This window comes from Saccostrea echinata, unplaced genomic scaffold (genome assembly GCF_033153115.1).
Source record: "Saccostrea echinata isolate AGI-Se365-2 ecotype Australia unplaced genomic scaffold, CSIRO_AGI_Sech_v1 ptg000029l, whole genome shotgun sequence".
NCBI lineage: Eukaryota > Metazoa > Mollusca > Bivalvia > Ostreida > Ostreidae > Saccostrea > Saccostrea echinata.
This window is the reverse complement of record NW_026889778.1, coordinates 20457865-20529953: the sequence shown is the minus strand read 5'-3', so window position 1 is coordinate 20529953 and position 72089 is coordinate 20457865. Positions and strand designations below refer to the sequence as shown.

Below are 72089 nucleotides of genomic sequence, written 5' to 3'. Positions count from 1 at the left end.
AAAGGAATAAATTTTATTCAAATAAAGGTGCTGCATCTTTTTTCAAGGGGAGATAATGAAGAAATATGAAAAATGGGATAATGTCATAAAAAATCTTTCATTTTAAGGTATTCAATATATAATGAAGGAATATTGAGCAATTTTGAATTATTTCAAACTAGTTAAATATTAATGATGAAAGTAAAATGATCCAAATTCACATGACTGATAACATATTAGAAACTGCATGACCATTTTGCACCGTAAACATTTTCAAGAGTTATCTGCCCTTGATGCAAAGAAGAAAATTTAAATTTTGTCAATATATCTGTGGTAGATGACTTATTTTATTTCATATTTCAATAAAGAGAGAGTTTATGCATATTTTCACAAGAGATTTGTATGAGGTTCAAATTACCTTTTTGAATATCTAAACAAAACATGCGCTGCCCATAGACTTCAATATAATATTCAAGGTGCAATTAATTGGACAGTAATCAAAATTTTGTAAATTCCTTTGGTGGTGTACTTTTATTTGATAACATCTTCAAAATGCTAATTTGATTAAAAACACTGGACCATTCATTTATTAGGTACAGAATATGGTCATTATACATTGAATACCTTAAGAACAACTTGATCATATAAGACAAATGTTATCCAAGAGTTTTCTTAATGAGAATAGATTCAAGTTTTTTTCATTGCCCATAAGGCGAGGATAGAGCTGCAGAGGGGTTAAAAGTTTTGCATGAAAATATGTATAAGTGAAAATTAGCAGGGTGACATAAAGCAAATTCATATGCCAACATTACAACATCATATAGATTTAATTTTTTTCAAATTTTAAACATTGGGGTTAGGAAAGGGCTAAAAGTAGGGTTTTCATTTTGCATGTATCTATGTGTCATTATTTAATTTTGTTTAAATTATGGACATTTGGATTAGAAAAGGACTAAAATTAGGGGTTAAATTTTACATGTATATAGGTGTCAACATTTTTCATGGGAATATGGAGGGGGAAAATCTTTAAAAATAATCTCTTTAAGAGCAATAGACACAAAATGACTCAGGCAAGCATTTTGGCTTTGGCATCTTCAGTGTATTAGATTTCATTCTTATAATTTTAGGAACATAAAAGTACACCCTATTCTGAAGAAACACAGCGAGTTTGATTTTTTTAAAATAATAAATGATTTTAATGGAAAAAGATGAATTAAGCCTATAGTCATAAAGGTCCAGTTTTCCCTTTGAAGTTTTTATAAGGGGTTTTACCTATTTAATAAGTAATTTGAATTTGTACTTGGTTGTACATGACACACATCTCTATCTATGTAACAGTATATTATATGCAAATATTGTTCAGATATTCTCATTACATAAATGAATTAATTAAGTAAATTCGTATTCATTCTATCAAATATATATGTATGTTTGATTGTGTCGGTCAAAAGTTTTTTAGAACTTGTAACCAAGCTTAAAAAAATCTTTGTTTGCATATGCAATATCCGGTAACATGCCTCAAATTTTGACCAAAATTAGCCACACTCTCCCTGCTACCGTCCTACGTTCAACAAAAGAATCAGTGAAAATGTTATGCACCCCCTCCCCCGCTCCACGTTTTGCATTGGGTACTTATATGAGAATCCTCCCCCTTTTTCATAATTCCCGCTTTGCATGATATTGATGGAAGGGGTTAAGAAAAATAATATATTATTAATAAGGTTGGATACAGGTGTGATTGAATCAGGGCTTTGGAGCACACCCCATTAAAGAAATTTTGGAAATACTTAAGAAACCAATTTATCTTGATTATTTCTTTCTTCTGTGGAGAGCACATTGCGGAGTTCATAAATCCACAAAACCTCTTTTCACTAAATTCAATTTTCATGCTACAGGAGTTGAAGTGTCTTGATTTCATTCCCTATTAATAATTCATTATTTATTTATTCAAAATGAAAATTAAAAAAAAAAGATAATTAAGCACGAGTTTCAGTGCCGCCACCCCCCCCCCCCCCGCCCCCTCAAAAAAAAAGCATAAAGTTCAACGAATGAACGCATTATCTGAAGACTAGGTATTAAATTGTTGTCCTTCCTCTTTGACAATGTGTTCTATAGAATGCATTCATCAAGATCATAACCCAGTGGTATCTAAGAAATTTTATCGATGTAGATAACCACTACAACGTTGAGTAGTGCAATTTTAATGTGTACAAGTAATAGCTTTTCAAAAAGCTTGCCTGACTAATCAATCAATATCTATGGAACGTATATGCAAGATTTTTCCGTCATCAAGGAGTGACATAGTTGCGATACTTCATTACACAAGATGTACAATTGACTTTCTCAAATGTCATAACCAAATACTACAGATTAACGAATATCTAAGACATGCCACTATTTGGTCATTTATTAGTTAGCCCACGGGCTGACTATAGTTACGTTGGGATGAAACTGCAAGTGCGCTAGCGTAGATTATAATCAAAGGCGGATCCAGCACCGGCGCGCCTGGCGTGCGCCCCCCCCCCCCCCCCCAACCCCCGTTTGAATTTTTTGTATGTAGAACTTATATGTTCATTATGCTAAAATCAAGGAAAAAACACCTCTTATTTGTAAGAATTCGTCAGCTTCCGGGAGCTTTGCCCCCGAACCCCCATCAGGGCTTTGCCCTGGACCCACTGGGGTTTCAATACAGCCCCCAGACCCCCTGCCTTCTACTGCGCCCTCTCGTTATGAAATTCCTGGATCCACCACTGATAATTCTGAGAAAAATAGATGATTCTTAAGAAATTCATATTACATGTACTCCGTTACTAGAGAGCGCGCCTCATGCACACTCGACGATGAAGTAAATTATGAACAGTTTTAACTGGGAAAATTGTTTTGAAGTGCTTGAGACAAAAATGCTTCAATGCTGCTCTAGAAATCAAACTTAATGACCTGTACACTTTATAGCTAGCACAAAACAAGATACTAATAACACCCCCCCCCCCCCCCCGGACAAAACTCAGGCGATGATGGTCTTACCATATACGTGTACATGTATTATAATTGAGTTTAAAATACATCTTTATATACAGTTTTGAAATTGTTAAGTTTTTCTTTTCAACCGATTTCAGGACCTTTCTCATAATTATAATAACCTGCTTTTTATGAAATGAAAACCAGCGCAGATCATGATGTCGTGGAGTGAAGCCCATTCCTCTAAGGGCACTGACCTACACTCTTGTCACTGTATTAAAAGGAAATCCTTGTTCGTCACAAAGCATGAAATAATATGCTACTCGCTGACTTTCTAAGCTTTCTTAAAAACCTAACCTTGTAACGTACATTATTAATAAATGATATACTGAAAAGAAAGGCTAGGTGGAAAACAGACTGAATCAAGAAGGGATGTCCCATTTACTAGGTGGAGGGAGTTTGTTTATGATTAGACTAGTCCACTTATAGGATAAATAGTAAGAATAATCAGCAAATCCATTGCTTTAGTGTTGCCTGTCCATATACAATGTGTTCTCTTAAAAAATGAGATAAAATTTACAGTTAATAAAAAATCTGGAGCTTAAGAATCGTGTTAAAAGAATGCTTATTTCCATAGAAGTTATCACACCCATTCAATAGAACAACCCAAGAAAAAGGTGCGAAGATAATTTACGTGACTTTTGGCACGAAATGATTGTGTCACCCCTTTCGTAGAAGGCAAACGGACTGATCCAGTAGTTCAGAAACGCAGAAAAAATGTTATACGGACATGTCCGTACAAAGAAACGCAAAGAATAAACATGTGCATGCAATAAACTGAAGGGTTTAAACACATCATTATTTTGCATCAGTTATATGATTCTTTCTCCTGCAAACTGTATTTGTTTAAATGCAGGTAACAAATTCCAATGTAAATCAGCTTGCACAAAATCTAGTTCATTAAGAATGATCGCTTAGTTTCGGATCCCTGAAATATTAATCCTTATACTGCCTGATGCACGTGGCGTCAGGCAATCATGGTGTTATACCTATACCTATTATATATGTATCACAATCGTATTGCATTTTTGAACTTCAGAGGAATTCTTTTTTTTGTGACCATGGCAACATCATTCACTGAAATAAAAAAGTGAAACAAAGAACTGAGTGTATCTTAGCGTACTTTACTTGTATTCCAAGTTTTATTTAAATCGGGCAAAACTGTAAGAGGAGAAGCAATTTGAAAAAATACAAGTAGATCAGACAGTGGAAAGTCCAGACTTACAAATGACGGACACTACCATTGCATAAGATCTTTCTATCACATAAAATCGAAAAGTAGAGCTTAACACTAATTAATGCATCCTTTGTTTTGATAGCATCAGTCACTTCTCTTTAAAGGAAGTATTACTTCTCAATTTATTTGTATTTCTGGGAAGTTCTGTTTTCAGTTTTACTGGATTTTAATATTCAGGAAAAAACTGCTCGCCCGGAGACGTAAAACAAAGCATTAATTTACTGTGGCCTTATGAAGTGAGCTTGTTAGTCCAGTAGCGTTGTCCTATATAATTACTATAGATTTTAACAAGAGTGAGTATCTGAGGGCCCTGAAATACAACATCGTTAATTTGGTGTATTATACTTTCATGTAAATTACTGGAATTTGATTCGTCGAGAAACATTTGTTGAAAAACACCGTTATCCTCTGAATGATGAAACTGCGCCTTCCAGATAGAATTTAACAACAATCAACATTGCTTGAGGACGGATGATATCACCCCCCCCCCCCCCCCCCACACACACACACACAATCTATGCGCGAGCGCTTCATCTTTATTTGTATTTGTATAAAACATTCAGAATAATATAATATAGAATGATATAATAAATACTTCATGTAGTAGAGGGTAACATTTATATAACTATATACATGCAGTATTTATATAATATGATGTCCATGGATACTAAAATCAAAGGTGTCACTTTTTTCGTTTATGCGGTATAATGACGGATCAAAATTGTTCGTCCCTGGCACCTGTTTTACTTTGTATCCGGAGTGTACTGTATCTGTTAACAATAGTCTCAAGAAGTTCTTCAAAAGTGCGTGTAGCACGTCAACACGACAAGTTATGTGAATTGCTGTTTAATTTTAATAATTTTCGATACATGTATTTTTAAATAACTTTCATCAACGAAATTCAAAGAAAATGACGAGATTTCCAGACAGCAGTAGGCCTACGTCAAGCAAATGGCCTTCAAAGATCTATCAATTCTGTGAAGACTGTGTGTTTTATCCGTGAACAATTTCTCTGTTTTAATATTTTCTAAAATGTTTTATTACATAAAACAGATTTTATATAAAAAAGTGAAAAAAAATCTGCTCAAAGTCTAATATTCACTTCCCTCGTGGTGAGCAGAAAAAAAGGTCTTATACACGTGTTTGTTGTACTTTTAATCAATATGTACATAAAAAAACCGCTGGCTAATGAACGAGGCAATGTAGAGGTAATGTAGCGGTAATGTTATCTTTTTTGTAGTGGTAATGAGTATGCAGCAGTGATGAAAATTTTGAAAATGTAGCGGTAATGATACGCACCCTCCAAAACATATGACTCGATATACATCCCCCCACTCCACCCTCAGCCATTTGGCCGACCTATTTCAATACAACCTCCCTTTGATATTTTTTTATTTATAACAACTTTAGTTTTAAAACTTTTTAATTTTATCTTATTATTTAAAGATTGGAGTTATTATTTACGGATTTGAATTTAATATTACACCAAATTTGTCTTCTTTAAAAAAAAATTATCCCAGGAACGTGTGTCGGTAGTAGTCGATGTTAGGGCCGGTACACACGGTAAGTCTAAAACCTACATTATGCAGGACGGACGTAGCGTCCACACGCTGAGGCATGACTTACAAGATTATAAACAGCATTTCCATAAATTCCACGTGTTTTTGAGGCGTAAACAGTGCACATCATTAAAATAGAAGTATAGATTACTTGCAAGGACTTTGAAATAATTTTACAGACCAGTGCAATCACACTTCTTGAAAAAGAGGAGGTTGAACAAAAGCATTTGCGGATATTTTCATTATCATATTCGAATATACTTAATGTTCCCTTTAATCAATCATTTAAGACGACAATAGTATTAAGATATACATGTACTCCTAAGAGCAAGCCTATTTCCCGAGGCGAAGTCAGCAAGATTTCAGTTCCCCAAGAACATTTTTTTTTACAGATTCCATTCTATATTCATAATGTGTACATTTTAATTTAAAATTTCCAGTAAATTTATCATTTCAAATATAACTCGTTTCATTCATCTTTGATTTTCTCTGTAACAGAGATTTTTTAGCAAGGCAATTGCACCATAATAAATGATAAATTAATCACTCTATAAAGAGAGAGACCCCCCCCCTCTCTCTGCGTTTTAAGGGGGCCGACTGGGGTTTTCATTGCGCAATACTTCGCGCAGCATAGTAAAATAAGGCATATTTACTTATAAAATAGATGCTCTTGAAATTTTAAGCATAGTAAATTGAGAATTTCACAATCATTTTTATCATTTTTTATGTAAATCTGTGGTATCTGTCATGTTTTGTTGTACTCCAGAAAAACAGGAATATATCATGCATTTTGAGATGTTCCCTCTGAAAACCAGAAGGTAGAATTTTGTGTTTCTTGCATAAAATGTACAATATAGTATTACCCATCAAATAATATAATTTGGCAAAAAGTCTATAGTAGCATTTGTATAATTTGCTCCGAAGTGCGAAAAAATGATATTTCCCTATACATGTATAATCCTATAGTAAATGTACCTGTATTTTGAGATGGTCCCTACAAAATTACCAGCCAGTAGATTTTCACTAAACTTGGCATATATACTTAAGTCAATGTAAGGTACATATGGAATAAAATAAAGAGTTTCTCTGTAGTAGTTTTCACACAATAAACCCCAGTCGGCTCCCTTAAATAATTAAAATACGAAAGAAAAAATACCAAAAAATGCAACAAGCAGAAAATAACACTTATTATAGAACACGATTTTATAGTAAAGGTTAGCCAGACAAGGGGGTTGGACTCTTCGTTGACAAATTCTTGCTTGCAGCTTGTTGAAGAGTGCACTGGATGTGACAACATTTGAGCACTGAATTTTTCAAACTCAATCTCCTCCCCTTCAGACAGGATAAGTGTTGGTCGTCCAAGAAGTATATTCATCTTCTGGTAGACCGAATACATGTAGTTCAGCTTCTAGGTGAACATTGAATGAGTCTGATAAAGAGTTCCACCATATGTTTTGCTGATTCACTAGAACCGAACAAGATACTGTTGCATGTGAAAAAAAAAAAAAAAACATTTGCAATAGAGGGTTTTGATACAATAAGTTGCAAATGAATTTAAGGTTATGACCTGAATTTCGTTAATAAAACTTAGATCATCTCTAACACACACTAATTTAAGACGCCCCGTCTTATTCAAATAAAACAATGACCTACAAAGCCGTAATGGAGAGGCCCATGCTTAGAGTTATTAACTAATGTAAGCGGGCGAAATCGCAATGTTATGAAGGTTCATCCTTTAAAGTGACATATAGTGTCGTTCATTGGCACATATTGTCGTTGACATAATGTGCCGATATAATAGTTATGCCTTATTTTTCTTCTGCTGAACGAGTGACATCGTGAGCAGTTAGAATTTTGCACAATGACGCAGCAGGCTACGTTGTGTGCAATGAATTTTCAATTAATTGATAAGTAGTAAAAATAATTTTAATTGCAATCAGCGATTATCATCATGCAAACTCTGATGTTCAGGACGGCAATATGTGTCACAAGGGTCTGCACACTTTGTCGCCGGCGACAGTGTGTGCAGGTATATTTTATCCCTGGGCGACAATTTGTACCGATGGGCGACAATATGTGCCAAAGCTCAATTCTTTATATAATGTCGCCAGCGACAATATATTCAAAGGCAACAATATGTGCCGCTACAGGTCTCTCTTGGCCCATTTTAAATCTTCTAGGTTATAACCAGTTTCTAAAAACATTCTACAGAAAACAGAATACTGCTATATGGTCTTTTACTTGTAATTTATAATGCTTATTTCTCTTGAAACTACGTATGTAAGTATTTCTAAAGAGTTTTTTATTTAAAAAAAAAAAACAATCATTATGATATTTAATTGAAAGTGGAAACACCATTACTGATTAGGGGCCCGTTTCATCAAAAGTCGTAAATTTAAGACTTAAGTTAGGTGTACTTCCGGGGCTTTTTAGACGGACGTAATTTGCGTTTCACGAAGTGGCGTAAGTCTAGTCGTAAACGATACGCTTAGTCTCAGGACTAATTCCTTTACAACTCTGCATTGCACATGCGCAAAAACATACATACGTGTTGTGTACAATGTCTGTAGAACAACACACATATAAATTAACTTTAATAAAAACTTACATGAATTTTTAGGGACCTTCTAGAAAACATGCAACTTAAATCTAATTATAATAAAATATTAACTACCTGCAACATACCATCTGATTAAACTCCAAAATTAAAGGGCTGAGAAAAGAAATAAATGTTCTTGCAAATGTATTAATTTTGGAATATATACATATAAATTTTGGAATATATACGTTACCCCCCCCCCCCCCGATTTTGATAAAGGAAGAGGGAAAGAGACAGAGAGAGAGAGAGAGAGAGAGAGTAGGGGGAGAGATAATCCGTTACAATTTTATGTACTTGTGTACATATGTAACTGGGCATATGATGGACTACTAAATAATTAAGAATCGATAAAATATTACAGAATATGCATTATTATGAAAAAATAAAGATTTTTTCCAATTTCTTCTATGACAGTACCTTGTACGCCATTCTGTTTGTTCCTAAAAAAAACTGTAGTATTTATTTTTTAAAATGCAGATTCTTTTTATTTTTCCCGATGAAGAAAGGTAAGTATCATTGATTTTCATTTTGAATTTTTCAGAAATTTATCATACATTGTTTAAACATATAAAAATATATTGTCATACATGGGCGTAATAATTATAAAATTACAGTCAAGTTTCTCTTACAGCTGATTCTCAGAGTCTTTCTAGTGACTAAACTTGTTGCCCCTAGTCCCTAAGGTAAAATCCTCTTTAATTAGTATTCAATATCAGGATATATTGACTTTCAAGTATATTTACGAAATCAACCGGAATCTTTTTCGTCTTTTGAACGTTAACAACTTTTTACTGGGCGCAGGCGGTTCCGCGATTTTTTTTTTCGAGGGAGTGGGGAGGGTAGGTCATCAGTAAACAAAAATTCCATCTGAGAAACCTGTTGACAATCTAAACATCGTAATTTTCTTTCCCAAAACTGAAAATCTTGGGGGGGGGGGGAGGGGGTATTCCCTTCGTCCTTCCCTTCAATTCTTAAACTTGATAAATATATGGTTCTTCCTACTAACTTAACTTTTTAACAGGGGTCCAAGGTCATTTGCATTTTTTTACTTTCTTTACTCTTGATTTGTATACCTGAATATATAACTCCGCAAATTGCGGCGAAGAGGACTGGACACTCTCCATTGCCCCCCCCCCCCTCCCCCCGATCCACGCCTGTGGACGTGGAGTAAATAAGAAATGGAGTTTTCGAGCACGATAAAGTTTTTAAAAAGCCTACTTGATTTTACGATGAGTTAAAAAAAAATATTTTTTTGAATATAGATATTAACGAAACCTAAAGAAGATAACTGTGCTTCCTTTTTAAAAAAAAATGTTGGGGAAAATAGCTTTTTTTTCAAAATAAACATTTTAATAGGTTTCTTTTCAGTGTATGACACAAAATGTATAAACAATACCTCGTACTCAAAATACAACAATCAAATGTGTATAAATGCAAGATTATCAAAATTTAAGACATGGTGTAAAAATGAATCCCTAATAAGACAATCTTTTATGAAGAAATTTTTTAAAGTTATGTAAATACTGCATGTCAACTACTTCCCTAAATGGGTCTAAACCCCCCCCCCCCCCAAATTTCCGCTCCCCAAAATATTCATAGTTTGTGAAGTTAAATAATGCATCGTTTGTATTAAAAAGACTTCTTAGAATTTACTGTAATTCTTCTTAAGGAATGGCTTAATTGTTTTCAGATCAGTAAAGTCGCTTTATTTTGTGTACACGCCCGAACTTCCACCTACCCATGAGTAGACGTAAAAATTTGGCCTAACTTTAGTCCGGTGTTAGGATACGCTGTTTAATGAAATGCAAATCTTTGCGCTAGTCCCGACTTTACGCCGGCGTAGCGCCACGACTTGGCGTCGACCTTGATGAAACGGGCCCCTGGGACATAAATAACTGATTGAAGAAGTTTGAATGAGTACTCCAGAAAGATGTTCAGGTAGTTTTGCAAAATGGTGAAAACTGAAACGAAATAATCTCCTGTTTACAAGTCATAACATGCTAGTCAATAAACATTACTCTCTAGCTATGTTTACTTCCGTGAATAATTTAACTAATCGACTTATTTAATCTATCTAATTGGTAGTCTTGTTGTAGTCTTGCCAGAGTGACATGTACTGATGATTCCTCGTGTATTATAATTTACTGAACACAGAAATATAGAAGATTCCAAGCACGTTTGCAGGGATGAAATATGGAGCTCATTGAAGATATTGTACATGTTGTAACAAAACGATTTGTGCCTCCACTTGGGATTGGACCCAGAATTAATCTCTAACATGCCAGTCCAATACTCTATCAAGCGAGCCAAGGAATTAAGCCACTAACCCAAGGAATCAGTGTATCACACAATATAAAACTGTACCCCTCCAGAGATAGATGTGACCTCATTTCTTAAGGAGTGCTAAAACATGTAGGGTAGTTCCGGGGGGGGGGGGGGGGCAATCACATTTACCCGATAAAGAATACCCAATCACAACATTGGACATCAAATGTAACAGAAATCCGTTTGTGCTTGGGATTGAACCTGGGATGTCTTGTCTGTCCAGGCCTCTACTAATCGAGCTAATGCGTTAACCGTACAAACCCTTATAACCGTCTCTGTCGCAATAATGCATAAATATTGCATGTAGTTGAGGGCAACAGGCACGTAGCATGCATCGGGGGGGGGGGGGTGCCCTATTTTTAACTGCTAATATAGTATATAGTAAAAGTTCATCGACTTAGCGGCCCACTCCCCACATTTTGTTGCAAATCCTCCGATGCGAATGTTATTTAATAGAAAATTCTTGGAAACTTCCCCCTCCCCCCCCTCCCCCCCCCCCCACCACCACCACCATCAGCAAGAAAGATGACATCGAGTTTGGACAAGTTTCCCTTTTTTGGTCAAAGATTTTCAGGTAAGTTGTCACTTTTTCTCCGCCTGTCCCCCAGTTTCAGAGACGATGCTACGTGCATAACTAATGGTGACTATTGCTGTTCTACACCATGCTGGGGGCGTGGTTTCATGATTCAGATGGTAATAGAGTTTTTCAACAAATGTAACCCGAAAAATCAAATTCAACTAATTAACCTAATTTACATGAAAATATGATACATAAGAATTATTTCAAGATATCAATTAAATTATTGCGAAAATAATTTCATTTTTGCAATCGAAAATCAAATTTAATTAACTTTTGCTCTCATTAACTTATTTGATGCGCACATCAGTTGAACAGTTCAATGGTTGATCTCAACAATGTACATGTTGGAATTATTGTTCAAAAAAAAAAAAAGAAAATCACAAAAATAAAATCCGTCGAGGCCTTATATCCATAAAGAGCTCTATCAGAACATGTATACTACCTTTTTTGGACACTCACATTTAGTGTTTTCATTAGACGTTATTCCTCACTTGATTAGAAATATATTAGGGTTATTAGAAAAGTTTGCAGACAGGTTCTATTGTGAGCTCGCTATTTGCATGAAACCAGTAAAACTCTGCAGATAAAAACTATTTCGTATATTCCAATAAATATGCAAAAATTATATGTTTATAAGGTGATCCTTAAAAATATGCAGCTATAATATTTAGATAAAACATACTTCTTGGAGAATGTCACTTTTTCGCCATCTTCGCTAGCCAAGGGTTTCCGATCCAAAATCTACTCGGGTGGAGAGAATCGTAAACCCTTGGCTAGCGAAGATGGTTTTTCACACGTTTACAGTACGTAGTCATTTTTTTAAAATTAAAAATTGCACTGTTGTACATTTGTAGCGCATAAAGATTTATATTTCACCTGTCGATACATGAAACGTCATTTGGCGAAATTTTAAATTAAATTGGAGGAGTTATGACTGTTTTATCGGTAATTATAATTATTATGAGAAAATGATCCCTTTTGCCCTCTTCATTGTGTGTATGCTATTTACGATGGCCGACAGCGGCCGCCACTTTTGATTAAGAATATTGTCATTTTGTACAGAGGTTTTGTCAATTTTCGTTGACATATTACAACTAAACTGGTAATGCTATATGTACATGTACACTTTTTACACTGACAATTTACACCAGCGAAAAAACATTAAAATTCTTTCGTGTGATATGAAATTAAGATACATAAAACAGGTGGCTTGAAAGGGATAAGGAGCATTTTAATGATTTTCACCCTCAATTAGTCTGAGATATCGTAACCCAGTTAATCCTAGATTAGACGTAAATCGTCATTCTGTCATCTTGTTGTATCATTAAAAAGATATTCTTGGGATTGTAATTAAAAAGGCGAATAAAAGTAATACGTTTGTTGTAATGGATATACATGAATATAATGGATATATCTCGATCCTCAGATTGTATGAGACAACTCGATTCTACCTATTATGCAGAGGTAGAAAAACAGGATTTAGTAGCTCTACATGTGAGCATCCAATCAAAACTTTATGGAATGTATCAAAAACAAAACTTTAGATACGGAAATATACCCGTTTTTAAGCAAGAATAAAATGACAACCTTAAATGTGGGAGTCTGTATTTGCTCTCTAAATACATAAAATTAATAACTAAATGCTTGAAACACTTTTAAAGGCCAACGCAACCTCTCAAGACTTACACCTGGTCGGCCATTTATTTTTCAATGTGGCACGGGAATGAAAATATAGGTACATGTAACTAATGTGATCATTTCCTCGTGCGCATTGTTAAAAAACAAAATTCATACATCAAAGACACGTCCGATTATGAACAAAATCAAATTTCTGATAGACCTGGAAAATTTCATCCTGGTTACCTATGATGTGACCAGTAGGTACACCAACATGGAATTTTATGAATTAATTACTACAATCTGTCGAGAAAGTATATCTAGAAGACAATACTAATCTGTAATCACCCCCGACCTTGCTGTTCTGCTAGAACTTTTAGCTTATCACCTTCAAGTAACCTGTTTTATGTATCTTCATTTCATATCACAAGAAAGAATTTTAATGATTTTCTCCAGTGTAAATTGTCAGTGTAAAAACTGTATATGGACATATAGCATTGCCAGTTTAGTTGTAATTTGTCAACGAAAATTGACAAAAAAGCTGTACAAAATGACAATATTCAGAATCAAAAGTGGCGGCCGCTGTCGGCCATCGTAGCTATTCTATGCATGGGCAAATGATTTCACTCTTTGTTAGATTTTTGCAAATTGTTGAGATTTTATATCAAGTATACTTTTATGTCAGATGAAATATCAAAGAAAATTTTGTTATAATTGAGGTTTAATTTTTCACCTTCATATTTATTGCACTAAAGGAATATCGCTCGCCCTATTAGCCCTTCTTCTTTAAAACTTACAATTAATGGTTGATTAGTAATTCCATCACATCCTTCCATAAGAGAGATAAATACGCATTTAGGCATTAATTGTATCAGGCGCATTTCAAAGTTTGCAACTTAGATAAAACTATTAAACATGTAGTTTTACACCCCCGCTTGAAAGGCAGAGTTTATAATGATTGGGGTGTATCATTTTATGTCAGCATCACTTGAAGGCTCCCATCTCTTTTCTGCAACTCCTCATATACCACTGAATAAAATTTATGAGACTTTCACAGAATCTTTTTTATTACACTGTACCATTGTGCACCTCCTATTTTATATTCTGATTGACAGATATCTGGGGTTTCCCTCAGCTAAAAAAGGACTTTACTATTATATGTGTGAGGCTTGGTCGCGAGGGAGGGGGGGGGGGGAGGTGTTATAATTTTGTGAGCTCAGTGCCCACAATACCTCTAGTGCATATCTCGTCCTCCAAACTGGGATAGAAGTTTTTGGACATAACTCACATGGTCCATTGACAAAGTAGGCGAACTTCAAATATTATTAGTAGGTGACTTGAATGTACATGTAGATCTTCTTAATGCTCCACAAACAAACATAATTCATGAAATTGTTTCAACACACAAATTTGTTAACAATATCATTGAATTCGAACCGACTAGAACATCTAAAACTAAGGTTGTTTTCTTTAACACGAAATCTATTTCTGTCCTGCCTAAATTATTCTTTAAAGGAGGTAGGTTGGAGTGCGTTACAGTCCATAGACACTTGGGCTTAATATTGTCACAGAATCTTAGCTAGTCTGCATATATTGACGGTATTGTAAATAATGCTTATAAAAAAAACTTGGGCTTTTGAAAAAACTAAAGTTTAAATTGAGTAGAAATAACTTTTTAAAATTGTACACTACATTTGTTAGACCAATGCTTGAATACGCTTCTGTTGTTTGGGATGGTTGCTCTAAACATAATTCTGAAAAAGCTTGAAAAAGTCCAACTAGCTGCGGCTAGAATTTTCACAGGACTTCCTATTTTTGCGTCTACAGGAACACTTTATTTAGAAACTGGTTGGGAAACTTTAAAATTTAGGCGCTATACTGCAAAAATGACTACTATGTTCAAAATTCACAAAGGGACTGTTCCTGAATATTTAAAGTGACAGTACGGCGCATCTCATCAAAAAACTGACTTGATAAAATTTTCCGACAAAATTTGGATTTTTTTTGCAACTCATAAATGTATAACTTTTCAGAAAATTACAACTTTTACAATGAAATAATTTTGATTATTTCATTAAAATTAATAATTATTTATGGGACGTTAATATATACATCGCAACGTGTTCGGGGTTCCACATTCCATGCTATGCACGCATGCGTAGTTTTCATAAACAAAACAGCATGGTAAGAGAAGGAAGCCCTAAGAGCCTGCTACATTGATAAAGTCGACCAAAAAGAAAAAGAAACTGAAAATAAAGCTTGAAAAAGCAACTTTCCTGACTAAAATTTAGTTTGGGGATTAATATATTTGTTGGATGAGGAAGAAACGGGAACTCGGCGTCACTCACGCAGGGCTCGCGAAGGTTCTACTCAACAGGTTTGTTGATAGTTGTTATCATTTTTCATTATTCCATCGCTTTCAAAGAAAAAAAATTCGTGTAAACTCAACATAAAAATACACTTATGACTTATAAACATTGTTACCATTTGAAGTGCTAATTTTTTTTAACTGTGCAGAAAAATATTTTGTTTAACATTTGCCGCGATAACGTTTGATTTGGTGGTTTTTCCTCTCTCGGACCCCAATACACAAACCGTCAACATTTGTACTTTTAATTCTGTTAAATTCGTCTGAAAGCAGACTAAAATCTTAACGATTATTATTTTGGATTATTTTTTTTTTATCAGAAAGTTATGATAATTTGCTTTTGAAAATTACTTTTACCTCATATTCATTATAATTTGTAAACGCTACAGTGTAGGCACGTGCAGTTTTAGAATTCACGTGGTACAAAAAAACATATCTAAGATTGCTCCAGTTTGTACGACCCTTGATTTTCCGGCAGATTCTAATTACGTTAATTTTGTATGAGGAGAGAATATTTCTGTTTCTAAAACTGCTTACATCAACTTTATACCTTATTTCTTAATGAAATATTGGGTAAATTTGAATGAAAAAGCACACGTTTTGCAGCCGTACTGCCGCTTTAAGTAGTATTATACCAAACAAGCATGAAAATGTATCAAAATACAATACCCGCAATAAAGAGCAGTTTATTATTCCAAGATGTAGATTAGAACTATTCAAAAGGCCATTTGTACCAGAAGCTGTGAAACAATTGAACTTATTAAAATGAGAAACAAGAGAAGCCATTCCAATTAATTCATTCCGTAAAAACTTGAGAGCTTGTACAAAAATCAGCAATCCGCCAACGTATTTTTCTTTTGGCAAACGCTACACAAACATAATTCATACTAAACTAAGACAGAACTGTTTACTTAATTATGGTCAATATAAACGCAATATCATCAACAATCCCCTTTGTTCATGCGGAAAGTATGGAGATGCTTATTATTTTTTTGCTTGTAGAAATCATGCAAATACTAGGAACAATCTTTTCAACCACCTGTTTTTGCTTGATGAATTGGTTACAATTGACAAAAACCTGTTATTATGGGGTGATAAAGATTTGCCTGAGCTTACAAATACACTAACAATATTTTTGCTGCTGTCCATAAATCTATTGATGAAACATGTAGATTTTAAATTGACGTCTTATTCACTTATATCACTTGAAAATATTATATTTTAATGTATTATTTGCACGACATATTGTTAATATATTTAAGGAGAGGAACCAGTAAGTTGCAAGAACCTGTTTCCAATCCTTTTGATTAATTCAATAAAATATGTTTAAAACAACCGATAAGAACTTCACACACGTCGAGCACGCTTCTTGACCCAATTCTTACATCTGTTGACATTCACTCCAACAATAGGCGCTTCTATCAGTGACTATAGAGCAACTTATATTTCATTTCCTTTTAGTATAAATTATAATCGTTCGTACAAGCATAAAGTGTGGGCTTATAACAATTCAGATTTCAAAAAGTAAATTCTCTTATTAATCGGAAATTGTGATTGGACAAAAAGTAGCAACGAAAATGAAACAATAAACCTTGCAGCTGAACATTTTACATCGGAATACCTTTCCTGTGTTCATGAATGTATACATGAACAAACTGTAACCATTCGTCCTCGTGAAAAACCATGGTTAAATTCAGTGCTACGTGAAACAATAACGGATAAGAATTGGAAACCGTCTTCGTAACAAAGCACTATAAATTAAATAAAAGATTCCGATTGGTTCGCATATAGAAAGGTCCGAAATTTAGTCAACAATATGAAAAAGAATACGATATCAAATTGTTACGACAAAATAGAAACCTTCTTAGAAGATTCAAGTAATATAACAATAAGTTATATTTGAAGTTTTTCACTTATATCAATTGTTTAATTTTTCTTAAGGAGTTGTCTACTTAAGTATAGTAGCGTGGTCCCTTTTTTTCACCCTTAGTTTACCGGTTAAATATTAGCACATGGTATTTTATTAGTTTTCATTGTGTATAACTGAGTGTTTCTAATTAAAATATCGTGTATATATGATGAATAATTTAACATATCCCAAAAATAAGCCAATTTTTAACACCTATCACACTTAAAAATTCCGAAACATTTTCCCCCGAACAGACTACGGTTTCTCAATTACGGTACATGAAAATGGGCGGAGACATTTAAATTAGATACTATAAAAAGAAGATAATTGAAACTGTGAAAGTACACATTGCAGACAAAAATTAAGTAATTTTACAATCAAAATAATAGAACATTGTTTATAACTTCGGTTTATAACAAAGGTTTTCATATCTTTCATATCTTTATTTTTTCTTTTACATCATATATGATTTATTTACGTTCTTTATTAGGATGGGGGTGTTGCGCTGTTATTTATAGGTATTTTCGTACAAATTATACGTTTTAGTGTGTTTTGGCAAGGTGCATTAAGAGTTAGGAAATAAACAATATTCACGGGAACGAAAAATGCAAGGTTCAATAAATTACATGATAAAAACAAACAACGGACCTTTCGAGTGAAAAAAAAATATGGTTCAAAGAGGAGACAGAAAGAAACATTGTTGAAATTTTTCTTGCAAACAATTAAATGTTCAAGCTTTACAATCAACTACAAATAATTTTTTTCTATTTACGAATTGTTTGCAATAAACGCTATACAATAAGGGCCGGTACACACGGTAAGGCTTGCCTTATAGAGTTAAAACCTTGCGTTTAGCAGGACGTACGGCTCTCGCGTCCACACGGTAAGGCAAGACTTACAAGATTATAAACAACATTTCCATAAATCCACGTCTTTTTGAGCCGTAAACAGTGTATATCATTAAAACAGAAGCATAGATTACTAGCTAGGACTTTGGAATAATTTTACCGACCAGTGCATTCACACTTCTTAAAAGAGAGGAGGTTGTACAAAAGCATTTGCGGATATTTTCATCATCTCATTCGAATATACTTGATATGTTTCCTTCAATCTACCCACGTGTTTGATAAAAATAGATTGAACTGTGGGTTATTGGATTTTATTGGTTGAGAGGAACATGACAGCTAAGTCCTGTATTAAGAAATAGAGCAGTGCTCTATTCGAAAGTCAGACTTATAAGGCTTGAAAAAACGTGTATTAAGGGTGTACACACGGTAAGGCTAGAACTTAAGTTCCATGACTTATTAGGCAAGCCTTACCGTGTGTACCGGCCCTTAGATGAACGAAACAACTCAAAGCTGACCGATATAAAACTGAACACGTTTCAACTGCGAATGAGCACATTTACTGGAGGCATTTACCCGTGACGATACAAATCCACGTGGCTTGTTATGATTCTCAGCAGGTCACAATGAGGCTAATCGCGAGTAAATGAAGATATTCAAAATCACAATATTTTTAATTAGAAAACATAGAGCACAAGGTTGTTCAACAAAGATATTTTCACTGGACCTTTATACATACATGTATAATATACACATTATATTTCGAACTCGACTCTGAACAAACCTGTGCTCGGTGTTCACGAAAGCTTTGAAGTGTGCACCTGTAACTGATTTCTTTTGTTATTCATGAAAATCAAGGGACCCCACCTTCAAAACGCAGCTTCTTATGTTGTCTATACCTATTGTTTGACATTTTCGAATGTTGACTCAAATAATAAAAACATCACTTAATAATATAATTTAGTTCATAAGGTTTTTAATAAAAGTTCAAAATTTGATGAGTAACCGGGGACCACAGATAAGGCTTATTGAGACTTGTTCTTTGCATGACATACTGTATTGTAATATATAAGGAGAGGAACTAGTAAGTTATAAGAACTTGTTTCCTATCCTTTTGATGTATTCAATAAAATATGTTCAAAACAGTGCTTTGTGAACAGTTAACGCGAGCGGATAGTGAACGCTTAACACAAAACTGTGAATATTGAGCGCATGAGGATCTCATGGTGAGCGGACGTTGAACACACGGTGAAAGAATAGTGAGCTAACGGAAAAATGGGAAAATAGTACGTTTTCTAATACATCTATTATATGTGTTTAGATGACAGTGTGTGTCAGACGTGCTCAGTTGATCGTGTGTATCAGCAGTGATAAGTTGACTGTGTGTGTGCTAAATGTGCTTAGTTGACTGTGTGTATTATACGTGTTTAAAAGACAGTGTGTGTCAGACGTGCTCAGTTGATCGTGTGTATCAGTAGTGTTCAGTTGACTGTGTGTGTGCTAAATGTGCTCAGTTGACTGTGTGTATTGTACGTGTTTAGATAACAGTGTGTGTCAGACGTGCTCAGTTGACAGTGTAAGTTAGAAGTGTTCAGGTGAAAGTGTTCAGTTGGTTGTGTATTAGTAAACTGTACACTTGGTATGTGAAAAATCAAGGAATGACATAACCTTTTTAAGACATATTAGGTCTGATATTATGTTTATTGGTGTTGTAACGGTATGCAGTGCTAATTAAAAAAAAATGGCCTCTAAAAATATGATGTTCAAAATGGGTAGGAAAAACATCAAAAATTTTAAATTTATCAGACCTATCCTGAATATGCTTCAGTTGTTTGGGATGGCTGCTCTAAACCTTGAATAAATACAACTTTCCACCGCTAGAATTGTAACAGGACTACCTATTTTTTGTTTAGAGAAGCACTTCATTCTGAAAATGGTTGGGAAACTTTAAAAATGACTACTATATTCAAAATTCTTAGGGGAAGAGTACCTGAATATTTGCATAATAGTGTTCCCAAAAAGCGTGATAATGTATCCATATGCAATACCCGTGACAAACAAGATTATTTAATTCCAAGATGTAGATTAGAATTATTTAGAAATTCCGTCATACCTGACTATTAAAAACAGAGGTCAGAAAAGCCATCTCAACATACATTTCGAAAAAAAAAATTGATAACAAAAAATTAAAAATCCACCATCCTACTTTTCTTTCGGTAAAGCGAGATATCAATATCATTCATACTAAGCTACGACATTACTGTATACTAAACTATGATCTATATAAAGGAAATTATTAATAGTCCTTTATGTTCAAAAACATGAAGATGTGTAACATTTCTTTTTAGCATGCAAAAATTATTCTAATGCAAAAAGTAATCTTTTCAATCGCTTGTTCATGCTTGAACTGGTCACTATTGATATAAATCTACTATTAATGATGTTAATTTGCCTTTACAGATAAATAGCAGTATATTTGCTGCTGTTAACGTTCATATATTAATTGACGAAACATGTAGATTCTCTAGTTGATATGTTATTTAATAGCATTTTCACTTGTATCAATTGTATTATTTTTCTTTAATTTGCATGAAATATTGTAATATATAAGGAAAATAACTAGTTAGTTTTAAGAACTTGTTTCCTATCCTTTTGTGTACTCAATAAAATATATTCAAAACAATGCTTTGTGAACAGTTAACGCAAGCGGTTAATTGGTGAACGCTGAACGCAAAACTGTGAAATGAGCGCATTATGAGCTCATGGTGAACAGACGTTGAACTCACGATGAATGAAAGTTGTGCAAACGGAAAAATTGGAAAGTAGAACGTCTCCTAATATATCTATATTGTTACTTAAGGACATTGGCAAGTCAGGGTTTTCCGGAGAAAAAAGGTTTAATACATGGGTTTTTTCACTTGTAAAATAGTGATTGAGAGTGATCTCCCGTGTAGAATTCTCTAAGCGGTGAAAACCAATAAAGCGTATGTTATAGAGGTAAACAAAAGCACGTGTACTTCCTTCAACGGGTAGAATCATCTATACAGCAAGAAAGAAAAGTAGTAATGGCTTTGTTGTACATTGTATTCAGGGACAAAGAGCAAAAAGGTCGTCATTTACCATAGTTATGCTCAGTATGCTGGGAAGGGCAAAGATGTGACATATGCTGACAGGTAGGTCGACCATGCCGACTGAGAACAGTTCTTAGGTCGTGTGAAGGAATCAGCATTTAGTAATTACGAATAAAAGTTAAAGATAAATCCATGCCAATATTTTTACGACAATGTGTTTCAATCAATTCAGTCAATTACATGATAAAAACAATCAACCAGTCTCTTGACCAATTTTAGCTGTTAAGGGACGCAACTCAAAAATGATGATCGGTGCCGGGATATCCATGTCTTGTATCTACATATACATTTTCAACCAAAATATCTAGAAGTCATAGGAAATGAAGTTACAATAATGTCTATAATACAAAAACTGTATGAAATAAATGTGTTTTAAAGAATTATTATGGTGAAAAATTATGTAGGTCCCTTTTATCAACATTTTACATAGGAAATGCACTAAGAATTGTAAAAACACTAATTTGACAAAATCTAAAAAAGAATGCTGGATTGGTAGGTAAAACGATCCAGAATATAGCCTATTTAGTACATTTAAACCTACTCGAAAGTTCTTGAAAAATTCTATACAATAACCAGGAACCTTGCCAATGTCCTTACATTTCTTGGCTGTGCTAAAATTCAGAATAAAATAAATTAATGGACTTTTTCAAAGTAAATTAAAAAAAAAAGATTCATTTCTATTGATATCATTGTGCTTCAACTGACAAAATTAAACGTTTTCCAATGTAAGTGTTCTCACCATGAAAAACCAAACACCTGAGTGGGTACTTTTTTGTACGATTCGGATGATCGGTGATCATGAATTCCGGGATGTGCTAAATTTTGTCTATAAAGAATATGTATACCTGACTATGTTTACGGGGCAGATCGACGTAATATTTCTATCTTGTTAATTTTTTTTTTTATCTGGAGATGGTTTGTTTGTTTGTTTGTATGTTGTTTAACGTCTCTCCCGAGATTTTTTCACTTATATGGAAACGTCACCACTTGCCGGTGGAGAGTTGCAAATTTTGTCCTGTACTCGACACTTACGGTAATTTAGCAGTGAGGAATCTTTTCGTGCCAGCACCTACTGCGACACGGGACCTCGGTTTATACGGTCTCATCCGAAGGACCGGTCTCCAGGTCCCACAGTGGGATTCTAACCCGCGACGTAAGGATCAACTCCTTACTTCGCGACTCTAGAGAGGACGCTCTAACCTGCACTGCGCCACACGGATGACTCTGGAGATGGTATTGTTAATCGTATACTTAAGATGTTTTTAATTAGTTGACTGCGTGTATCAGATATGGTTAATTGATTGTGTGTGTCACGTGTGGTTAGTTGGCTGTGTGTTGGAGGTGCACAGGTAACCATGCATGTCTTTAAGAAGTGATTATAGTTGGCTGTGTGTGTTGAACGTGCTTAGTTGACTGTGTGCATTATATGTGTTTAGATGACAGTGTGTGTCAGACGTGCTCAGTTGATCGTGTGTATCAGTGGTGTTAAGTTGACTGTGTGTGTGCTAAATGTGCTTAGTTGGCTGTGTGTATTATACGTGTTTAGATGACAGTGTGTGTCAGAAGTGCTCAGTTGACTGTGTGCTTTAGAAGTGTTCAGTTGATAGTGTGTAAATGAAAGTGTTCAATTGGTTGTGTATCAGTTAAGTGTTCATTTGGTATGTGAAAAATCAAGGAATGAAATAAACCTTTTTCGATACATATTAAGTCTGATTCTATGTTTAGTTGTTATTTTTAGTCAAACAGATAACATTTCTTCGCCTCTAACTCCCTTTTACAAGAAGTGTCCATTTGCATGTGGGAAGTTAAGGTGTTCAGTCGGCACGTCATACACGTATATGTGTGTGTGTGTGTGCATTGGGTTCTTTTTCGTTAATTATATTTTGTTGTTTTTATTTCATTTTTTGGTTTCGGATATAACAAACTACGTACATGTACCTTTACATGTACATGTATAGTTATCATTCTTATTTGTTGTACTGTAAATGTAATTATCTTTATTTAAGTAACGTATTCAAAATTCAGCACAATCATAGGTTATAGTAAAAATATCATTATTTATTTATCACACTGATACAAAATTATAAATTGTACGTTTAAGATTACCAAGTTAATTTACCCAGGCTGGTAAGAATCACAGACTGGCCAGTGGGGCCCTAAAATTCCTACTTTTTTTTTAGTTTGCTGAAATTCCTTAAGAGTGCTGAATGCAAGGAAAAAAATCCTTTTAAAAATCTATTCATCATCATGTCAATCCTCTCCGTTTTTAAATATATTTAATTTCTTCTTTAGCAATTTTGAAAAAAAGCATTCAAACAAAATATGTCTAAATGTGTCTATGTGGTTTGCAGTTCTCATTCAGATTATGCACTTAAAGGCAGTTGACAATGTCAAGACGCCCATCTTATTATTTAAGTATTCTTTGCGAGTTTCCTTTTGTCATCAAATTTGAAAGTCCATTTTAATCTCTAAATCTATCTGCCCTAATTTAGTTATAAAATTCCTAAATTAAGCCCTAAATTAGCCCCAAAACTTCTTAATGTTATCCATATATCCATATTTCAAAAAAGCTGGAAAGTCTGAAATCAGAAATCTGCAAGAAGGTCAATTTAAATAAAAAGTATGCCAAAAAAAAGAACAGTTTCATTTTTTCTTGTACAATTTGACACCTTTGATATAACTTTTGCAGGTGTTCCCGTCGCTTTCCAGGCTAAACTTACGAAGGCAATCAGCAGGCTCTCAGAAAAAGAAATTATCAAATACGACGAAGTGATTAGCAATGTTGGAAATGGATATAGTCCTAGTACTGGTATATTCACAGCACCAGTGGACGGGATATATTTTTTCAGTTGGACATACATGACAAAGAAGGGGGCTATTGCTTATATTGGAGGAGTAGTAGATGGCAAAATTCTAGTTTATTCGGCCATCCATGGCCAATCAGCGGACTATCAGACCACAACGGCACACCTGGTAGTTCCAATGAAAAAGGGAAACAAGTTTTGGACAACTAATACCAGCGGTCATACTCCGCACATACACCAAACTCATACACACATCAGTGGGTATAAAGTCTTTGATTCCTGAGTTTCTGTCATTTGTATGCAAAAAATAATAAAAGCAAATAGCATTATAGTTTATAATATGTTTTTAGGCAAAAAAAAAAAAAGTAATATTTTAGACTTAACTACAGCGCCCGAAATTTAAAAAGTACGAGTTCTTATCGAAAAATGTAAGGATTAAAGGGTAGGTCAACCGTAATAGAAAAGTTAAAATATTCAAGGGAAATTAAATCATTTATTTGATATTGCTCAATTTTTAGTTTGTGAAAGAGGTTTATAATGAGCCACTTGTAGACTTATTTACAACTGAAAAAGAACCAGTCATCAATCAAAGTGAAAATGTGAAAAGTATGCTCAAACACGAGTGCTGATGGGCACAGCAATTAACAGATCAGATGGGTTTTGGTCACAGAGTTCAGGTTAACTTACATTCTGTGATGAGAATTAGTTGAATCGGATTCGTCGAAGAATCATTTTGTTAAAATATACTATTACCTTCTGAATGATGAAACCAAGCCCTCCAGAGTGATGGAACGTAGCAACAGTCAACATTGCTTGGCGATGGGTGATACCCGGTACTGATATTCCTAAAAAATGTTGTCTGCGCAGAATTTATGCGCGAACAATTCACTTTTAAACGTATATTTTCATAAATAATTCACAATAATATAATAAAATAAATAATATGATAAATACTGCATGTAGTTAAGGGTAACATTTCAAATGTTCACCCCTCGAAAAATATTGTCAGCCGAAGAGCATTGAAAATTTTCGAAAACCATTGAAACCATTTTTTTTAATCGATCACTGTTCGTTCTTCACCTTTTCATTTTCAAACTAAAACACTCTGTTTCCAGCCTACAGTGTACATCCCAAATATAAGCTTGGTTTACCGGTATTATGTCATCAATGTAACACCCTTAGGCCAGTATATTTGGTCTGTTGAAATGTTCTCAATACAATCACAAATTTGGGCATATGGAAGGTATTAAAAAAATCATATATAGATAACACTGTTAAAGAATGCTAAAGCAAGAAGAAGTTATAAAAATAATAATTTAAAAAACTTAGATGTGAAACAAGAGGTCCAAGAGCCTTTACGGTCACCTGGGTATAAAACAATACTGAAAGGATCCATAGCATAGAAGTTTAAAATAAAAGTACATGTATTATATAAACTGAAAGATAAAGATATGTTGCCCCAAAACAAAAGAAATAGGATGTTTAGGGATCAACAAATTAATTAGTCTTGTACTCTGTATCAAATCTTAAAGTAGACATATTTGCTTGCCTGTACTTGCACCCATACTGTCACCATCGCCATGTAAACTTAAGAGAATTATTATATAGTGCTTGAGAAGTGAACTATAAGTATCCCATCTAATTCCCTCTCATATTGGCCTCTCTTGGTTTTTGAAGAACATTTAGTATACGAAGATAAGATATTTTGTCCCATTTTTATATATCTATTATTAACAAGTCTATCTAATCTTAACCACTATGAAAATGCTTTTTGTATCATATATCCCAGAGGGACAGGGACCTACGGACCTGCAGAATAGCAAATGAGCATGAGCCAATCAGATTTAAGTACACGTGCATGTACGTGATTTCGAATTTCCTTGATTCCTCACATATATATTCTTACAGTGCTGTACAATATATACCAATGTCTTACATTTCAAAGTATTTTATTGAATAGTACGAGAGATACAGCCTATAAAGTATTAGCCAATCAGATTTCAGCACACGTGTATACATGTCTTTGCCACGCGCTTGAGTCCATGCTAATTTGACCATGCAGAGATCCGGTCTAGACCACTAAATATATCTTTATATTTTGAGTTTCAAAGCATTTCATCAAAAAATATAAAGTTATGACCATATCAAGTAAATCAGTCATTTCACTCATCACACGCGCACGTACGTGCATGGATGTGCACACAAAATGTCCTTCGTTCACTTTAATATATATTTTTTTATTCATTGGTAATCACCATGGAATCAGACAATGATGTTGAATTTTTTTGGACTTAAAATATTTATATTCTAAATATATGAAATATAAATATATTATATATTTATTGGAATGATTGTATATGATGTTACATATTCATTGATTGAAGACGTTTTTAGAATGGAGTTTATACATCCAAATTTCGACTTATGGCGCGTCAGAGGGAAATTCTGAAATTAGACACACATTTCAGACAAAGTGACGAATTTTCTTTATTCAAAGCATCTCTGAGAAAAAAAAAAAAAAAAAAAAAAAAAAAAAACATTCTATCTATAGGTAAATCCGACGTTTCTGATTTTCCAATTATTATTTTATGGTAAAATATTGGACTGTAGTAAAAAAAAAAAATAGAAAAAAATAACTGGTTTGGTTAAATATTGGATTGTGCGTAAAGTGTTAGTAAAAAGTATTGGACTGGTTAAGCTAAATATTATTGGACTGTTATGGTTAATTATTGGACTTTCTTACCATGCAAGAAAATTCTATTTTTTAGAAAACGGAGGATTTTGTTTGTTTGTTTTGTTTTGTTTTGTTTTTTAAAAATGTATATCCCCTATTCTCATATAATCCGTCTATATACAGCTAACTTTCCTTTTATCAAACCATTAATTCGGGGTACGGTTATTGCTAAAAGCAAACAAAACATGGTAGAATTATTTTTGCAAAATACCAGAACTAGACCATGTAATTATATATATATATAAACAAAAATGATCAATAAGCAATATAAGTATATATGCAGTGTGTTTTCCTTAGTAATTTACGTTATTTTCTTCAAGGTGAACTGACCCCGTCAGACAATCCTTTTATTGCTCTAATGAATATTCAGTTTTACTTGTTTTTAGAGCACAGTGTTTGTACAAAATTAATTATTTCCGAACTTTGGCTATGTCAGTTTTTTCTCTTAATTTGTGGTTTAAAAAATTTGTTTGCTTTTATCTTATTTTTCAACTAATTTAATTTTTTTCCCTTTGGTGATTGACAAAGTCAAAAGGATAAGACACAAGTTTTATAACTTAGATATAGTCTTCTCATACGAAACTTTATAAAATTGTCAGATATAATTCAAGTACATACATGTACATATATGTACAATTATTCGATCTAGCTGTAACAAATACATTAGTATTGTCAAAAACTGGGGGAAAATTATATGCAAAATTATATGCAAAATATAATTCTGTATATAGAGAATCTACCAAATTCGTTTAAAAAGCTTGAATAACTTTGAAAGATCACACATTTTGTTGATTAGAGAATGAACCAATCCCCCTCCCTCCAGCATCAAATGCACAAATATAATGTACAACTTACGAAATTATAATAAATTATTCATCAGAGAGTGTCTTCCTGTTGCTTATTTAAAAAAAATCTTCTTAATAGTCCACACGTGCAATTTGGACTGGATATTAAATTACAAAGAATAAGTCGGAGTTTAAAATACAATTATGTTTCAACATTGTGAGAATTATATTTATAAATGAAAAATGCTTTTGAGGTTTTACAATATACCAGGGTATTTGCTTGACAATTTTTTTTAAAAGTTTTAATGGTAGTTGCCTCCCTTGTATTAAAACAAATTGCTAAGAGTATTGGGAAGAAAGGATTTATTGAATATTCTCATCTCAGGCCCGTAGAACGCGGAGGGGGGGGACACCTTTTTCTGAGTATAGTATTCTTCTATAGATGTTCCCTCAACACTTTTTGTTGCTATAAGGTAGGGCTGATATGACATGTGATGTGGATTTAAGTGTAATATATTCTCAAATATTTATTAGAATTTAGGTTTTTGAACTTAAATATCAAATTTCAAAACAGAATTCAATTTGAGTTTTTGAATTTATTAATTTAAGATATTTGAACTGAATATATAAATATTCTAAAAGTCTAAATCATTTTAGACATTTGAATTGTTAAGTGTTACACGGATCACCGGCGATATTTGTTTGGACAATGGTACATGTAACTAGACATGTGCCAAACAAAATATTAAATATTTACCAATTATTTTAAGAATATCATAACTTTTAAAAATAGCATGCGATATCAGAGTAGTCATAAGTGCGTTTGAACGGATTAAATTACATGTGTGAGCTTAAGATTTTAGCATTGCCCGGTCGGCATTGTTCGCGCATGATAACTGAGCGGGCGGAATAACCTTTAAGTTACCAAATTTAGACAATTTTATTCACATTTTGGCCACAGAAACAAAAATATGATAGATATGAGTAATGAGCATTTAATTTATCTCGATTTGGGCCGGAAAGGGCTCTGAGGACTCAAAAATAAATTAATCTTGCAATCAAACTTACCTTAAGGTCAAGATCTAGTAAATGAAGAGTGCCTACAGATTTCTCAAATTTGAGAAACAAATTCCTTGAATGATCTATTGTGTCATGGTGCGGTACTTTTTCTTTTGATGTTAGCCATACTTTAAATCAGATAGAAAACCTTCGGCTGAATTCCAACGTACTATAACTTCTAGGGGGCGGAGCTTAGCCGTACAATAACTTCCAATATACTGTACAATAACTTCCAAAAGAACTCAATACTTTTTGAATATTTTTTCTTCAATTTCTGTAAGCATATAAAACCTATCCAGAGGAAAAATGAGAAACCTCACATAATTCAACCCCCCCCCCCTTCAATCTGAAAATGCATGTACGTGAAAACCATTTTCAAGAGGATTAATAGTTAATACATGTAAACTCATTAGTTAACTATTTTAAACAAAAATTTTAAAAATACACAGAATTTCACGAAATACATGTATTCAAATTAAAACAGATAATTGAAATCTACCAATATTGAAAACGCACAGCTTGATTCCCTTAATATCAACTGTTTTCTGATTTCTTTGAGTTACATGCAAACTGATACATGTTCGTATATATACATGTAATTTGGACTATTTCACACTACATACCATAATTTTGATACCTGTGGCTAGAGTACTTGACTCGATTTCCTCAGGACATGCAAGCGTATCCATAGTAACAGTAATGCAGCGGGTCATAGTGCGGGCGGATCAAGGTTTCCAGTATTGTGCCTGTATTTGTTATGGTTTTTGAAATACTCATCCTCCTTAAATTAATCCATCAAATGCAATTGCACACTCGTTTAACATTGCTTGATTTTTCGATGCAACCATCTCTTTCATACTTTCTGCTTTGTTTGAACACCCTGTACACTTACGATGGACCTAGGCCTATGACGTAATGTCGCGCGCAGTTTGGTGCTGAAGGAGTGACTATGCAAATGACCATGACACAAGACATTTACAGACACTTTCTTTCGTTTGTAAGGAATTTATTGTACAGAGGGGCGTGACAGTCTCGTCGCTGCGCGACTCGACTTCCACGCCTCTCTGTACAATAAATTCCTTACAAACGAAAGAAAGTACTGTAAATATAACTTACAATTATAGCTAAATAAATTTAGGTGTATCGGGACATAATTTTTAGATAAACTCAACGAAAAACCTATTTAATACTGCCCTTTTCAATGAAAAATGAAGAAAACCAGGTATAAAAATAGGAGTTTTCTCCATCTCAGTCAAAGGAAATGTATCCATATTGCCTACAGTCTCTCAGAAAACGGTTTTTCATATCTTTTTGACCTCTTCTTTAAAATAATATTAAATTGAATATAGGTATCGGGGTTACTTTTGACATTTTGACATTTTGACATTTTTGATTTCAACTTGATTTCCATGAAAATGTGTCATTTTCTACATAATTCTGTTATAGCCGTAAAGTACGGGAAAAAGGAAGTTTAAATCAATTATAACGTCATAATGGGTCTAGCACAAAAAAGACAGTCTAAACTCATTTACTAGATCTTGACCTTAACGTAGGTCGCGGGTTTGCTGACGTCGTTAAAACTGAGTACGCAATTTATATGATTTGGGCGACTTTCTTGTGCACATTTGATTATGACGTCACAATGAGTAAGCCATTTTTTTAAAACTCTTCAGTACAACAAACTGAAGTCACAGATTGAAAACTTTTTTGCGATTTTTTTAATGTTCGAAAATCGAGAGCGTTAGAAAGCGTTAATTTATCATCACATTGAGACCACAACAGTATCACGAAAAGATACGGAGCAACTGAAAAAGTGTCAACTGCATGATTATTTTTTTTTCTTTTGACGTATTGTTACACTGATAAACCGTCATAATATAAACAACCGCAGTTACAACTGTTATGTCAAAAGTTTAAACTTTATTTTTAAAAAGGAAATTTTAAAAATACATGTACATCTATATCATAATTGAAAAACTGCTCAGGTATGAAGTTGTTTCGCCTGATTAAAAAAGATCGCTGGCAGACTTACATTGTATGAGGAATTCGTGCTGAAGAAGATATTAATTCGGTAGGAATCTGAGGAGGGGCGTGCCCCCATAATTTTTTCAATGTATATAATAATAAATTACTTTAGAAAATCGAGCTATTTTACAGTTGTTGTCCACCTCGATAATATTACCAGTACATGAAAATATGATACATATTAGAAAACAGAGCTAATTTGCGGTTGTGTCCCATCAAGAATGTCTGCTTCAGGCCCGTAGAACGCGGGAGCTGGGGGGGGGGTCCCCCAACTTTTTTCTGAGTTTAGTATTTTTCCTATAGATGCATGCTGGTTGCCCCATCCCCCACACTTTTTGTTGCTGTTATGTCGAGCCTGGCAAATCCAGGATTTGGACAGCTTATTAGTTTTTTTAGGTTGCCCCCCCCCCTCCTTATTGAAACCATTGCTACGGGTCTAAACTTTTCTGTATCTGTTAGGTCCCCCCCCCCCCCAACTAAAAATTGCATCCTATGTTCCTAGCTGTGTATCTTAGTATCTTTAAAAAAAGCTCATCAAAGATTAAATTCTTTAAACTATTACCGGTATAACACCATGTTTTGCAAATACTTTGACAAATTCGAACGGTGTCGAGAATGAAAAATCGGACGCTCAAAAAATGACAAAATTCGGTGGAAAATTGTGATCTTTTCATATAAAACACGAGTAGTTCTTGTTTCTTGTTTTTTATTTACCAGCAGAATGGGATTTATTTGGAAAAACGCTGCATGACATGATACCACAGCGACATCCTGTTAAAAGAGCAGTTGTATGCAGCGTGTGTACTCGTATAAGCATTACCAATATGAAAATCCCGTATACGGATCATTTGAAAGCACTTGATATATACGTATCACAGGCATCAGAAGCAAATTACATCTAGAATACAAGTGTGTTGGGGGTCCAAACTGCGTTGATCAGTATTGAATTAAGAACAAATCTATTTGTTAGCACTTCAGCTGTTGCTTGTGAAGATTATTTATTTAGGATTTATATCAAGCAAAATGAATCGAAAATTAGTCTTCGATTTAGGAGAATATTGGACATATAACATGTTTCTTTTTAACTCTACAGAGAATAAATATGTATTTGTTGAAAAAAGATTATGTACTATACTCATCCCCTACCACATTTGCTCCTGAATAATAGTTGTACTTAACCACTCACCATTTCTCTTCCCTAACGTTTTGGCGATTACCCATTTTCTTACTTGTCAAAAAAATTTGAACTTTTTTTTCTAATGTTATTCTCTTATTAATATTCGCTCCCCATTCTTGTAAGTAAAAAGTCTCTGAATCACGCTAGGAGTACTGTTCCTGCAAGCCCCCCCCCCCCAGCCTTCTCTCTCTCTCTCCTAGTTACAGCTTAAACAAGGTGTTTCAGACAAGATACATTGTTACATAACTCATACATCTGTGCTTATTTTAAATACAAATTTTACATTAAATATATATAAACATAAATTTCTTTCTTCTTTTTTGTATTTCTGCACTTTATACCGGACCGTATTCACGATGTCATGCGTGACGTCGCAAGAGTTTATAGCGTCATTCTTAAAAATGCTACATTTTGCAATGTAAAAGCAATTATTCGCATTTAAATTACGAGAAAACTAACTCAAAGACATACTATTTTTTTTTTTACATAGATTTACCTGAAATCATCTCGGGGTGAAATGACCTAAAGGGAAACAATTTCGTCTGCACCATTTAAAAGTTACTGAGATTTTTTGAAAAGAAATCTTTCCTGAAAACGAGTCAAAAATGACGTTTTCCCTATAGAATTCAATAGAATAACGACGAAAATGTTACGACAACAATGACATGTTTGGGATTTAATAACGCAAAAACGATGCAGACGAATTTTATAAAATTTTCAGAGAATGTACAACAAAAGTAGGAGATTCATATATGTAATTTTCATGGTATGTTTTCGAGCAATTTTAAAAGGTCACCAACCCCGCGACCTACGTTAAAACATACATATTGTGCCTGTAGTGTGAAAGATTTTTTTTAGTGTCTTATGGCCGTAGGAACCGGAGATGGGGGGGGGGGCACGGGGGGAGCGTGCCCCCTCCCCCACCAATAATTTTGCGGTACTATAGAAAACATAGCTACTAAATATATTTGTGCCCCCTCAAAACGTTTTTTTTTTTCTTTTGCTTGCCAACGAATAATTTCTGTTCTGAAAATGTAATTCTAATATTGCTTCCTATGGGCCTGTGTCTTGTTATATTTTGGCGGGAACAAGTTCAAAAGAAGGAGGTTTCCACTATAAACATGTACAATACGTTAAGCAGTTAAAGGTTACACTGCCTAATTATATTTACAGCTGCATCAATATTATAATCGGAGTTGCAGGCATACTTCTGGCGAAATCAAAAGCAATACGTACTCTAACTCAGTCACTGACCGGTTGAAGAATTTTTTTTTTTCAGTATTCAAATCAATTTTTATTTTTTTTCACTTGTAGATTGTTATCAGGGACCTATATACTAACATAGGTCCCTGTTGTTTTTAAATTTATAAGCTAAACAAATGTGATTTTATTGCAATATTTACTGGACGCAGTGCGCCTTATTTTCTTTACTGGTCCCCGCTCGTGGAAACCAGGCAAAATCAAAGTCTAACAACTTCCTTCATCCGTAATCATGAATAATATTACTTTCAGTTCTGCATTTTACACTTTTAAGGTATGTAAAGTGATCATATGAAAGCCTGTAAGAACTTAAAAGATTTTGTATTGAGAGTTTAATTTAAAACATCTATTATTTCGTAAGGAAAAGAGCTTGCACAGTGTTGTCAGTAGGCCTGTTAGCTAGAATTTCCTCGGTGCATTGAGAAGTTGCAGATTCGGCAAACCATAGGCCTGGTCCATTGTCAAGAGAGTTAGTTCCCTAATATCCCAATTTGTATAGCGTAGGTATGGTGAATGACTGGTCCCGGTTTTGAAATTTCATCCGGTTTATGCAGTTTCTTGGAAGGAAAGATATCCACAACAGATCCAGTATCTGACGTTTTCCAGGCTTTTTATACGATTTTGATATTTGACGTGCCTGGAAAACCAGGCACGTCAAATATCAAAATCGTAAAAAAAGCCTGGAAAACGTCAGATATTTCGGAATAGTCCAGTACAATCACTACACTTAGCATGTTTAGCTTGAAGTACCTTCATAGCTTTATTTACCCTGTTTGAAGTAGCTTTATTAAGCTACTAAATCATACTTATTTCTTAAATGAGCATTTTTTAAGGATATACTGGAAAAAAATCACTCTTTGATGCAGTGATCATTTTCAAGTTTGAAGTGATCTGAAAACAAATCTTGAAAAATATCACTCTTGAACATGTTAAAGAAATGTTTCCTTCAGCACAATTTCAATCTAAATTGTAAAAGTTTTGGGGCTATACACAGCAATTAATTTGTGACCAAACAGTTACATGTACTTCATGAATGAAATAACAATGAAGAACATGAAGTTCTGGTTAACATGATCATGGTGATAATTTATTGGTAATTTTAATAATTCAGCACAATGTGAAGTACATAATCATGTCTCACCACACACAAGGTGGTGTACAGTTACTCAAATAAAAGAAATACATTTATGATCTTTCGCTTAAAAGTGTAATGTTCAAAAGCAGCAATAATTAAACTTAATTAATTTCTTTGCTCTGGGCTGCTTTTTTAAGACTCCATAGATTATTGGAAATATTGGTAGTCATATACTTGCATTTTTTGTCTTTATTTAAAATAAAAAACAAATTAACTTGTGAAAAATTGCATTGAAATAGCTAAATAAATCTCTAGGTAATATTCAAGCTATAAGTATGTAGCTCATAAGTATCAAGTTGCATAGTGAACTGGCATGATCTAATATACAGATTTAGTACTTCAAAGGACAAAACACAGTATGGGCCAAATTTAGCACATTATTTGACATAAAAAGAAAGTTGTCTTTCTAGAAATCAAAAAAAAAAAAAAAAAAAAAAAAAAAAAATCTGGAAAATGCAGTCCTGAGATGGAAAAATGCAGCTTATGAATGTATTGGATCTAGGGAGTGAAATGTGAAATATCCCACCCTTAATTCCCTCTGAACTTGCATATGTATGTTATGATTTAGAATTAGTCTTAAGAGTGAAAGAGCACAATTAATGGCAGAGAAGTTGTTGTTGGAGAGAAGGTCTCTCTGTAAAAGCAACCAGTCGGAAGGGACTTGTGTGCCATATATAGCTCCCAACCTTAAATAAGATCACTGTTTTTGCCTTTCTGCTTGGATTTTCATTTTTATTTATCCAGAATCATTTACAAATATTTTTTTGACAATATATTAATTTTTTTGGTCAATATAAATCTGCTAATTGGTGGTACATGTAACAATGTAAAAGAGTAGTTATAGTAACTGTTATGATTGTTTTAATTTCTGCAGCTAGGTTAAAGACTCCCATACTTACATCAGCTTATGCAGAGGTTTGGGAAAGCTATTATGACGTCACGTTAAAACAATACAAATGAATCTCGATGAATAAATACTTCATGTTCTTTTTAAAACATACTCAATTACTTTCGTTTCTCATAAATATTATAAAGATAATTGGATGTGCAACTTATCTTGCCAAAATAGCACTTAGAGTATGTAGAATGAAAGCCAGCTTGATCTCGCTGTACTTACTGAGATGATGTCATTTTTTAGTTTGACATGCAATTTCTCTGTACTTGAGACATGGATCAAGCTATTATCGTAGTTTGTAAAAATAAAAATAAATACGAAACAGGCCTAATTTGACCAAAATGAAGACATATTCTAAAATATATCAATCCACATTTTATTGTCAAACTAAATTGATAATGTGTATAGACTTTATATATAGCCCTAGGGTACACATTTGTACAGTAATGTGCTAGAATGAGGGGTCCAGCCCCTCAGAAAATATCAAAAGTTCAACGACATCCGCTTCACTATAAATTCTGAATTTTTAAACATGTGTAGCTATTATTCCTTCTATTCTGAAAAGTGCTGGGAGCTGGTTGTGCATTGTTTATTTATTCCATAATGTAACATTAATTATTCCAGTGCATTTTACATCTATGTCTGGAGTTTATAGAAAGACGGCTAAATTTTACACAATTCCTGAGGAAGTTGCTCCGAGCACTTTTCATGTTAAGAAATTTGTCTCAAACAAAACAGAATAAATTTTATAGCAGAAAGATACCCGTATATCGTTGAATTTTTACAGTCTGTAGTAGTACATATATGTTCTAATTTTAAACCTGTCACGTGACAAACAGCTGATGTAAGCGATGTCATTTTTGCCGAACTTCAGCAGAGACCTGATATATATATGTACAAGTGCAAACACCACAATTCACATTCATCAAAACTTAGTCTGTTAAAAAACGTATCAAAATTGTACTCATTTTCTCTGAATATATTAAGGCGTATATTTCATGGGCATCCTTAATCTAGCTGTGTCTTTATTACTTTTTTTTTTTAAATCAAGATCATATATAAAATTTTAGTTTTTATAAAGCACAATTAGTATTATCAATTATGCAAAAGTTATTTCATTTTAGATACCATAGATCTGAGCCATTGAGGTAAATTTGAAAGTGTTTGATATTCTTTCAGCTGGACAGATCGAGACATGAAGAAAAAGGAACACTGTAATCAACATTTCCCAACAGGCAGAACCAAATAATCAGGTAAAAAGATGATTGAACAGTTTTAAACTGTCTTCAGGAGGAAAATGATTGGTCAAAAACTTGTCAATCCCATGATGCTATTCTGTTATATCTCCTGAATGAGTAGACATAACAAAAGTAGTACCATGTTTAAATGCAAACTTTATTCAAAATTTATTTCTGAATTTATTTTTATATGTGTTTGGTTCCCGCTCAAATGACTCAGTCCACATTAATTCTAAAGTTATCAATGTGCAGTCTAGCTATACATGGACATATGATGGGAGAATTTTATTGATATCTAAATAAACATGATAAATGGACATATATGAATGTACTTATTAAAATGACATACAGGGTTAGTAAGTTTAGTCCAATTAAGTAATAGAAGTCAATAATTGGATTTATTTTCCTGCATCTTCACATTGCCTCATCTTCAAAACCATGAATTAAAATTCTGTGTAATGTAGTATATTAAATTTTACAAAAATATTCCACCCTCTCCTGGTCACAATGAACAGGTAGTATAAAAATTATATTTTTTAAGGAAGAGTTTAGTTTGGAGGCAATTTACAACTTACTTAAAACCAAATACACAGTGTGAATTATACTGTTAAACACTAAAGGCAAAAATTTTAGTGCACACATTATAAGGACTTTGTATTATAATGAAAATTAAAGTGGTGTAAAAAATACACTTAAAACCAGGAAATAATAAAAGGCAAATTGGCTATAAATACTCCAGTACATTGAAAAAACTTGTCAAGGACACAGAAATGTTACACGTAGATATATATGAGTTCATCTGCGATGTAACGGAAACTTGACTCAATGCAGTCTGATAAAGATACTTCTGGCATCTTGAAATTTCTAACCAATAGATTAATTTATTTATTCTATTTATCAAATTTTGCCTTCTATCCCCTAGAAACTAGTCTTTGCAAAAATTACATTGGTTATAAAAACAAACATATTCTTGAGAAGTTCTGCCAGAAAAGGATGTCATGACTAAATTGTGCTCCTCAAAATGTCCCCTTGTTTGACATAAAAGAAGGGATCTTGCAACCAGTCTTAGATATAAAAAAATAAATATACCATAAAATCAGTTATTTTCAGGTGGTCAAATTTTTGTGGTTTAAGGAAAAATTACTGATTCGAGGGAATTTAATTTCACAGTTAAATGGGAAACATCATAATTATGATACTGCAGTATCAGCTTTAATTTTTAAAATTTTTCATGGGCCAGGGGGATATGAATTGACGTGTGCATTCATACTGCAAAAACAAAAATGAATCCCCTACAAAAGGTTGTGATTTCTCAGTATTCAGTAGTGAGCATGGTGAGAAATATTTATGAAGTTTGATACTTAAGGGCAGTAAAACAAAGTTCTAACTTAGAAATTCTGTACTCATCTGATGTTTTTAATTTTGGATTTTCATATTTCTCTGCTAGACCTCGATCAGCTTATGTTTCACCAGAGTGATCCTTTGCCTGGTAGTAATTTATAGAGCTCTGTTGTTAGAGCTCAGAATGGCATTTTGAATCTGACTCTTGAAGTCCTTGAATGATTCAACATGCATTTTGCTTTGTAGTTAAATATTTTTAAGTAAAGAAAAGAGAGAGATCTTGAGTTTTACTTCCTTGTTCAGTTTCAAACACAATGCACCTGCAAACATGCTGAACAAAAGAGTTCCATTTAAAACAGTGTCCAGATGCTTTAATCTCCCTGAGAATGCTAATTAAAAGTAGAGTGAAAATAAACTACATGTACATATATTTAGATTTAAGTCTCTATTATAGATAGTACTTAAAAATACATGTAATCACCTCTGTGTCAAAATACAGCAGCAACTTCCTCCTTCATTAGGAAGTGCAAGTAATTAAGGTCAGAATGGTTTATCTTGTCACTATTATAAGTACATGCTTGATTTATTCATAGCATATAACCACAATGGGGTTTACCTATGACAAAAGACTGAGTCTTGTATGAATTACAAAGTTAGAGAGTGTTAATCAATGCAGTATTTGTGCATCATTTGCTTATTAATAAAATATTTCATTAATAACCACATCGTGGGTAAAAATGAGATGTAAATACAATGTAACAATTATCTATTTTGTGGATTTTTTTGTATGACGTAAATTTTAAGAAAGAGAATCACAGGCTTTAATTACAAAATTATACGTATTGAAAGTGATTGGTTCAAGTTACTGATATTCGGAATTTATATTGCATGATGATGATCAGAATTGAAATTACATACAGGGTATGTAACTCAGCAAAGTGCACATTCGTGTAATATAAGAATTTTCACAGTATTAAATAACAGCTACTGTGCATTTAATTATAGGATAAGATACATTATCTTTTAAAAGCTCACCTGAGAAAAAAAGGCTTAAGTGAGCTTTTCTGACGGAAATGTTCTATTGTCTGGCATTGGCAATGTTGTTGGTTTCTTCTCCAGAATCACTTGATCAATATCTTTTTTTTTATTTTTCTGAAATTTTCCTTGGTGGAAGTTGATTCTAGTTTACTCAAAGAATCCTGTCTTTCTTTCAAAGTGAGATAATGAAGAAAATGTAAACATGGTAAAGGAGGGTGGGGCCACAAGAAGGGATCAGAGTTTTAATAGCTCACCTGAGCCAAAGGCTAATGTGAGCTTTTCTATGGTGTGCATGCAGTGTCCATCTGTTATGTGCCGATCCTTAATATTTTACATTTTGACATCTTCTCCAAAACCACTGAAAAAGTCAACCAAAAGTCGACGACCTTTCATCCCCTAATTCTAGACATATTCTATAACCAACTTGTATATTTTATCCACCTCCTAAATCTTTATAGTCATCTTTACAGACCAATAAACTGGCTTCTTGTGAATTTGTTGTCGGATGGCATAGCGAGTTAATTGGTCTGTAGAGACGACTACCGGTATAAATACATGTAGTTTAAAGAGGTGGATGAAATATACAGCCTGGGTTGGTTATAGAATATGTCGAGAACTAGGAGATGAAAGGTCGTTGATTGACCAATGCTGGAAAGTGGCAAAATACATCTGCAAAATCTTGTGCCATAAATTGCACTTTATTTACATTATGGGATCTGTAGCATAATACTAGCATTATGGTCAAAGACTTAAATGTAAAACAATAACGCTACAGCTCTGCAGCTATTTTAGTCATTGATAATGAAGCATCCCAAGGATGTTTGAATTCAAGTTCGGTTATGTCATGACCTTGGGGTTAGGGTTGGCCTACAATGTCAAGTCAGAATTTTCATGTGAATAAGGGGAGTTATGGAGGGGGGGGGGATTTTAAGATCTTCTGAGGATATACCGGTAAGGACTAAGGTGTCACAGGTGAGTGTTGTGGCCCATGGGTCTTTTGTTGGGAATCATATACATGTAAACAGGAAATTAAAAGAAAAAATATTTACAGGAGATCAGTGCTTTATGATTTAATGTATGCAAATCTTCCCAAGTTGTGTGGATTGAAGTTTTTGTTTTTCCTCACCCTTGGCAGGGTTAAGAACAAAGATATAATTTTTAAAATAAGATTTGAAAAAATACTCCAGGGCTAGGATGGGGCCACAGTATGGGGTCACTTTTTTTCAAGGAAATTATAAAGAAAAAGGATCTTATAAATAACATAAGGGCCATGATTGTTACTCAGGTGAGCATTAAAACCCATACACACCTCGATTGGGTCATATTTTTAAACTACATGTGTATTTATAAGTTCCTTAAAATAGCATCGAATTTCTGACCAAATTACCAGTGGCTTATAATGGTGCATTTACATTTGTATAGGACTACTCCCTTAAACTTGTTTTGAAAAAACTATTTACTGGGCATTTGACAAGTTTTCAATGTAGTGTCTGCATCACAAGGTACCTAGTTTACTTTAAACAGACATACAATTAAATTTACAGGTAAAACATTTTTTTTTTAAACATAGGATCGGTATTCCAAGGTGTTTTAAAACATAAGTTTCTTTTGTCATGGAAGTTAAATCACTGAGATACATTAAATGCTTCTTAGCCAATCGGAGTTTGACAATTTTTTAAAAGGACAGCAAAACTATCTTCCTGGTCTGCATGGTGCTATCTCAGGCAACCAGAAATAACTTAAATCTAGAACAGCTACTTGAATGAAAATTATATATTACATGCAGTTTATGAAGCCAAGAAAAGATGAATTTGTTACGTCATTAATTAAAGTTGGTAATCATAATAGCGGAGAAAATCCTATGGTAAATATATCTAGCAAACCAGGAGTTAAAATGTTAATTCTTTAAGATAATTATGTTATACAGGTCAGTTTTAATCATTAATATTAATATAATATTTTTATGCCCCCGGATCGAAAGATCCCGAGGGTATATTGTTTTTGTCCTGTCTGTCTGTTTGTCTAGTTGTCAGTTTGTCTGTCTGTCTGTTGTCAACTTTAACTTGCCCATAACTGTTGATTGGTTGGAGCTATGACTTTCATATTTCACATGTGTATTCCTTGTGACAAGACCTTTCTTTGGGTACCATCATATTTGACCTTTTGACCTTGATCTTGGAGTTTGACCCACTTTTGCAAAATTTTATGAGACTTTAACCTTGGCCATAACTTCTGAACAGTGGTGCTTGGGGTTTCAAACTTCACATGTATATTCTTTGTGACACGGACTTCCTTTGGATACCAGAAACTGTGATCTTTTGATTTTGACCTTGACCTTGGAGTTTGACCTACTTTTGAAAAACTTTAACCTTGGCCATAACTTTTGAATGGTTGGAGCTGGGGCTTTCATACTTCATAATATATGTAATCCTTGTGACAAGACCTTCCTTTGGACACCAACCACTATGACCTTTTGACCTTGACCTTGGAGTTTGACCTACTTTTGAAAAACTTTAACCTTGGCCATAACTTTTGATTGGTTGGAGCTAGGGCTTTCATACTTCTTATATGTAATCCTTGTGTCATAACCTTCCATTGGATACCAACCACTTTGACCCTTTGACCTTGACATAGGAGTTTGACCTACTTTTGAAAAACTTTAACTTTGGCCATAACTTTTGAATGGTTGGTGCTAGGGCTTTCATACTTCACATATGTAATTCCTGTGACAAGACCTTCCTTTGGATACCAACCACTTTGACCTTGACGTTTTACTTACTTTTAAAAAAACTTTAACCTTCGCCCCAACTTTTGAACAGTTGCAGCTAGGTCTTTCAAATTTCACAGGTATATTCCTCGAGACAAGACCTTTCTTTGGGTACCAACCTTTTTCTATCTTTTGGCCTGGATTTTGACTTGCATTTGAGAAACTTTAACCTTCGCCATAAGATACATCCATACGGGGGCATCAGTGTTTCACAAACACATCTTGTTATTCTTTTATTTTTTGGCAATACTGTTTAAATGAAAGACATCATGCTAAGACTTTTTTATAGGACTTCATGCAGTGACCTTAGTTCAATATTGACCTCAAATCACCTAGACCAAAGATATTTAAAAACTATTTTAATGTGAGATTCTGAAGTAAGAAACTCAATGAGTGGTTATTAAATATCTGAATACATGTAATAAATCACCAGTTCTACATAAAGTCATTTTATTCACCTCTGATAAGTTGGTTAATCCTCATAGCTTTATTTGATATAAGCTGTGCTGGGTGCTGGTTCATTAAGTTCTTAAATTGATATCATCATCATGGAAACTGTTTATTAAGTTGTTTTGAACATGTTGAAAGATTTTAAAGTTCTGCAAATTAAGACAGGTCAAGCAATTATTGCAAAATAAAAAATGTCATACAGTGAAAAGTTTCGAAATTGGTTTGAAAAGCATGAAATTATTTAATTTGCATCAGTTAATTTGTACATGTTGACATTCTCTTAAGTAAAGTTTGCATGTACTAGGATTACCTTGGTAGTCTGCGTTGTGTTGCATTTATCTATTTGATAAAAGCTTTGTATAATGCCATTGTAGTACATATATGTAAATAAATTATTTATCAGATAATCATGATAATAGAACTTTTACCCATTACACACCTGGTTGATTGTTTCATAATCAATTGTTCAGTCTATATATCACTCCTGCATGTGCTAGCATCTTGAAGTCGATAAATACATACAAAAAGTCACCAAGTGTGAAGTACTTTCAGTGTCTTTCATGGACATGCTAGAGTGATGTATTTATGAGCATTATTTTAAGGGGATTGTCAATGATGTGGTGGGCTTTCTATCAGATTTATGCATTTTTCAGCCTGGCTGCACACACACATGACGTTCTTCCTATTTGGGTTTTCCTGTTGTGTTATTTTTAGATCTTTCTAGGTCCTCAGTCCCCATTCAATGGAAGTTTTGTCAACAAGTTAGCTCGACTGGGATCAGTGTGTATTGTTTATTTACAGTTTTTGAATTCTACATGTATACAGAAAATGCTACTATTGATGGAAAATGCTTTCACAGAGTAAGTGTTAAAATTTTTTTATGTGTCATTGTGTGAAGTGAATTTGTGAGTTCTGGAAGTCTAAAATGTTTGGCAGGATGCATAACACACTGTAAAATTTAAATTCCATTAAGTTCAACATGTTCAGTGTTGCATGAAATCAGACTATTAGGTCATGGAATATTTTTCAAAATAGTTGTTATTTTAGCCTTTAGTGGTTCATAGGCCATGAAAAATAGTTTTAGGATACAGGGAAATAATGCTATTGAAGAAAATCTTTAGCATGCAATACTTCAAAAAAAAAAAAAAATGAATGCAATATACTGGAACTTGAATGATATAATGGTTATTAGGTATTTAAAATCATAAATAAATTTTGAATAGTGCCAACTTACAGGAGAAAAAAATGAGCTGGTATATATTGTAACACTGCATGTATAAAATGTAAAATAAAAAATAAAGTTAATATATGGATTTGGAAAATTTGAAACAATTTTCAGAATGGGAAGGGGATTTTAGCTGATGTAGAAATGACATGGATGTTACTTGTTACATTTATTTTACAATTTTGATTTGGAATCATTATTCTGATAACACTTTTCTTCCATCAACAAGTTCAAAAGTCGACAGTGATCGTATTGAAATTTGAATTTGAGGCCGCATGTTTTCAGCCGTAATCAGACAAGTTAGGGGTCTAAAGTAGATGAAGCCAATTATGTAGGCGACATGGAGTTTGAGTTAAAATATATGAGGAGAGGCAAGGTCTGGGTGAAAAGTGTAAACAATAGAGAAACTAAGATTGTTTTGGGTTATACATATTAGAACAGATAGCTTAGTAAGTACTTAGATCATGTAGATGGTACTTAGAGATTGCATGCCTATTGTTTAAGTTTGCGTCCAAAGTCTAACCCACAATTTTCCCTCCTTTTTTTTATGAAACAGCTTGCAGAATTTCCATATAATAGACCCATTATTTTAGTTATGCTGTCAAGGCAGTGCACAAATGCACATTGTAATGTGGTAAAAAACTACCAAATGGAATATGTATATCCAATTTAATCAAGTTTCTCTTCTCTGCAGATTAATGGTGCAGCATCATGCAGTAAAACATTTAGAGGATGCCCAAGCGACACGCCCCACAGCCACCCCCCACTGGTGACACACCTCCCGATTCTCCAGCCCCTCCCCCTCCTGGTCCACTTACCCAGAAACGCAGCCAATCATCTCTTGGAAGTCGGTCCTCTGTTAGTACTCAGGGCTCAGACATGGGGCACAATTCATTAGACGGTCGGCTCGATTACAGGAAACTACGATATTTTTACTCGAATTTCACAAACCAAGAAGAGGTATCCATCTGAAAAGTTGAAAACTATTTAATAAGGACATGTAGTGTTTATTTAATATAACTTGTAGTAATGTAGCCTTAGAAAAAGTATATCTACTATAGTATTTTAAAATTTAATTCAGAGATTTGGTAGATTATTGGCTATATTGCTTCATACAGTGTGTATATTTTTGAAATTCTCTCTGTTGAAAATGATAGACGTTTACAACTTAAACATTTGTTTCTTTACAGAAGGATTATTCATGATCAAATGTTACTTTATTTTAGGGATAAAATAAAAAAAATATATGATTAACATTAATTTGCATGATTAAAGAGGACACCAGTCATTAAAAATATAATAAAAGTAGAGGTTCACCTTGCATTGACTCAAATTTGTCTCATTTGATGGATGATCATTGCATTAAGCCTTCAAAGACAAGCAGAAATCTGTCAACTTTTTTTTTTCTGTGACTTAGGTTTGTCAGTATCTGAGTCACCATTCCAAGAAAACACCGGGGTTTTTCCTGCTGCGGCCAAGTTTTAGCAACAGAAGTTCAATCTCCATATCCACCATGTAAGGATTTTTTAAAAAAAAGTTATCTTTATGTACATTGTTACTTCAAGGAATGTTCATTAGAACACTAGAAAAACCTTAAGGTCATTTCAAAATTTAAATAAAACTTTTTTTTCCTTCCAGTGTGTCTGATAGGACTGTTCGCCATACAAATATCAAAATTGAAGGTGGCTCAGGAACAAAATTTTTCTATTTAGTACCAGAAGTAAAGTTTCATTCAGTGCATGAACTCATAACATATTATTCACAAAATGAAGTGAAAAATCTGCAGAAAGTGAACAATGTGCGCTTCTTGTATCCATTGGAAAAGCGGAATTCAGAGTCTCGAAATGGAAGTGTTTCACAGGATGGATCAGGTAGCTCAGCTAGTGGTAGCCATTATCAATCACCACAAGATGTGTCGGCTGGGGCAGAACATCCCCCTGCTCTACCCACAAGGCCCCGGGACTTACCCCGCCTCTCTTCCCAGCAGTCCCTAGGGTTACACAGTCCTAGTAGTAATAGTTTAACCTCCTTTGGAAGTCCAGACGGTATGCACAATGGCAGTGTCTCAGGCAGTCAGTTGTCCCTTGCTAGTGGGGGAAGTGGTAGCAGGGGTCGACATCATGCATCTGCGTCTTCAATAGATTCTCGTCCTCCTGCTATGCTTCCTCTTGGCCATACTGGTAAAGATGGCAACCCATATTATTCAAGTCCCAGAAATGTGGATGAAGACATTACAGATAGGTTGAAAGAGGTACTGAAACAAAGTGAAGTTTGTGATTGTGGCATTCCAAGAGACAAAGCTGAGCTTCCTTTGGGCTGGCAAGTGCACCGAAGCAAAGACCCTGCTACCTTTGGAAGAATCTTCTTTCAGAACAACAAAGGTCAGACCTCCTGGAAGCTTCCAGCAGAGGTGCACAGTAGACTGAATATTGTGCAGCAACAGAATCTAGAAGAATTAAGAAATGAGAGCATGCAAATCCCAGTGACTCCAACTAGAAGAGTGATTAGTGATGTGACAAAGTTCTAAATTGTGCTGACCGCATAGTCAAGGATGTTTAATATGCAGTGGCGCTCAAATACATTTGTGATATTACATACTTCATGTGAATCAGTGGAAGTGACTTCTTTTTTTTTAAAGACAATTTGCTGGCTGTGATTTTAATACTGAATCAGAAATTGTGTACCATGATGGTAAAACCGTAATATGCAGGTCAATCTCTTCCATGGAAATCAATTCCTGGTATCATGTTAGCCAGGAACTGTAATGATGTCAGAATATATATGTGTTGTGATTTCAATGAAGTCCCTGTTATCCTAAAACAGAGATAGGGAGAATTCATTTCTTCCTTGTTTTCATAGTTAAAACAGTGCTATGTATTTGACCAAAGCATTCTATAAAGGATGTGTTAAAAAGGAAGTGAAGTTGAAGTGGCATACAAACCTTTGCAACAAAATGTGAAACTATCTTTGCAGGAAATTATACACATCAATTTATTGCTTTCCTCATAATTTCACTTTTTTTTTAAAATTTGTGCCTTCTTTCAATCATTTCTATACAATCTGAATATTATGTCCAGTAATAACCCCTTCTTCATCATGTTCATAGTCATGATTATCAATGTAGCATTATTGCACATCTCTAACATAAAATTTGGTTATGCAATATACATGCAGCTTTCATGAACAATTACAGATTATTCATATTTAATGAATGTATGTATATCTATATTTGCACAACTAACACCCCTGTCAGCTGTTTTATTTGAAAAATATAAATCCTCTCAAGAAGTCCATTATACGTTAGTCAGGCAGTACATTTATCTTGCATCACGATGATCACATGCATTCATTTGTACATGTTGTAGTGTTTCTTAGCATGAATTGATAAGTCTTTGAACATTTATTTTTAAAATCGATAGGTAAAGGGAAGTTTTTTTTAAATTAAATTAGAAATTAGATAAGTCATATGTTTGTATAAGATTGTACTATTACTTGTAAACCATTCAATTCTGGCTCACTTTTAAAGATATGGAAAAGGTTTTTTTCCACCCCTGCATTCCAGAAAGATGCATCCTTGATTTAATTTTTCAACGGATTTTAAGACAGGTATCTTTGTAAGCATTCCTGTTTATGTATTGAAGATGTTTTTGTCGAAGTTTTCTAGATGGATGATCTCGTTAAAAGTTTTTGAAGCAAAACCTTATTTTGACTGTAAGAATAGAGCAATAACTTCAATGGGTAAAATATACTTTAAATTCATCCCCTGGCCTGTATGGTCTTACATACTGCTGAGAATTCTCAAATGCAATGATCTTAATTATTGGCTTGGAAAAAGAATATCATGATTTAAAAATTGCAATACATGCCGAGGTATAAAAGAAAAGTAACCAATGGTAAACTTTAAAATTCTGCACTTATTTATTTTCCTTGCTGGATTAGGAGCTTAAATCCCATAACCAGTGATAAAGTTTGTAAAAAGGCTTCTTAATTTTATTTAAACTTCTTTTGGTGTCAGACTGTGTATGTTTACATGACCCTCACGGAGATTATTAAGAAATGCTGATTCTGTCCCATTCCATTTTTTTTATGACTTGTCAGCATAGTCATTTAATTTGAGGGTAACCTTACTCACTGAAAACCTTTGATTAGAATTCTTTAAATTTTTTTGAGATCTGTCCATGTTATACATGTTCGATATAATATTATGTGGAATTTAAAACATATTTAAAGTATTTAAGATGCATAAACTGGTTTGCAAGGTACAGAATACACTTGTAAGATTTCAGTACAGTACAACTCAGTTATACAGAACTCATTATAAAGAAATCTCGGATATAAGGAATTTTTATGAACCCCCTATGGGATTTGATAAAGATGTTTAAGGAGGTAAATTCCAAGTCCCAGTGACTAATTTTTACTGTAGATTAAAAATCATGAAAATTTTGGTAATTATATTTTTTATTCATCTTTGCCTAATTTCATGAGTTATGCATGAATTTAACATGTATCTAAAAATTATTAACCAGGGTGTCCAAGTACCATGTATATAAGTTTGTATGCATATTTTGATCATTTTTATGACATTTAATGTGCTCAAAATAAAGCATTTGGAAATGGCCAGACCTTTTGTGAATATCATTAATTTATTTGTCAGTCATGCCAGTATTTAGCACATCAGTCTAACAATTCACTAACATTTATCAATGAAATAGTTTTTTTAATTTAAGAGTATTGGTGAATCTGTATGTTGTTTGCCTATTTTTCCAAATGGTAACCATGCTTACTTTTGAATTAACTGGTTAATAAATCATGTTTTTTTTTAATTTTGCACCATTTGAAGTATTACATGTACTAACATGACTTAGCATGCAATATTTATAAGTAAGAAATATTTTCATATATGTTATGCATCCATTATGGTTGTGATTAAGTTATATTTAATATTTTTCTGTCGGAAATAAATATTCAGTCATGTGGAGAATTAAAATTTCTGTTTTCACTGACACACTAGTTATTGAACTTTATGGACATTCCATTTGTTACTTTTGTTGATTAAATCACTGATGCTATTTTGTCGTTGTTAAAATTTTATTGTCTCAGGTTGAATTGAAGTGTTTGTATTGAATCCACTTTACGTTTTTAATACAGCAAAAGTACATTCAATAGTTTATCATACATATTGTAATACATCTGGTTTTCCCATTGTAAAAAAATGATGATTCATACAATATTGCTAAGAAAGTTTAAATTGCTGAAATATGGGAATACTTTGTAACACTTCCTGTCAACAAACAGAAAAGTGCATCTCATAATTACTCGTATATTAGTCTATTTACACTGTATCCTTGAAAAAAAAAAGAGGTGTGTATGTTGTTAGCTTAAATGCATGTAATCAATGAGCGTATATACATGTATGTCGTAGATATCACTAAATGTTTGGATGCTAAAGACAAAACGAATTATATCCATGTGATTTATATATATATTCCATTTTCCCCAAATTTTTTATCGCTGTTGTAAACTTTATTTCATTACATAGACAGGTGATAAAAAATCTTAAAAACTTGACAGGGTTTTGTGTTACATTTCAAGTTGATCTCAGATAAATTACCAAGATTAGGATTGAATTGCGAGACCAACATTTGAAAAATGCCAGTAGCATATTATTATTTTTTTATTTTTAGCATGTTTAGTATTAGAGAAAAACAAACGAGACTTTTGAACAACAACAGCTTTAGAATTTGAAGGTCCACATAGAAACAATAATTTGATATTAGAATTATGTTTACTTGAGAATTAGCATTCATTTAGTTAGGCATGTTGGGAATTGGGAAGGAAGCGGACCATATGGGGCATACAACCCTCATTATGAAAATAACCCTTTCAAAAAGAAATCGGTCCAATGGGAACTTGAAAGAAGATGACGTTTACCATTCGAACCATACTTCCCAAGCTCTTTCTCCAACGTAACTCATTCTTTAAAATGTTAGACTTTTCAGTATCTTCCTTTTCATCTTAAAAAAAATGTCTCAAAGTGCATGAACATTCTGAAAACACAGGCAATTTTTGTCATTAAAAATCATTTTCATAATTTTTTGGGATTTTCCATATTCCCCTTTGGTTGCAGACTGTTACCCTAAAAATTCTGTAAACAAGTCAACTTGGACAATAGCTACCAGTATTGTATGTGACCTCTTTTGTTCAAATATATTTGAGGTAATATTTTTTCGAGTGTTTTTTGAAAACTCCCCCAGATACACAGAAGTTTTTTATGCTTTACTGATTTTGCAGTAACAATACAATATCATTGTTAGATTCAATATGAAGAATTTGGATAAACAATTGGGCCAAGCCAATTGTTGACTTTATTGCTCAAAAACTTAAATGAAAGAGTATATTATTTTCATGTTTGTGGATGAATTCTGTGTTGCAATAAATAGGAGATTTTTTAAATTGTCAATTGCATTTTTAAAAGTCCTTTTGTGGTTGAATTCTTGTTTCAATAGATTGGATACAATTGTAAATTGTAGTTTTTGAAGTCCTTTAAGTTTTCGAATTTACACATTTATGCAGCCGAAAAAACTGCTACCTTGCTAAAAATATTGCTGTGAAAGTCATAGATCACATTTTTATTGCTACATGTGTTTAATTTCTTAAAATCAAAACAATGAAATAATCTTGCGAAAAGGGGCGGTTTGGGGGGGGGGGGGGGGGTTGTAGGTATTGTATGAGTAGGTAATTTTGATTTTCCCGCATTAAAAAAGTGTATGATATTCTCTGTCCTTCATAACGTGGAGTTAAACTTGATAGGCATTTTTTCATATAAATTACAATTTTTAAAGGTAACTTGCTCGATCTCATATAGTTACATGTAAACTCGCATGTGAGTAAGTTGCATGTAACATGAAATTCTTCCAAATTTATATACATCTGAATAGCTGACCAAAGATTTATATGTGAGTACGTTTGGGATTAAATCTTTTTAAGCAACATGTATAAAAAGATCCTATCCGATGAAAAAAAAAAAAAAAAAAAAAAAAAAAAAAAAAACAAGGAAAAAGTTTGAAATAAGTCAAACACTAAGTATGAAAAACAAACTGGGCTCTAGTATCTGTTATAATTGCGTTTGATTCGGTGTACACCAAGCAGATCATATTTTACAGTTGGCCTTAGTGTGTTTTTCTTATGTCGGATAAATTATTTTAAAAATTTATCTAGGCCATCATCTCAATATCTTCATGTTTAGAGGGGAACTTCTATGCTTCTATTTGTGTTGTGACTATATGAGTAGAGTTCAAAAATGAGGATTTTTGTTTCGTTTCAAGCAACAAGAAAACAATTTTACGCCTTAATTTATGATATATCTAATATATATTGTTAGGGTTTTTTCCCATCCCAGAACATGATGAATTTAATGTCAGTTGTTAATTCAGAATGTCAGTCAGTATTTATGGCAAGTTTTATGAAAGACTATCATTTTACTTCAGTGTTTATGATTTGTTCTTACAAGATGTATTTTTACTTTTCATTTGTTCAGAAATCAAAACTATATGGCTAAATCTGTTTGGAACTTTTAACGTAATTTTTGTATTTATATGAAGAGGATTTTGTTTCATTCATTTGATTACTTAGTCAAGAGGCTGGAGTGTTTTTTTTTTCATTTTATCAAGCATGCATGACCACAATTTTGTTTGCACTTGCTTTACTTTTTTGTCAAGAAGCGCCATCCCTAACCATATTTGCACAATCATTGCAATGTCGTTTTGTTACTTTGTTATGACTAAATATATTTTTCTATGATTAAACAATGCTTGAATATTGGACTTAATTTGTTTAAAAAAGATTGGTATCATATTAAGTTTATAATATCACATATAAACTTGAAAGAAAAAAGAATAATTATGTAGACCAGAATGTTTTAACTTAATATACCAGTCATGAGCATAGAGGTTTTTGAAGAAAAAAGGTACAGTCTAAAGCATGGAGCTTTAGGCTACAATTTTACATTAAACAGACTTCGTAGAAGATGTGGAGGGTGAGGCATTTGAACAACGAACGATAATTTTATGTAGTAGTACCTCAAATTAGCCTTCAGCTCGACATTTAGATATATCGAGGAGGTATTATCAATTAACAATTATAGCTACTTCCATTAATATCTGGACTCGATATATTCCAGTGAACTTGAAATAAAAGATTTCACAAAGTCTGACACATCGGATATTTTACTAGAAAAAGACGTAAATGGTATAACCTAACAACAAAACTTTATGATAACGTGATGACTTCAACTTATCTATCGTCAACTTTCCTAACTTATATAATATATATACTCTTATCCCCTGTATATGGGGTTTATATCTCCCAGTTGATTCGATACGCAAGAGAATGCTCCACGTACGAACAAATTTCTAAAACGAGGCAAGCAAATGACAAACAAGTTGATGAAACAAGAATATAAAGAGTCTCCTATAAATTCACCAATTTGCAAGTTCTATTGTTGATACAATGACCTTGTCACATACAATCTATCATTAAGTCGAATGCTGACTGACGTTTATCATACTTATTGATAGGCCAGTATTTAAACACTGAATTGTCTATGTTTTTTTCCCGTTTGCCCGATCATGCCAATGAACACACGGCGTGTGTGACCGGTCAACAGGGAATGCTTACTCCTCCATGGCACCTGATCCCACTACTGTTGTGTTTCAGAGGTCCGTGTTTGCTCTGCTCCCGATTTGTATCGTTTCAATGGACTTTCGAGCTTGACTACTGTTCGTTATTTCCATATTTCATATAGATTTACAAAAAAATATGAGGCATATCATATGCTAAATATGTAAGTATGATTTAAATCAAAGAACCTTGTAATTTTCGAAAAGCAGCATTGAAATGTACATAATGTATACCCTCTGTGTAGATATGAATAAATATGAATATATGAACTGAATACTTGATGTATAACAAATATCAGATATAGAACCAGTGCTTTTCTGCAGAATCAAAATCCTACAATCAAAAACTGGACAAAATATTGAAAGACCCTTAAGGGAGGGATTATCGTCTGGTATCTGGCTTATTACTGACTGTAAGGTATTAAAATCATATTTGCTTATATGTATTTTGTATTCAAATGCTAGGGATTTAAAAGATTATACATATTACGATCGATATTTTTTCTATTTGAATCATTTTGTAGCTTTAACTGACAACCCCAACATATGTCAAAATAAGAAAAAAATATATACTGTATGTGAACTTAAAATAGCGGGCTTCATATTTTAGCGGCTTTGGCGCAGACAACGATACGCTAATTCATGAATACCGCTAAGAAATCATTTCCTTGTATGATACACGGCACGGACATGTGTACCGCTAAATCATGATTTCGCCAAAAAACTCCAGACCCCTTGATTGCGCTAAATTTTGAATGCGCCAATTTATGTACACGAACAGTATATAAACTATAGAAAACTAGCTAATATTCCTTAAAATTTGAAGAAAATTAGATGAAAATCGGGTTAATAAATAAATATTTTACTTAAATTATCTTAATTTGGTAGTATTATCTGATAAATCTTATGTGGTATCATCTTTCTACGAAAAAAATGTTTTAAAATAGAATTAGGTATCGCATGATTGGCAACGTTAATTGCTTTTCCCTTAATGTTAATGTTAAATAAATAGGTAATGACCTGACCTGACTTTGGTGCTACATGTACAGTAAGTTTGCCTCGTTTAATTTTATTGATCATACCATCACTTAATGATATTGTCTTCTCGAATGTATGAAAAATACATTGAATTTTAAATGAAATAAATATAAGAAGAATATCCACTAAGGTAAATCTATTTTGATATTTAATATAGCTTTGTGGTGATTAAATTAGCTGATGTGTACAAATTCGTTAGGTGAAAAACTGTGCCTAGTAAATAATATAGATAAATTTGATCAGGAAAACTTTTATTTCAGTTCTGTAGAAAAAGTGCTTTGTCTCTCTCCGATGTTGTTATATGACGGTCTGGACTTGTTTTACTTCCGGTTTTAATGAAACATACATTACAACGCAGCTGACATCTTCAATGGAAACGGAATTTAATAATAAATGCTTCAAGAGCAATTATAGTGATTCGTAATATATAAGGATTGAATCTATGCTAGACGCACAACTTCTCTACGGTGTGTGAAACATGAACCGCTTGTATGGATGTATCTCCTTTATGGTGAATTAAAGAGACGCGATGATTTTTAAAACCGTAATACGTTGCAAATATTTTCTTTATAGGGGTTTTACTTTAAGGTGAAATTCCAGAATTAAAAAGTTAGAATTTAAAGGAATAAATATAAAGAACCTCGTGGTAACTTGATCGGAAAAACTGAAAGTTTAAGACTGTTTTCCTTTTAATTTTGTTTACATGTCGTCCTCTGCTTTACCGCAGATGAAGACTATTAAAAAAAAAAAAAAAAAAAAAAAAAAAAAAAAAAAAAAAAACAACAACAGAGTCAAAGCTGATTTTTAGATAGATATCATTGTATTTTAGCTAGCCATTTTAGCTAGATATCATTGTATGCATCAGTATATATTTATGTTTTAGATACTAGTAAATGATTAAGTTGTATTTCTTCCATGGCACCTGATCTCACCTCTGGACTTAGAGGTCCACATTCGCCCTGCTCCCAGTTCGTATTGTTCTAATGGACTTGGGTTATTGATTACTGTTCGTTATCTTCACGTTTCATTCTTAATTGTGATTTTTTTTTTCAAAACTTGCGTATGCTAAGTACAGCATTGTTGTTTGTCATGGTATTCAAACTAAAGGCGGGACAGAGATGTTAATGTCTGTGTTCATAATCTAACAGACATAAGCTATCAACATAAACTCAGAAGTCAACACGAAATGTGTCATAATTCACATGGGAAAATGTCATTTGATAGCCGAAGCCAAGGAACATATAGCGTGTATATTTTTGAATAGATATTTTGAATATGCTACATAAATAATTGAAAACCCACACTGCTCAAAAGCGTGAGTGCCGAACAAAGGTCTAAATTTGATGACACTATATATGATGACCTTTCCATATGAGTGAAAAGTTCTCAAGTAAGATGCTAAACAACAACCATCAATCAGTCAACATGTATGGTACTATATAATACTGATGAAACAACCCAATACACTGTACAGAGGGCATTAGCAGAAATATATGTACAACATATATTATCTTCAGTAGATTGTCAGCATTTGACGGCAACTGTCCATTAAATTAACCGAAAATTATTATCAATCACACATGCTGTAAAATGATTCTCTAAATTTTAGATGAATCATTAAAATATTTTACATATTTGTTCCTTTCAAAACTGTCAATTGCCAGGATTTACACAGATTTTCACTAAATAATTGGAGTAAATAGGTAATGGGATAATGCAAACCATACTAGAAACTATTTGTGACTTTGTGATCAAGGCCAGTTGAATAAATAGGTATAAATTCATGACAATTTATTTGTTGAAATGTTTCCTTACCGTGATAGATCGTTCATTTATAATGTTTGCTTATATATTAATAAACATACAATTTCAACAGTTCCAGGAAGAAAAATAGTGGTAGGATTATTTTTTTTAATATTTATTTAACCAATGTTTGCAGGTACATCTCAATTTAGAAAACTCTCCTGATAAAATAACACGTTATTTGCCAAATCTGAACAAAGTTAATGATAAACAACTGAAATCTTCTCTTTTATGTGTTGACAACTTGACATCAAATGTGTTAATACTAGTTATGCATTAGTTGGTATATATTTGAGAACCTTAATTTCTTTTGATATCTTAAAGACAACAAATGATAATTCTCTGATGAAGTAGCCAATGCTGCTGTTTTTCCTACATAGTGTTTATCTCAAACATAGATTGTACTACATTATAAACAACATATTAAAAGAGAAAACAGTTACATGTACTTTTTATTAAGGAGGGATTCTTGTCTGGTTTTTAACTAGATGAAATATTCGAAGTATATTTGGTTATACGTCTTATATATATAGATGTAAGAGATTTAAAAGATCATATTTTTCCTTCCTCATCATAATTGTACAAATTTAAATAGAAATGGTAAACTGAGTTTGAAATATAGCAGGGACTAAAATTTGGCGGAACGGCGGCGTATGAAATATCTCCTTTTCTGCTTCTCAAAATTACTATCGAACAATGAATTTAGTTGAAAATTTTAAACAAGCAAAGACTAAAAGAAAACACATGTAAGTAAAATTAAAAATGATGGACTGAAGTTTTAAAATATATCAAATTAACATGATTTTCTAAACAAACTACAATTTTGTTAACTTTTAAAAGTTTCCTATCTAGGCACAGATTTGAGCCAGAAATCCGTAAAAAGTGTTTTTTTTCTCTCTTAGTAAACGGTCCAAACTTTTTGTTTTTGCATCAGTTTGTATCTTTATATGACTACTTTACCATATGTGAAAATAAGAAAAATTTAAATATACGAAGTATATAAAAATAGCTAAATAAATATATCCTTAAGATCTAAGAAAAATAGAGGAAATTCGGATTGGCCAATATCTAGTTAAGTTAAATTTGGTAGTATCATCTTATAGACCCTATATGGTAAAATAATTTAATGCAAAAAGAAAAAAAAAACATTTGAAGTAAAAGTAGGCATTTCATGATTGGCAACAGTATTTTTTTATTCCTAAGATCAAAGAAAAAGATAATGACCTTGACCTGACCTTGCTTTTGAAATAAAACGGTCAAATTTAATCTAATTGATACCAAATAATGTCTTCTTGAATCTATGAAAATTTCATTGATTTTTAAATACAAGAAATATGAGAAGAATCCCTCCTTAAAATAAACTCTGTATTAAAATACCATTAAACATTGCCGGAATGAAAATTTCTAACTGTCCATTTGCAGCAATCAAAATATGAAAATTCGTTTTTATGCAGTGTTAGTGTATTTTAGTATATTCAGTATACAGTGTATATTTGTCTTCTATAACAAAGAAAAATGAAATAAAAAATATAGTGTAGTAAGTGTTAGCATGCATACATGTACTTTGATTAACTATATATCGATCAACTTCGCTTTACTATTTTAATAGTAAAAACTTTTATTTATTATATTAAAAAGCTTTAATTAAGTTTGATTTAATACAAGGAAGCTTTGAGTTAACTTTGGTAAACTATAGCTTAGGACTGTTATCAATAGTTGACTTACCGTAAGTAAATTTTACTAAGTCAACTTTAACAGTTTGAGACCTCAGTTACTATACTGTAACATCAAATGATATTGAAACTTTAATTTACTATTAATGGAACATTGTAACTTTCGTTCATAGAAATCAATATAATGTCACTATGGTAAAATTTATTTTTGCTACTCTGACTCTAACATCAGGCTTTGAAATAAACATTTTGGACTAGTATAGCTAAACCAAAATGTTCAGCGTTGTTGCTGTGGCCATACTCTGTTGGTCTGAAACCTTTAAAGTGGAATTTGCCGTGTTGCAGGTCAGAACAATGGCATGAATAAATCTTCCGATGTTAATTTCAGCATCCCGTATAGTCAATGGCAAACGGGTTTCGCAGCTATGTTAAGGCTTCCCGACGCTTTAAAATGCGCTCAAAACATAATATGTCATTGCGAAGTCGGTTTTGGTTTTAATTTATAAGTATTGAACCTTAGTACTTCCAATTTATATAAAGGGTTTCCTCGGCTATCTATTAGCATATTTGTTATGATATCACATGAGTTTGTTGATCACGTGACGATCATTTATAATTTTTTGAAGTGTTTCATATAAATCGCTTCGGCGCAGCTGATTAACACAATAATAATTAACATTTTGTTATATAAATAAACTCATCGTATCCTTGTGTATCCGAAATGTGCTTGGGAAAAGTCATATATTACTTGGGTACAAAATATTTCCTGAGAAATTCAACTTACCTACAAATTTGAGGGTATTTTCCACACAATATCGTAATCTGTATTAAAACAAAGCCAACGCACATTTTTTTCCAAGCAAGATTCAATTAGCGAACAACCTCTTCTTACAGATTTCCACAAAAATTCTCAGATTAATCCTCCTTAATCACCTGCGCCAGACTCTTTTATGCACACAAAATAAATTCTACCTCCATCCACGGGTATAAAACAGAGTACATTTCAAAAGTATATTTTTCATAAGCATTTTGAACATGATGAATTTCAATCAAGGGTAGGTAACCGGTGCATTTTTAAAATATTCGGACATATAAGACTTAAAAAACCTTTAACGACCCGTGAATTTTGCAATAGCTATCTAGCATTTTACATGCAGTTTGAAATAAAGTGTAAAGTTCATGACACTCTCCCCGTCATAACACCTCAAGTTTGCAGTGACCTGACGTCATTTTCCATTATGACGTCATATTTCGGTAGTTTAGAGATGTGAAGGCACTGAGTGCACTGTCATATTCTACGTTAAGCCTTAACCTACCTGTGTTGTTAGATTTTCTGTGCAGTTTAGGGATAGCTAAAGCTATAGATGATGTCAGTGTGAAAAGTAATAAAAATTACGCAAAGCGCAAGCGATCCTCTGCTGTTGATGTTGCACGTAGTCTGCCTTATTTCTGGAGATCATTATTTGTACCATCTTGTTTTTATCTGTTGGATATGATTCTTTGAACAACATTTAAACCTCATGCAAGTGTAGACTGTGGTACACCTGCTCCCAATCGCCCAGTTTTCTTTTGTGTGTGTGTGTGTGTGTGTGTGTGTGTGATACGCAGCATTTTGATGCAGTATTTTTAAATAGCGTAAATTTTCAGAAAATAAAAAATCAAAATATTGAAAATCCCAGCTTTTGATATCCCTTTTGAACTGAAGGATTTGGACTAGAACCAACAAATGAAAAATGTAAACAAGTTTCAGCATTTTGCAATATCAGGTCTTCTTGTCTGTGAGTTTTGTAGAATGGCTGTCAAGTTAATATTAGCGTTAAAAAATAAAATAATGCATTTTACTCGAATGAATCATATTCATCAAATAAAATGTATGACAAAAATATTTTATATTATCCATGGTATTATTGCTATTGAGGGTTTCTTTTTTTTAAAACAATATATTAAAATAGTTTTCATGTACATATAACTGTTAAATATGTACATGTGCATTTAACATGTAATTGTGTTATCTATTTGTTTAGATAACCACAACATTTTTTTTTAGATGTTAAATATTGAAAGTCATATGGAAGGGATTACTGTTCTATTTTATGTAAATTTGTGTAAATCTATTTGAATATGTTCACAAGCATTGTGTGACATTTAGCAAATGAGGCTTTTTTGAGGGGATTATCTGTTCTATAATTAAGTAAAGGTACCAATATTTCCATGTCCACATGCATTTAATGCATTGCTTTTTTGGCAGCAACTTCCCTGATGTTTAGTACTGTAAATGAATTCTTATTCGCGAGAACTTTATTGTCGCGGAACTACGCGAGTCTGTCTGCTCGCGAAAATTTTATTCTCTCGTATATGAGTATTGTTAAGGATTATATACATTAAAAACCATAGCTCGCCACAATTTTGTCTCGCTAATAATACCAAATAGCTATGTCTCGAAAATACAGTGATCTACAGTAGTCATGTGATCTCTCAAACAAATCTGCGCTATGTATCGCGATCATCATGCCTTAGTTTTAACTTTAGCTGGACGTACAGGCTTTCTGTGTTTTTGTTATCCCACTCACCATCGCCATACTTCACCCTCTGATATGTGTAAATTTTATAAGTAATACAATTGTTGGGGCTCTCACAATAATTTGTACTATTTACCTGTTTTACCTGTTTTCCCCCAGTTAAGATATTTTTTCTGCATTATGTAATTAATTTAAGCTATCCGCTGGTGTCAACCCGGGTCCCTTCAATAAAATCTGTTGATGTCAACTCAAGTATCTTGAAATCTAATCTGAGGGTGTCCACCAGGTGCCATTCATTCAATCCCGGTGCCCTTAATTATAACCTGATGGTGTTTCTATAGTGAAAGTGTTATAATTTCCTCATGATGTCAACCTGTGAGATTAAAATAAAATCTTTATATGTAAGTAGCCCCCTAAAAGGTCAAAAATAATGTTGTATATAGCAACATGTATAGGTTTTTTTTTGTTTGTTTTCAGCTTGTCTAATAATTGTTAACATTATAGTTTCATGCTTATGCTTAATTAACTGTTTGAATTTCAATTTGCTTTTGATACACTGTACATGTATATAGACTAGCATTTAATGCCCACTTCTATTTTAAAATGGTATTTCTTCATGTTTACGCATGAAAAGAAAGTACCACATAAGGTATATCAGGTAACGCTGCCAAATTGAGATAAACTGGATAAGATATTGGCTTACCCGAATTTCAACTATTTTCTAAATTCTTAATACTATGCTTTTTATATTTAATTTTTCCCTTTTCACATCTGGTGTAGACTTCATAGTTTCTCGTTTTTAGTGTGAGAAAGATGAAAATAACTAACAGTGATCGATCTTAAAAAAAGCCTACAGACATATAAATCTTTGAACAGAGCATAAAACACAGACTCCTGGAAATTCCATAAGTGGGATCAGATGAACCTTGTCTGCTTGTATCTGACAATTTCCCAGACGTAAAACATTCATATAAGGAATGGTATTTTTATAAGCAGAGAAAGGTTGACTTACCTAGGAAGTGTGATTTTCTTTTATTACATTTCACGTGTTGAAATATGATGCAATTTTACAAATTCATTTACATGTTGTTTTGTTTGTTCGTATTTTTCTTTTAAATTTCAATTCCCAAAAGGTATTTGCCGAACAATTTCTGCTAACTCCTTCTAGATTTATATGACAAATTAAGAAACTACGCTTGCATTAATTGTCAAGTAAAATAAGCTATATTTTATTAGCCCAGCATATGTAAACAGAACTTTCAAATATACAACCTTTATGCTAGGTTTACTTGAAGGATTGTCTACCAAAGGATGCCATCAAAGCAACCCTCTGAAAGAAACTGATGAAAGCGTGTTGAGATACTGGGTTCATCAGGAAATCTTGAAACGACTGAGAAATTTCTCGGCAGTGTACACTTTCCCGAAAGTTTAAAGAATAGAATTTCAAATCTTTCTACTATAGTTAGTAATATATCTGTAAAAATGTGGATTCAGTGAAATGTTAAGCAGAGGTAAGTTTAAATTATGTCAGCGCAAATGTAGTTAAGGGACATTATTGTTTCACCTATAAAGTTGTCGGCAAGAATTCTTGCAAATGGCTAGGATAAACTGAGTGAAACTTCACAATATAAATAATTAATAAGTCTAGCTGTGCATGCAAAATTTAAAATGCAACATTTTAGTATTTTCCTATAATGTGTCAATGAACATAAAATACGCAACGGAATAATGCATTTTATTCTGTCCTTTCTTTTCTAAAAGGCCCTTCTTTAAAAAAGGCCAAGATTTTTTCCCGGGTGGTATATCTTAGATGTAGCAAGGCTATGCAGCACATACGAGATTGTCTAGAAATACATGTGCCTTCAAGGCTTTAACTGTACAATTGGTTGTGAAACTGATTTTTTTTTTTCAGAACGTTATACATAAATAGTCGGATATTTCTGAATTAAAAAAATAATATATCGGCTGACTGTGTAGAATTATCGGAATTTATTTATCAAATAAGATTTATCTTAAAAAGGTACTAAAGAGTCTTTAGAGCAAAAGAAGTTTCAGTTAATATCGCAGAGCTATGTTTACCTTAAACGTTATTGTAAACCTATGGGGTTTAGAACGGACATTTCATTTGAACATTTTTTAAAACTTCGAATATATATTTACATCATAATCATTTTAGTTATTAATCGTGATCTTTTTAATGACAGTAAAATAAAATACAAGTTTATCAAACCAAGACGGACGTAAATGGTGTAACAAATACAGTGACAGGATAAATGAAAAAAGAGAATTTGATATCATGAACAATAATTACTTTGATAGAACAGATTGTATTTTGATGGTACATGTATAATGAACTAAATACATGTATGTAAATTGTTTTGTAATGGAATTGATCAGAATAGACCAATCAAACATATGAATTAATACTAAGTAACAAAATTTGAACAGAAATTAAGATTCATAACTAACAGCAATAACCTGTACATTAACACTGAAGTAGATAAATAAAAGAGCTTAGGTCTAGATCTCCTAGCTGTGGTGCAGAGATGGGGACTGAACCCATAAATATAACAGACATGGATAAACCTTGATTGGAAGGTGGTACCATGTCGGGGTTCTTTGGTCAACGGACAGAAATTCGGACAAAGCGTAGATGTCAGGGCTATGGTAAGACAGCCGAAAAAAATACATTTAAATCCAGGACCAAGAATACCATCTGAGCATAAAAGACCATGTTTGCAGAAGAAAGCCCACTTCGTTAGTTCTCTTACTCTCTTTGCTTTCACTCTTTTTGTTCTACCTCTCAGCTCTTTAATATTTTGGGTTATTTTACAATTGTGGATAAATCTTTAAAATGAAATCGCTATAAAACCGTTATATCTTAAAGTGTGTTGGTCTATTCTGAGGACATAAATATACCAGGATTTACAATAAAACTCAATACGATCACTACGAAAGCCCAGAAGACTCGTTCGAGATTAGAGTTTGAAGTTTGAGATTTGTCAAATTTCGAGATTCAAGATCTAAATTCAGCAATCAAAATTCGATAACTCCCCTTTGCTAAGTTTTGACCATCAAGAAATCGTTGAACATATTTATAATGAACAGGTCATTTGATTAAATAACAATGCATGAAAGAGTGTTATGATATACCAAAATGAAATTTAAAAAAAATTGGATTCTGTTATATACGCAAAATATGCTTTAATTCTCATTACAACTTCTAAACAATATAATAGAATTATATCAAGAATATATATCAGAGAATGGCCACTTAATTACTGCTTTGTTTACAGCGTGGGGAAGGAGGTGTGTTCAGCAGGTATTGTTGATAGTCGGAATCTTTGATAGAGTTGAAGTAGATGATATTTGCCAAGTGTGAATTATAAGCACGCAATTTATCAAATGACTAGCGAGTTATTGTAATAAGGGTAACAAAGTGGCCGTGTTTGTAACAAGGTATTCCAAAGTGACAGGTGACGAAGTTTGTGAAGCCAAAAGATAGTTAGCCCCCAAGTACAGGTGGCTGAAATATGCATGTTTCATAAAGATAATGATATGTTTCTTTGTTCAGGTTCGTAGGAATAAGGTATAGCCAAACCTTTTGAATAAGTGTTGGGGGGGGGGGGTTCCCAATCAAAAATTCCTCTCTGTTGGTCGGAGTTTACGGAGACAGCTGAGTGTCTAGTTAAAGAAGACCAGGTCTTCCAACAATATATTGGAATTCCCATGGGTACCAATTGTGCCCTGTTATTAGCAGACATATTTTTGCATTCATATGAAGCAGAATTTGTTCAAAATCTTATACGTGAAAAAAATAAAACACCTGTTGTGGCCTTCAACTCGACATTTAGATATATCGACAACGTATTGTCAATTAACAATGGTTATTTTCATTCTTATATCGATACGATACGGTATATCCCGGTGAGCTTGAAATAAAAGATACTACAGGGTACTTTATATCTGTTTCATATTTGGATATTTTACTAGAAAAAGACATTAATGGTAATCTAACAAGTTGACAAGGTTTTATGATAAATTGATGACTCTAATTGTCAACTTCCCTTACTTATAAAGCAAGATACCTTTATCACCTGCATACGGAGTTTGTATTTCTCAGTTGATTCAATACGCAAAAGCATGCTCTACGTACGAACGATTTCTAAAACGATGTAAGTTATTAACAAACAAGTTGATGAAACGGGAATATCAGCAGTTTCGTTTAAAGTCGTCATTTTGAAAGTTCTATGGTCGATTCAATGACCTTGTCAGCAGGAATTTATCTATAAGAAATCATAATAAAATATCTACTCGTATTTATTTTTTTTTCAATAATACATATAATGATGAAACTTGTAAGCCAGTAAACATGTTCCAGAGGTGTCTACATGATTTCAAGTTCAAGATGGGGGGGGGGGGGGTATTAATGGCAATAGAAACTCAAAATACTTGTAGTAATAATGGGTATATAAGAGCAAAGTTTTTCTCAAGATTCAGGTTTTCTCTATTGAATACCAAGAACATAAAGTTTTCTAAAATTTTTCAATTTCATCCTCTTACTTTTTTCTTCAATTTCTTTGGGGGGGGGGGGGGGCATCCCTTTCACATATATCTGCCACTGTCCTTTAGACTGCTTAAAATTACATTATTAGAGCAAAAAGAACCAACTTTTTAAATAGACAAACTTGATATTTTTAATCATAACATTAGGTTCAAGGATCTGCTAAACATTTTTCAAAAGAATTAATACAAATGCATTGAAGCACCTTAATAAGATATCCACTTGAACCGTTAAAATCCAGCCAAAGAGACCCCTTTTGCTGGGAAAAGGCGTGAATTCGTCGAAAAATCTGTAATATTTCACCTGATTTGATTTTAGATAATAAAAACTTACGTAATTGTCTAAGATCGTATTATCACACGTTCTATGACATTTGAGATTTTGGATATCACAATCCAGATGTTTAACTTAATTTTAAAGCAGCATATAATGAATCAGCTTGACAAAGTATCAGCATATAATGTTGAAGTATCAGCATATAATGTTGAAGTATCAGCATATAATGACGAAGTTTAAGCATATAATGTTAAAGTATCAGCATCTAATGTTGAAGTATCAGCATATAATGTTGAAGTATCAGCATATAATGTTGAAGTATCATCATATAATGACAAACGCAAGTGAGTTAAAGCTAATTATATAGACGTTTCTATGCAAATGAACTAATTTAAAAGCATAAAGGCTATACATGTACCTATCGTACAGAAAAAGTTAAAACTTGTTTTATCATACAAACTTGGTACCCAGGACATAGCCAGTGCAAATTATGGCGTCATAATATGACGTCATCGTTCTTTACTACACAAGTTTACAAGGTACATGAACAAAATAGCTTCGGTACAAGTACATGTCCTTTTTTTTTTTTTTTTTTTTTTACAGAAACAGGGTATAAATAGAAGCCGGGTATTCCAAGGATTTATGAAATTGCTGCACAAAAGTCGACAGTGCAATTCTTAAGTTACTATTCGTAAAGTTTTGAAATGAAAGAGGGTAAAAATTCACAGTCCGGTGTAAGTTTCCTCAAATTTTTATCAAATGAGAAAATGCATAGGATTTGTGCAGCAATTTCATTAATTTTAAGAATATTCTTTGTAAGGTATGTCACTCGTGAAATTAGTTATATCAAAGATTTTTGAGAAGTATATTTTGGATAAGTACTCATATAGCATGATTCAAAATCGCAAAGAAAATAAGGGATCAGTGTGCATCTTACTGAGCAACAGTACAATTAATTTGACCTTTTTGCACTTAAATTGTAACTCTTAGATTAATCACTTTAATCTCTTTCATATTTTATCAGATGTAATCACGGCAATAAATATAATCTTATTTTACGTAAAATAGTTTGAATAATATGAATTATTAAACAAATCATGCAAATTAATGCGATCAAATCATTGACCTTTTTGCACTAAACAGTATCATATTTGGGGTATTAAAAATCTAAATACGCAATAAAATATTTTCTTGTTTCAAACTTTTTATGAATTTATTGCTGATTGGTTGGAAGTTCCGTGTAGTTTAAAATAATGAAAGAAAAAGTTGGGGTCAGTGATGTAAATTTTGAGATATTGATCAAAATATGCGATTTTCGGGCAAAAAACTGTGTAAATTTTATCTTGACTTCTTTAATATATTTCCGTTTCTTAGCAAAGTCATTTGAGTGAATATCTAAAATTTGTTCTAAAATTATACATTGAAACCTATATTTAATATTCCTAGCATATGATATCGGAAAATGTTCTCTGAGTAAAAATATGGGGGGCTAAAATTCCAAGATATTAATAGTAACATGTGTGACGATTTGAAGAATTTTCTTCTAAATATCCTCTACTACAAAAAATTAGTCCCCCATAAATCTTGTTTCTTTATGACTTTGTGAGCAGTTTTTAAATTGAATATTGAATAATTAATATTGTTTAATTCAAATATGTTAAAAAAGTTGAATTGTAATGAATTGTTTTAAAGGTAGAGGTTCTGACCGATCTTGTCTTATAAGCTGACGATTGACATACCTTAATATTATACATTATTTATCTAAAATTAAATAGGATATGCTCTTGCACCGACGCGGTTTTGTTGATGAGTTTTATTACCTTGCGTGGTAAAGAACAAAAACGTCATAATATAACGTCATAATTTGCACTAGCTTTAACATGTTGTTGGTACTTAGTACTATAGGAATATAAATCCATACTTTCTCTGTATAAAGATACACATTTTAAGCATTTTTATTCGATCATTTGCATAGAAACGCATATACCTAACCTTAATTCACTTGCAAAGAATCAGCATATAATGTTAAAGTATCAGCATATAAAGAATGTTTTCCTACGAAAGCCCAGAAGGCTCATTCGAGGTTCGAATTTCGAAATGCGAGATTCAAAATTCGAGTTTCGAGATTCAAGATCCAAACTAACCAATCAAAAGGCGCATTAATTAATTGATTACTCCCCTTTATTAAGTTTTTACTATCAAGAAATCACTGAATTTATCTATAACAAATGGGTCATTTGCTGAAATAATAATGCAAGAAAAAATGTTATACAAGTATGTATCCAAACAAAATAAAAATGAATTTTGGCCAACGTTTTGAAAAATATTATATAAAATCTTATTTTCCTCAATAAACAAATATATAGAATATTATATGGTCTTATCGTTGAATTGCGAAATAAGTAACTCGATAAATTTTTAATAAGCACATTGATGAGGGACAAAATTAATATAGATACGAAGTGAATACTAAGGATCGTCTTTACACTGAACAGTAATTTAATTAAGGATATATTTCATCACATTTAAGGGTGCATTTGTGCAGTTAGACTGATCTACTATTTGATATGGAATAAAACAAATTCCAGTCTGTATTGTATATATAATTTTTAACTAATTCAAGTATTCAAAGCCTTAGACCAAGATTATAATTGAAAACTTGATTTTTATGTTTCTCCTATTGGTAATCAGTGGTGTATATTCCCTTCTACTAATGTTTAGGCTAATGTGAAGATGTGAAGTCACAGATTTCACCTAAAGCGCGTCATTACCGAATTGCGGATAGGCAAGGAGGGAGTCGCCCCCTCTCAATAGAAGGGGGGTTCGGATGACCACTTTCTGCGATCTTGGAGACATCTATCATTTTCATTTTTCCAGTGAATATAATTATAAATCATTTAAACATATTCTTATGATACAGAAATTAAAATCTTCATGACCACTCTTAATAAAATTGAGAAATTTTAAAATCCTTACACATGCAGTGCTTGGAAATTATGGAAACTCTTTACTGAATAATCTAAACATAATTTTTAAAATGTTTTATATTTGACTTCCTATACTAATCCAAACATATTTCCTAATTTCTATTCCCTGTCCTAATCGTAGACTCCTGTTGCTCAGTGTCATTTCCTGTTGCTCAGTGTCATTTTTTAATAGTCTGATATCGACTTCAAGGTATAACATTTTAATTTTACATTTAACCAGCTATAAAAATCAAAAGTAAAAATTGGATAGGCATAAAAGTGTGGATTGCTTAAAATACTGTATGTGTACTTTAAAAAGAAGGCTTCATATTTTAGCGGATTTGGCGCAGACAACGATGCTCTATTTCATGAATACCGCTAAGAAATCATTTGTAAATACAATATACAGCAAGGATATGTATAGCGCTAATTCATGATTTCGCCAACAACACCATATCCAGTGATTGCGCTAAATTTTGAATACGCAAATTTATGTACACGTACAGTACTTTTATTGCATTTGATGAAAAGTATTGTAGTAACTGGTGAATAAATAAGATTTATGATCAACTCTCCCCCATTTTTCAACCAAATACATGCATAATTAAATATTTTTTTTAACATTTAGAAAATGATGTGTAGGCTACAGCCTTTTTGCCTTTATGGAATATACACCACTGGGAAAGCGAACGCGATTTTTCTTTATCACTACTACGATGTCTTTCAAGATTTCCTGTGTACACTAAAAAGGCATACATGAACTAAGTAATTTTATTACGTACTCTTTTAGGCTATACGATTTTTTCAAAGTCCTAAAGGTGTATAGAGGGTCCATTGTTTTGTTAAAATAATTAATTTTTTTTATTATTAAATACTTTTATATCTTTTTTCTCTATGTTCATATCATCATGTATTGAAACTTGCATTTGTGTATTGATTGATTATGTATATTGCGAGACCCGAGTGGTGTCCTTATAAATAATTATCGAATATTTAATTATTTTGCCCATGCATCACAAGATTGACACTGAATGTTGATAACCGAACATTTGTCTACCGTTGTAATAAAATAAACAACATAGCCATAGGACATGGGGACGTGTTCCCCCCCCCCCCAACATTCTCCGTATATTTTTCATCGATGTAATACACTATAGAAAAATAGAAACTCTATGCTTGAGTCCTTTCAAAAATAACGTCTAATAACTGTGATAACCTCCAGTTGTTTTTTTTTTTTTTTTGGGGGGGGGGGGCTTTACAGTGATTTTTTTTATTATTTCCTACGGGCATAAACAAAGAGAAATCATTATCTTTATTAAGCATGTACACTTCAGCCATCCGTACTTAAGGGGCTGTCTCTTGGTTTCACATATACTTGGTCACTGGTCACTTCTTAATACCTTATAGTCACAAATTATATCCACGCCCCCTCTCCCTTTGCTCTTTGAATCCAATATTTATTATCATGACATCAGACCTGTAAACAAAGTAGATAATACGATATAGATATTCCTGATATAAATCTATTATAATGTTTAAAATTTAAGCATATTATGCAGACCAAATACCCAATATTCTTTTAATTTCGTTCTGATATATTTAACATTCTCTCTTGCATTGTAATATAATCAAATGACCTCTTAGGTTTGAATATATTCAACGATTTTTTGAAGGTCAAAACTTAGCAAGGGGGAGTAATTGAATCTTAAACCGCCTTTTGATTGGTTAGTTTGGATCTTGAATCTCGAAACTCGAATCTCGAATTTCGAATCTCGTATTTCGAAACTCGAATCTCGAATGAGCCTTCTGGGCTTTCGTATTTTCCACATAAGGCAGCTGTAATTATTTTGCACTAAAAATGCTGAGTATAATTTTATAAAATTATTATGGAATTCTTGTTACAAATATATGTATGTCTTCCAAGTTGGCAAAATACGGAAAAAAATGTTTACTGCTTCAGAAATTGTTGATCCCTTCAAAATCTATATTTATTTTGAACAAGTCAACATTCTGTGTGAACCATGTGGTGAGACTCATTTACTTTTGCCAATTATTCAATTGATAACTTATGATACACATGATTGCTTTTCTTTTATGTGTTAAAAACCAGAGTCTCCCGAATTATTCATATATTCCAGATTCTCTATCACTTACATGTAACTACTCTGACTTGAAGTTCACATGGCTCAACGTTGAATCACATATATCTGCATTTTTAAATGTGTTCAATAATTCTCATTATTATACTTTAGTATTGTGTGTTTTTTTTTTTTTTTTTTTTTTTTTTTTTTTTTTTTTACTCATAATGGATAATTTAGAAGCAAACTTTGGACCAATAACAAATAATTTTAGAACTCGAAATTTAAGCATAGTCCATAATAATGTATGTAGTTTATTTAACAAAGTTGATGTGGTTTACATTGAGTTGTCTGAATATGATATTATTGGTATTACTGAAACTCACCTTGATAATAATATATCCAATGATGAAATCATGTTTCATGGTTTTCATCCTCCCATTAGAAAGGATCGTAATAGGTTTGGGGGTTGAATACTGTTTTATATTTCCCTAGACTTGCATTTTATCAGAAGAGATGATCTCAATATTACTGACATTTAGCTTCTATGGTGTGAAATACATATGCAAGATAATAAGAAAATTTTACTTGGTTTAATATGTCGACCACCTAATTCCACTGTCTCCTACTTTCTGATTCACTAGATATAGTATCAAATGAGTCCATGCCAGTATTTCTTATAGGTGATTTTAACATTGATATGTTGAGCAGTGGAAACAATATTTTTTAAACAATGTATGGTACAAAGAAAATTATTAAACCTGATTATTGAACGAACAAATTTTACATCTACTCCTGGTACTTGTAGAAATTTAGTTTTCACCAATAATCTAAGTATTGGATTTATGTGTATGTAACATCTCCATTCTGTAGTACACATTCACCTGTTAGTTTTGATATAAAATACAAAACTTTCAAACAATATGATTATAAACGCACCATAAGAAACTATGATGATGATAATTTTAAAAATATTAGAAATAATCTTAACAAAGTCAACTGGGACCCCACAGTCTTTAATTCCTCAAACATAAATGAAATATTTGATAATTTCTTTCACACGTATGATGCTATCTTGGATAAACATATACCTAAAAAGGTAGTCACAATGAGGCCACGAGATAAACCATTCATGAATATTGTATACGTCTAAGAATAAGGCAACAAAATCGTATACACAAAAAAGCAAAGCATAAAGATTGCCCAAACCTATGGCGTCGTTTCAGAGAATTGCGAAATGAGGTAAGTTCTATGGTTAGAAATGCCAAAGAAAAGTATAAGCAAAAACTTACATCTCAAATACTTAATAAAAATATTCCACCAGGTAAATGGTGGCGAATTACAAAATCAATTGCAAAACTTTCAAACAAACATAAACCTATGTCTCCCTTAAAATCAAATGGTCAAATTTTACTTCATCCATTAGAAAAGGCAGAAGCATTTAATAATTTTTACTCAAATGTTTCTAGTGTTGATGAAAGTAAAACCTTGCTTGAGCATGGTCCTGGTCCTCCCATAGTAACCATTGAAAACATAGTTGTCACTGAACAAGATGTGGCTGATCAATTGAATAATTTAAATGTAAGCAAACCCCCTGGTCCAGATGGTATAACACCAAAGATTCTTAAACAATTATCCTCCTCTATCTGTAAACCACTAGTAAAACTTTTTAATAAGTCGTTTGAATTAAAACGTTTACCAAATGTATGGAAGCAAGCTAATATTACCCCAGTTTTTAAGGGTAAAGGTAGTCCTGACTTAGTTAATAACTATAGGCCAATTGCACTAACTAGTAACTCTTGCAAGATTATGGGAAAAAATACTTTTAAATATTTGTACAATTTTATATTAGAAAACAATATCTTAATACCAGTCAGGATTCCACCAAATGACTCAACTATCAACCAATTAGTGGACATTTATAATACAATTATATCAACCCTAGATAAAGGTAAAGATGTTAGATTTATCTTCTGTGATATTTCAAAAACTTTTGATAAAGTTTGGCATAAAGGTCTACTTTTTAAATTAGAATCTTATGGTATTCAAGGTACATTATTAAAATGGATTGAAAATTATTTAGATGATAGAGTTCAAAGAGTGGTCTTAAATAGGTTCTATTCAAATTTTAAACCTATATCTGCAGGTGGTTCTCAGGGTTCTGTTCTGGGTCCTTTCTTATTACTCCTGTATATTAATGACATAACTGATATTCTAGTTAATAATACAAGACTATTTGCAGATGACACATCACTGTTTATAGCTGTAGATAATGATGTTAATGCAGCAGTAATATCACTTACGTCTGACTTAGATGAAATTAATAAATGGGCTTCAACATGGGCTGTGGATTTTAACCCAACCAAAACCTGTAATTTAAATTTTTCAAGAAGTTCAAATGACCATCCCCCAGTCCATTTTGGGTTTAATGGTAGTATTATTAATGAATCTAGAACACACTGTTCTAAACTGTAATTTATATGAAAAGGCTTGTTCTTGCTAAATCTTTTAAGAATGTTGAAACATTTGCTAGATAGGAGTGCATTAATAAAAGTCTATTTTGCTTTTATTCGACACATTTTAGAATATGGTAGCATTGTCTGGGATAATTGCTCACAGGAACTTTCAAATCTTTTAGAAAATATTCAAATAGAAGCAGCCCGAATAATAACAGGACTTAGGAAAAATTCATCCAGAAATGCTCTGTATTAAGAATTAGGTTGGACACAATTAAATAATATAAGGGAAAGACAAAAACTCTTGTTATTTTATAAAATTGTGTATGGCATAGCCCCTCTCTATTTGCAAGAAATGGTCCTACCTTTTATGCCACCAGATCATGGTTACAATCTTAGAAATATTGGTAATTTTAATTTTGTCATACCCCAAGCAAGGACAGTCTCATATTTCAACAGTTTTCTGCCTTCTACTATTCAATTATGGAACAATTTACCATAAGAAACAAAATGTATTGAACCTTATTCAAGTTTTAAGAATATCCTAAAGAAACCTACTGTAGATAGAATAAAGGGTGTCAAGATCTTTAATTATGGTAATCGCAGGGAAAACATTATACATTGTCAACTAAGAAATGAATCTAGTAATCTAAATGCTCACCAGTATAATCAGTATTTAAGTGAAATGGCATCTTGTACTAAGTGCGGATATCTGAAAGAGGATAATTATCAGTTTTTCTTAGGATGCCCTGCCTATAGTAATCAGAGGCTGATACTTTTTGACAGTCTTCAGAGTATAATAGAATTAAAAACTCTTGCTCCTAATCAAATTTTGAATACTTTGCTATTTGGTGATAGGCAATCACCTGATAAAACTAATTGTTCAATTTTTGAAGCAGTCCAATTATACATCAAATTTTCAAAGCGATTTTGATATT

The 72089-nt window shown here is 32.8% G+C and overlaps 2 protein-coding genes across 4 annotated transcripts; both read left to right on the top strand.

Moving 5' to 3' along the window:
• The first annotated feature begins 22713 nt into the window (after positions 1-22713).
• On the top strand, positions 22714-24600 carry LOC133195079 (complement C1q subcomponent subunit B-like). The gene is made up of 3 exons (XM_061330956.1): positions 22714-22777; positions 23857-24140; positions 24490-24600. Exons 1-3 carry the CDS (start codon positions 22714-22716, stop codon positions 24598-24600), a joined length of 459 nt encoding a protein of 152 aa, XP_061186940.1.
• An 8620-nt stretch (positions 24601-33220) lies between these two features.
• On the top strand, positions 33221-46617 carry LOC133195695 (uncharacterized). 3 transcript variants are annotated; one of them, XM_061331618.1, is made up of 4 exons: positions 33221-33285; positions 43795-44060; positions 44518-44615; positions 44739-46617. In XM_061331618.1, the coding sequence occupies exons 2-4, from the start codon at positions 43833-43835 to the stop codon at positions 45625-45627; spliced, it is 1215 nt and encodes a 404-aa protein (XP_061187602.1). In that variant the 5' UTR covers positions 33221-33285; positions 43795-43832; the 3' UTR covers positions 45628-46617. The 3 variants fall into 3 exon arrangements, with proteins under 3 accessions (XP_061187602.1, XP_061187601.1, XP_061187603.1); XM_061331617.1 differs by lacking the exon at positions 33221-33285 and adding an exon at positions 36232-36294; XM_061331619.1 differs by lacking the exon at positions 33221-33285 and adding an exon at positions 42678-42735.
• The last annotated feature ends 25472 nt before the right edge of the window (positions 46618-72089 follow it).

Excerpts from the sequence above, each read along its gene's own strand:
- LOC133195079 (XM_061330956.1), top strand. The coding sequence starts at position 22,714 with ATGACAGTGTGTGTCAGAAGTGCTCAGTTGACTGTGTGCTTTAGAAGT. Across the intron at positions 22,778-23,856 it reads AAGTGTTCAGTTGATAGTGT|GTGTTCCCGTCGCTTTCCAG; the intron begins GTAAATGAAAGT and ends TAACTTTTGCAG. Across the intron at positions 24,141-24,489 it reads AGACCACAACGGCACACCTG|TTTGTGAAAGAGGTTTATAA; the intron begins GTAGTTCCAATG and ends CTCAATTTTTAG.
- LOC133195695 (XM_061331618.1), top strand. The coding sequence starts at position 43,833 with ATGCCCAAGCGACACGCCCCACAGCCACCCCCCACTGGTGACACACCT. Across the intron at positions 44,061-44,517 it reads ATTTCACAAACCAAGAAGAG|GTTTGTCAGTATCTGAGTCA; the intron begins GTATCCATCTGA and ends TCTGTGACTTAG. Across the intron at positions 44,616-44,738 it reads TCAATCTCCATATCCACCAT|TGTGTCTGATAGGACTGTTC; the intron begins GTAAGGATTTTT and ends TTTTCCTTCCAG.